A 72,089-nucleotide genomic window follows, 5' to 3' on the forward strand; every position below is an offset into this window, starting at 1 on the left:
CCGCGATCCGCTAAAAGTAGTGACATGACACTTCTTTCAGCGTATAGCGGAATACGCCGGCCCATAGGCGCCCAGATGTGCGAGCGGACAGCTGACGGAATTCCGCGGACATTGTCCGTGAGAATTCCGTAGTGTGAACCCGCCCTTAAGGCTATAACTAGATGAGAACAAAGGGCCCAAGAGATAAGAAACACCCAAATTGTGTGTTAAAAGCCAGAATCTATACCCAGGTGACCTGCTGCCCTTGTAAAGGCTGTGCACTTAACAGCTGAGAGCAATTTGTCATTCTTCCCCAAATGGATTGCAAATATTGGATTTTGCTTTAACAGAAAATTTGCCCATTTAACCCTCTTAAGCCCCTGGAATTTATGGCATAACTGTATGCCGTGACAGGCTTCCATGGCACACATTTATGTCATATGTCGGGAAAGGGTTAATGCAACGGAGACTAAGGCAACAGCCACATAACTAATCCATCAGTGAAACAGCATGTACTGCTGACCTCAGTGTATCATTCAGCAGTGGCATAGCTACCATAGAGGCAGGGTAGGCAGTTGCTATGGGGCTCATGCAGGAGGGGGGCCCGGGGGAGAAGGTAAGAGCATGTGTCTTTCTGCACTGCAGTGTGTAAGTGACCCAGTGTTTACTTACATGCTGCAACACAAACAAAAAGGGTTAACAAGCAGAAGAAAAAGATCCTCTTATAACTTCTGACTTCTGTTCTCCAGCTGCTCCATCAAGTAGGAAAACATACAGCACTGGTGCAGAGGTCAGGAGTTATCAGGGCACGAGCAGTAAAGCAGATACACACTGCAGTACATAAGACAAGGATTTAAGTGACCCGATGTTCATAAGAATAATAAGATTTAGAAGTGGCAGACCGGTGCACTGGGGACAGGGACCTTCATCCTCAGTGCCCTGTACACAATAGGGGGATATCAGCAGGTTAGATTAGTCTTTTCAGAATTCAGCTCCCATTTGGCCTTAGGCTATGTTCACACCACATAAAACTACGGCCGTTGTTGCCGATTGCAACAACGGCCGTAGTTTTTGAAGGGTGGAACAATGCCTTAGTTTCAATGGGATCCCGGCCGGAGCGTATGCACATTGTATGCGCTCCGGCCGGGATCCAGTGCGGCCCCGCAAATAACTGACATGTCAGTTTTCTGCGGCCGCAATTCATTGAATTGCGGCCGTAGGAAACCCTGTCAGTTCACACTATGAAGCGAGCGGCTCCAGCTGCTCGCTCCATAGTGTGCAGGGGGAAGCTCTGATGTGGGCGCGCACTGATGCGCCCGCATCAGTGCTCTGCTGCCGGACAGATCATCCGGCCGGTACTTAAGTTGGGGTCACGGAACAGCCGGTTTCTAATGTCGTGTGAACATAGCCCTAAAGTGTATGTTCAAACATTCAAGTGCATGGTGTAACAGTGGCCCCCACATTTTCCATGTTATTACATCATTGAAGGTCCAGAAGTAAAGGAAAGTGCCATCTTTATTTTTTAAATACTAGAATAAAAATCTCTCTTCAAGGCATACAACACAAAACAGTAGAAAGTGCAATACGGTCTATAGTAAAACTTTAGTCTTCCCAATCCTCTTCCTCCACCTCTTCTTCATCTGTAAAGGGGCAATGAAAGTCTTTATTATAACATTTAACTAAATGAATTATCCTGAACACATTATAGCCTAAATGACACCCCATGTTCCTGGAGTCAGTGCAACAAGGCTTGCAGCCGTATACAGGAAAATACTGTACCCTGTGTAGTATACAGATTCTATACCTGTATAACAAGCAGCTCATACAGACATATGAGGGTAAATGCATTCATTACACTGTATGAACATACCTGATGAGTGTATAGCCTTGTGCCGTCTTTTTATGACATCCATTAATGCTGTGACTATGTTAGAACTTTCTGTACCGTCAGCCTTCACAGCCTGAGTCACCTGAAAAGATGCAAAAATCCCCACAAAGAGGTAAGATATGTAAGGCCAGATTAATATCACATCTGGAATAGTATTAGATGGGAAATTACATTGGATATATCTACAAGCCCAAACCATTGTACTGCCACTGTGTTCATATATTGTTAAGAACTTATACTATTCTGTTGTATTCATGCTTTCATTCTGATTATCTGATTTCTTCATTGCCCCACTGTCTGGTATACACCATGTAACAAACTGTTACCTTTGTACACTCTAGCTATGAATTCAACCAAGTCTCACTTACTATAGGTAAAGCACCTGTGGATGTAGGGTTGGGTGAATTTCCAGCTAGAGTGTACAGCAGTAACTAGTTCAATACAAGAGGTACTCTAGCCAGGAACAGTAGTACTGGTGCAAACAAAGTTCATTTTGCAGCTCATTTATACATATTTTCCTTAATACATTGTTTGAGCACATGAGCCAACACTCAATATTGCTGCAAAGTTGACAGCAGCAAAAAAAAAAAACAAATTGACAGAGTAGTGAAATTACTTACTGATCTATATTTAGTTATTAGACAAACACACAGTATCTGCTGGGACACAATAGCTCAGCATACTACCATCCAGTCCTTACCAATAGGTGTATAGCAGTGGAAAGTGGCTTGTATGTAGTCACTGGAAGAATACTTTTGGGCCAGTCAAGTAAATAAAGCCTGCTGCAGTGCACTACAGTATATGCTGGCACTCTTCTGGACGGGATGACATATAACTAGGATGGATTGCTTTAAAGCAGCATGAACCCAACCCTACTACAGACTGTCTCATGTAGGTACAGTGTTGCACTGGATTCAAATATGCACTCCCAGCAGAGCATAGACCAGTTGCGCCCATAGTAGATGACTTTTCTGAGAATTTCCAGTATGCCGTAACCTTTGCTAACACAACAAGCAGCAGCTTGATAAATATGGCGCATGTACCAAGATCTCAGAAGAGAATACCCACTTACCACAGATTTCAGCTGGACACCCTGCTTAATCTGGTCCAAGAACATAGGATTAGTCTGTTGCTCTGGTTCTTTACTGGAAGCCACAAGGTCTTGCATGTTGGATGAAGGGTCATCGCTTTTCTCAACTTGAGATGTGGATGTGATACCATATGCATTAGAGGGCAAATTCTCTGAGCGTTTTCGGACAATAAATGGGGGAGTGGGTGGAGGGGGAGGTTCAGCCGCACACGTGAGACCTGCAGGTCGACATTCTTTGGGAGCAGATGGCATACAAGTTTCTGACTTCAATTTAGCAAATAGTGGAAGAGGTGGAGGTGATGGTGGAACATCTGCAAGTTTTATAGGTGGCTCGATGCATGGGATAGATGAAGGGAGGGGGACAGGTTTGCGATTGGTTGTATTTGAAGTGCTATTAGAGTGGGAAAGAGATGGAGGAGAGGAGACCACGTTAGTTGTAGAGTCAGGACAGGGGTGATCTAAAATACACAACGGAAAAGGAAGACCATCAGTATCTGACGTAACTCCTTTTGGAACTGGAAGCAGAGGGGGCGGTAATTTCACAGAGTTCTTAGTAGAAAAAGGTTTCGGAGGGAGAGATCCTCTCTTCGGATGGTTACGCACAGGAACATCCACTGCCGGAGAAATGCTTTGAGACAACTCATCCAGATAGGGAGGCATTGGAGGAAGGGATCTCATAGATGGGAGGTGACTGAATGGTGGAGGAGTTTCCATGGGTGGCGGTGCGTTCCTCAAAGATGGGAGATGACATAGCGGAGAGCCACGGGCCAGAATCGCTGAAATTTTTGCAACATGCGGAGAATCCTGTTCAAGGCAGTTTTGTCTTTTTGATGGGGTTAAGCTGGAAGAGGACAAAGAACGGAGTCTAGTACGTCCATTTGGGTTTTCCACAGTCGCTAAAGGGAAGAAAACAGTGATTAATAATACAGTGGTATACTCAAACTAGTTCTTAAGTGTTTAGGTTTTGTTACAGTACTCAGCCATTTGCCTGGCTCTCCGTGTATAGCCAGCCTTCCAGAACAGGTTGTGGTTGAGTACAGAGGTAGCACTATATTTCCAATGACCTTAGCCACATTATAATCCAAAGTCAATTTGACTCTGAAAAGTTGGTACATACTCATCCTCCGTGGCTGCTTTCTTACAGCTTCCATGCCGCCAGCCTTTTCCAGCACAGACAATATTCTATTTGAGGCTTCTTGGTCTTGTAGGTGCTCATCTTTGATACCAGCCATATTAAACAACCTCTTCAAGTCCATTTCTGAACTACCCTGAAAATAATGCATCATGGGGAGAAGAGAACAAAGTGGAAAGTTTTAACATTAATGGACATAGCATAGGAAAGACCAAGTAGAGACACTAAGCATAACAAGACTGTATCCCCTCCTCCCCACTGTCTATAGAATAAGTAAGACTTCATATTAGTCCAGTTTAATTTTGTAAATTATATAGGGAGAATGTCATGCTTAAAGGGGTTATCCAGCGCTACAAAAACATGGCCACTTTTCCCCCTTTTAGTCGCCAGTTCAGGTGTGGTTTGCAATTAAGCTCCATTTACTTCAATGGAACAGAGTTCGAAACCCCACCATATCTAAAGACGAGAGGGGGAAAGTGGCCATTTTTGTATAGCCCTGGATAACCCCTTTAAAAATAGATTATCCTGGGAACCCTAAAGGCTGATATGCTGCTTTAGAGAGGGGGGCTAAAACACCCACTTGTATAGATTTGTCTCAGGCCACCAGTTAGTGGAGCAGCGTCCAGGCTTAGTAACTGGGGTTGGAAGGGTCATCACTGCAACTGGGAAGTAGGAAGTGAAACAAAGAGCAGAGACCCACAAGACACAGAAGTGGGTGAGGGACTCAGGTAACAGTAGGTTTTTGTTTGGTTTATTAGCTAGCTGCCCCAACAGTGTTACCAAGTTATGGTCCTATTACATGGGCCAACTACACCCGGATCATTTTAGTAAACGAGCGCCAGTCTGTTAGATCGGTGCTCGTTTACTGGACCTATTAGACTGCCCGATGACAGCTTCCCAGTCCCAGAAGATGCAGCCATCGGGACGGGGATACTGCGGAGCAAAGGAAAGAAGACTAGGAGCAGGGAGAGGTAATATTGAGCAATCTTCGGCTGTGCATCTCTATTACACGTACTGATGCGCGGTCGGCAAACCTAAACCAACGATCAGCCGATGAAACCATTACACAAAGTGACAATTGTCCCAATTCGGCCAATTATCGCTCCGTATAATAGGGCCCTATTACACGGAACGATTATTGTGCAAAAAAAATCGTTAAGTCGTTTGAATTTAAATGATAATCGTTCTGTGTAATTGCAGGCAATGATCAAAGAAATCGTTTGCATGTTGTTGATATAGATCTGAACCTAAAATTATTGTTAATCGTTCACTCCCAATTCCACGTTCGTTCAAGTTCCAAATTTTTTCACTAATCGTTCAGTGTAATTGCACATTGTTCATCGTTTTCCTGGGATCAGAAGGAATAACCGACCATAGTAACAATCGCAATAACGATCATAGTAACGATCATCATTCTGTGTAATATAGTGAACGATTTCAGTTTAACGATAAACACTCATTCGCGATCGTTTATCGTTAGTTGTTAAAAATCGCTCTGTGTAATAGGGCCCTTAGTCACACACTATGCTGCACATGAGAAGTACTCCCAACATGAATGTCATCCCATGCCACAGATGTATCTTACAGATTATTGATCCAAAGCCAGGAAGAGACTAAACAGAACAGGTTATAAGAGACTAATATTTATCTTCTTAAATACATTCCTGGCTTTGGCTTCAATAATCTGTCAGATAAATATGTCTGTAAATATACCATTATACTCTGAAAATTGACTATAATCACCTATCAGATCTCCCCCATCCCACTGTCCAGACCATATAATCTATCCATAGCAAGCCTAAGAGGCACGGACTTGGCACTTACATCAAATCGAGGCACTGCATTAAATCCCACATGAGTGACATGTCTGTGAAGAGAAAAACCAAGGCCCGTTTTTAGACAATACTTGAACGTTGCAACCAAAGCCAGGAGTGGAATAAAAACCCAGAAAGCCTATGTTGACACACTGCTGAAATTGAGAGGATGGCCACTATTCAATGGCAAATAACTGCCATTTTAAAACAATGGCCGTTGTTTTGAAATAATGCCCGTTATTTGCTATTAAATGATGGCTATCCAAATAATTTTAACAGCGTGAGAACACCGCTTTTCTAGGTTTCAGTCCACTCCTGGTCTTTGTTGCAAAATACTGAGCAAAAAGTACTGTGTCAAAGCATAGCCTTAAAGGGGTTTCACAGATTAAAAGGCATATTGAACAAAGAAACACTGTGGGAAATACCAACCTTGATTTCCCCTGTTGGCAACAAGTAGTGCTCTGTTTTATCACAGGGCCACATGACCATTACACCCTCCCCCCTTCTTCCCCATCTTATACCGTCAGATGCAAGTGCTGTGGATGTACTGTATATTATATTATATTATATTCAGGAACAGGGACTCCTGTCAAAACATAGGAGTCCCTGCTTCTGTTCACTGACACATGCAAAGCAGGTAGCCCTGCACACAATGTAGCCACATTTTCTCTGACCTTTGACACTTACTGGACCCAACCACCTCCTTGGCCTTAAGGTTTCTAACAGAGGAGCAGGATCACATGACCAGCAAGGAGTGCAGCAGAATAAGGGTACTATTACACGGAACGATAATCGGCCCGATTCGGCCGATTATCGCTCCGTGTAATAAATGCAACGATCAGCCGATGACAACGACCCATCGGCTGATCGTTGATATAGGTTAGACCCCATTTTCGTTGGGCGCCGACCGCGCACCGCTGCGTGTAATAGCGGTGCGTGGCCGGCGACTAGTGATATACATTACCCATCCACGTTCCAGGGCTGCTCCTGCCCTCCGCTTCTCCCAGGGTCCCGCGCGCTCTAGCTTCACAGAGGCCTGTCAGCTGATAGGCTGCTCAGCCAATCACAGGCCGCGGCGGTCCCAGCCTGTGATTGGCTGAGCGGCCTACCAGCTGACAGGCCGCTGTGGAGCTAGAGCGCGCACGGGACCCCGGGAGAAGCGGACGGCAGGAGCAGCGGACGGCAGGAGCAGCCCTGGAACGTGGATGGGTAATGTATGCCAGTTTAGCAAGGGCTGCAAGGACATCGGTAACGATGTCCTTGCAGCTCTGGTCAAACGATTATCGGGCCGTGTAATAGGCCCAGTAAACGAGCAACGATCTAGCAGATCGCTGCTCGTTTACAGGTATTATCGGGCCCTGCTCGGCCCGTGTAATACCACCCTTAGTCTTCTGGTTACTAACAAGTCATGTATTAGTACCCCCACAGTATGTTTCTGTGTCTTGGCCCTTTCTAAGGCAGTGGAAAGCTATTGGACCACACTTACAGAACAGAACCCACCCCAGAGAACAAACCATGACTTACTTGAAGTTACTGGGTGAGCCGATGTCAGACTTGTTCAGCTTCCCTCTCTGAGCTCGCCCTGTAAGGGACTCCTTTGGTGTGTAATAAACTGAGCCATTATCTGTTCTTGCCTCTGACTGAAATATAGAGCCTGTGGGAAAAAAAAAACAAACAAATGTTCTATGCAATATACAGGCTGAGGAAAAAAAAAAAAAAAAAAAAGAAAAACTTTCGTTCTTGCAAAAACAGCGCCACCCCTGTCCCCAGGTTGTGTGTGGTATTGCAATTCAGATCTATTTACGTCAATAGAACCGAGCTGCAAAACTACATCTAGGCTATGTTGCCACAGTATTTTGCAACCAAACCCAGGAATAGATTGATAACACAGAAAGGCTATGCTCATACACTGTTAGGCCCCCTGCTGTTCTCACAGCATCTCTCCGAGCTAAAGAATAAACATGTTCATTCTTCAGCGCGGGGAGAGCAGCAGCGCGCGCCTCCCATAGACTCCCATTATGAGAGGGAGGCTAACGGCATTCCGCGCCAGACAATTCCGATAGGTCTGCTATGTGTGAATGTAGCCTTAAAGTTTTGTGTTTGGCTGTCATTTAACGGCAAATAACTGCCATTATTTTAAAACAATGGTCATTGTTTTACAATAACAGTAATTATTTCCCATTAAATCATGGCCATCTACTGAATTTCAACAGTGTGAACACAGTCTTAAATTCAGGATAAGAGTGGCGCTGTTTCTGGAAGAGGGCAGCCATGATTTTGTAAATTTTAACAGTCTCTGAAGCAAAAAACAGCTACAACTGGATGACATCGGACCAGGGACTGTAGGATGATGAGGGAAGGAGAACATGACTTCTCTTTATCCCACCCAAGTTATGTCCCTGATCAACCCCCTTTAACGTTTAGACCACCACCAATATGAATACACTCCCAAAACAGACAGGGAAAATAAGAGTGCTGTGTTTCAGGTAGTATAAACTACATGTAATATATCAGACAGATGAAAAACATGAAACTACTAGAGACAACAGTGCTTGGCCATCTCCAGCAATCTTAGTGAACAGTGCCGCATTGTACATGTGGCCAACAGGAAGCCCGAGACACCCAGCCTCAAGAACACAGGGGGTTCCAGAAGTGAGACCCCCAGTCATCATACATATGGAAATCTATATAAACTGAGCAGATGTTACCCTTAACAAAAACGCAAAGCCCTGCAATAAGTATCAGTGGTTTATCAATTCCAACACAGCAACAAAGTTTCATTTGTCTATGACCTCTCCCCCACCACTCACCAATAACATTAAAGAAAGCCATCATACACAAGCACAGCCAACACAGAGCAGGGTGTAGGGTGGGTACACTGTGTTATATACCTGACTACTCACTGCACCAAGTGCCTGATTACTGTGATAGTCCTCACCTGAGAGGGGAGTAGCTGGAGCTCAGGGCCCTATGACAGGTCTTCATGGAATCTGGATTATCCCAGGTTTGTTCTGGTCAGTTACTAAGGGTGGGTTCACACTGCGTTTTTGCAATCCGTTTAACAGATCCGTTTTTATTAACAGACAAAAAAAATAGTGTCAGCAATGTTTTTGTGTCTGTCAAAAAAACGGATCCGTTTTTTTATAATAGAAGTCAATGGAAAAACGGATCAAAACGGATGCACACAAATGCATCCGTTTTTTGCAATCCGTTTTTCATCCGTTTTTTGCAAAAAAACAGATGAAAAAAACGGATTGCAAAAAACGCAGTGTGAACCCAGCTTTAGACCACTTTTATACATCCCATAGACTGTCGGAGCCGTGGACCCATAGCTATGGACAGCCTACGGAAGTACACCTGAAGGTTTTCCCGCAAGGTACTATCCATTAAAGGGGCTGTCCAGTGGAAAAAAAATTCTATCAAATCAACTGGTGTCAGAAAGTTATGTAGATTTGTATTTTGCTTCTATTTAAAAAAAGTCTTCCCATGCATATAAGCTACTGTATGTCCTGCAGGAAGTGTTGTTTTATTTACATTCAGAAACAGTGCTCTCTGGCGACATCTCTGGCCCAGACAGGAACTGTCCAGAGCAGGAGAGGATTACTATGGGGATTTGCTACTGCTCTGGAAAGTTCCCATCTGGGCCAGAGATGGCAGCAGAGAGCACTAGTTCTGAATGTAAATAAACCAGCCCTTCCTGCAGGACATACAGCAGCTTATAAGTATGGGAAGACTTTTAAATTTAAAATTACAAATCTATATAACTTTCTGACACCAGTTGATTTGAAAGAATTCATGCTGTGATTGTAGGTTCATATAAGCACCTGCCTGTTTTTTTTTTTTTTGTTTGCTCCATGGATTACGGCCCTGTAACACGTACGCACGCGTGCGGTCTGCTGCACAAATGGTGGATTAAACTTCAAATAATAAGGCTGGGTTCACATTCCTCCACCTTTTTTCTGCTTTTCTAATCCGTTTTGCAATAAACTGTTCTGTTTTCCGGTGTAGAGAATCTGAGTGCACCCTATCACATGCCAGGAAGGTTCACACTGCATTTTGTGCCTCCGTCCCTGGTATCCGTCAGCATCCCTCCAAGAATGGGATGTCGCCCTATACTGTGGTGAAAAGCAGCGGATGCCATTCATTTCAATGGCCAAACAGAATCACCCAGTGACTTTATTTGGGCCTTATATGTCAATTTAATAGGACTGAATAAAACAGAAGACTCTGCTGTTCAGTCCCATTTTTCTGGAAAAATCCCATGTGTGATACCACAACAAGGCTACGTCCACACTGAACCTCATTATCAAATACCTGAAAAACTCTCTGGACACTCTCACACTGTTACTGAACAAATCTCAAGGTTTTGCCATGTCAGGACAATGGGCACGTATTCACTAGTATAGTTGCTCCGTTATACAATGTAATCCAATGATGAACTCTGCCGCCAAGTGGTAGATGGCAGGTACTGATCAGACCACAGGATTAGTGATGATAGAATTAACAGTATAAACTAAAGTTAGCTCGGCACTCAACTTATAAGCTGTCTGCCTTTGAAGTATGTGCCGCTCTTTTCTGGGTGCCTGGAAAAGCTGGATCCAGTCCTGGAAAACTTCTCCCAGTTCCAGCTTTTCCAGGCACCCAGAGCAGAGTGATAAGTATATATATATATATATATATATATATATATATATATATATATATATATATACACCTCATAATGGAACAAATAATGCTGAAACACATATTTTTTCACACAAGACATTTTTTTCACACAATAAAAGCTAATAGCTAAAAGCCTTAAGAAATGTTCCTGAGAACATCAAAACCATGGAGCCGACCTCTCTATCAGGGCAATAAAACGTTCACACCCCTTATCTAGGTCCTGCCCCAACTATTTACAGCCCCATCTGTTCAGCCTTCCTCCATCACACTGATGTTTCTGCTTTCTATTGCTTGTCTACATTACCTCTCTGCTCCTTTGTTCTTTTGTATATAAATCTTTGATTATTCAGTTATTGTGTTAGGGTACGTTCACACATGCAGGATCCGCAGCAGATTTGATGGCCCGGATTATAAACTGCAGATTTGCTTTGAATTTGCAACATCAAATCTGCTGCAGATCCTGTACGTATGAACACACCCTTAGGCTGGGTTCACACACAATATTTTGATCATACACAATATTTTGGTCCCCAGATTTTATGCCGTCTTCAGTTATTTAGATCAAATCTGCTGCGTAACCGCAGCATAAAATGCGCTGCGATACATTTTCGTGTGAAGCCTCCCTAAAGGGGAACTATCAGCAGGTTAGACGAATCTAATCTGCTCATAGCTCCCTATTGTGAACTGGGTGCTGAGGATGAAGGAGCGCTGGAGGGTTGCTACTGCCCCTCCGAGCACCGATCTGACCTTCCCCCTCTTATTATTATCAATGGAGGGGGGGGGGGGCAGGATGGATTGGTGGTCCCCCCCCCCCTGCTCCTTATGGCCTACTGGGCACAGGACGAGCAGTGAGGATGAAGGTAAGAGACAAACCTTCATCCTCAGCGCTTCATGTGCAATAGGGAGCTATCAGCAGGTTAGATTCATCTAACCTGCTGATAGTTCCCCTTTAAATGCATTTTTATTTGAGTGTTTTTTATTTTATTTACAGATTCGATACAATTCATCTAAATATGTGTAGGAACCAAATAGATGTGGAATAATACACAGTCAGGAAGCAGACACATCCTGCAGCAATTTACAAGGTATGTTACTGCAAATCTGTTTCCCAGATTAAAGAGCGGGACACTAGACAGGTACTGTATGACTTATACACTGTATGGAGTGTGACGGCTGCAGAATAAAACATAGATAGAGAGCGTCCTGTAATTTCTGGCTGCCAGTCTCTTGCTGTAATCATATTCCTGCCAACTCCTGGTCTGCCTCTAGGGGGCGCACGTGTCCTTGCCTTGCCCTGTACTCCAGCTTCTGTATCCTCCACAGGGTAAGTTCAGTAGCACAACAGGTATGCAACCGTTGCCTTGTTACACTGGAGTTCAGCCAAAAAGCTTGAAAGAAGGCTGCAGGGATATTGCGCACATAGTAACAATGTAATGTGTAATGTATCTGCACTCTCTGCTTTTTTATTTTTTAATTCCTTTATTTCTTTTTTCCATTTTCCATCCATAAAAACATTATAACAAATCCTCCTTTCCATACATATACATAACACCATCATCAGATTCTCTTTTGCCATAACAATAAAATGTAACATACATTTTCCATAGGGTTAACTTCCCATTATTAATAACTTTAAAGGCACAGGGAGGAATTATTACTATATGGGGAACAGGGGGTACTATTACTATATGGGGAACAGGGGGTACTATTGCTATATGGGGAACAGGAGGTACTATTACTATATAAGGGAACAGGGGGTACTATTACTATATGGGGAACAGGAGGTACTATTACTATATGGGGAACAGGGGGTACTATTACTATATGGGGAACAGGAGGTACTATTACTATATGGGGAACAGGGGGTACTATTACTAAATGGGGAACAGGAGGTACTATTACTATATGGGGAACAGGGGGTACTATTACTAAATGGGGAACAGGGTTTACTATTACTAAATGGGGAAAAGGAGGTACTATTACTATATGGAGAACAGGGGTTACTATTGCTATATGGGGAACAGGAGGTACTATTACTATATAAGGGAACAGGGGGTACTATTACTATATGGGGAACAGGAGGTACTATTACTATATAAGGGAACAGGGGGTACTATTACTATATGGGGAACAGGGGGTACTATTACTATATGGGGAACAGGTGGTACTATTACTATATAAGGGAACAGGGGGTACTATTACTATATGGGGAACAGGAGGAACTATTACTATATGGGGAACAGGAGGTACTATTACTATATGGGGAACAGGGGGTACTATTACTATATGGGGAACAGGAGGTACTATTACTATATGGGGAACAGGGGGTACTATTGCTATATGTGGAACAGGGGGTACTATTACCATATAAGGGAACAGGGGGTACTATTACTATATGGGGAACAGGAGGTACTATTACTATATGGGGAACAGGGGGTACTATTACTATATGGGGAACAGGAGGTACTATTACTATATGGGGAACAGGGGGTACTATTACTATATGGGGAACAGGAGGTACTATTACTATATGGGGAACAGGGGGTACTATTACTAAATGGGGCACTTCATATACAGTAGGTGGTCACTGTATGGAGGCACAGAAGACATTATAACTGTTAGTTGCACAGAAGGCATTATAACTGTATGAGAGCATTATTCCTGTTTGTAGGCACAGTTCGGGCATTATTAATCAGTGGGGGTACTGCTGGGGTATTTTTACTGAGTGGTGGGTACAGATGGGGCATTATCCATCTCAGGAACTGTCCAGATCCCCATAGAAAACCTCTCCTGCTCTGGACAGTTCCTGACATAGACAGAGGTGGCAGCAGAGAGCACTGTGTCAGACTGGAAAAAAATACCACCACTTCCTGCAGGACATACAGCAGCTGATAAGTACTGGAAGGCTTTAGATTTTTAAATAGAAGTCATTTACAAATCTATATAACTTTCTGACATCAGTTGATTTGAAAGAAAAAAAAATTCGCCGGAGTACCCCTTTAATGTAAATTTTTGTCTACCAGAATACCTGTTTAATAAATCTGGCAAACAATGTAATGTAATTAGGATTAGAAGAATAAATCAGAATCAGTACACAGAAGCAACACGCTATGTTAGCATTGACAAAAGGGTTATTGACTGGATGTTCTGCATTGAGAAAACAGGTGAGATGTGGTGCAGCCCTTTCCTGTAAGCTATACTGAGAACACAGAGAAACGAAACTTACAGCGAGGATCTGAATTCCCAGGATCTGCTGCTTTACTGGATAACAGCAACAACACGCCTACAAAAAGGAGGGAGGGAACGGCGGCACAGATCTCTACAAGCTCTCCTACTGTCCAAAACTAGCTTCACTGTAAAGTCTTAGGCCCCTATTCTATGGGGCAACTAGAGGAGCATACAAGCTCTGTCAGCTCTCGTTTGCTCCTCGTTCCCCGCCTGCTGCCACCGCCATTACACACAGCGGCATCGTGCGGTTGAGTACAAGGGGGCTGCCTGGTTGATCGCTAGATCGTCTGGGCACTCGATCGTCTGGGCAGCCCATTGGGGATAGCAGCGGTCTGCTGCCGCCGCTCTTGTTCCGCTATCACATGTTTATGCCGATGACACTCAGATCTACCTCTCTGGTCCGGATGTCACCTCTTTGCTATCCAGGATTCCAGAGTGTCTATCGGCCATATCCTCCTTCTTCTCCTCCCGCTTTCTAAAACTCAACATGGACAAAACAGAACTTATCATCTTTCCCCCATCTCGCTCCACCCCGCCTTCTAATCTGTCAATCACTATCAATGGCTGTACTCTGTCCCCTGTCCCCCAAGTCCGCTGCCTTGGCGTCACCTTTGACTCTGCCCTGTCCTTTAAACGACATATTCAGGCCCTGACCACCTCCTGCCGCCTTCACCTCAAAAACATTTCCAGAATCCGCTCTTTCCTCACCCCTGACTCCACCAAACTGCTGGTCCATGCTCTCATTATCTCCCGCTTGGATTACTGTTACATCCTCCTCTCTGGCCTTCCAGCTAACTCCCTTGATCCCCTCCAGTCTATCCTTAACTCTGCTGCCCGACTAATCCACCTTTCCCCTCGCTTTGCCTCAGCCTCTCCCCTCTGCCAATCCCTCCACTGGCTCCCCATTGCCCAACGTATTGACTTTAAGGCCCCGTTCCCACCGAGCAAAGCTAGCGGAATTCCGCGACGGAATTGTCCGCCGCGGAATGCCGTTAGCCTCCCGCTCATAATGGGAGTCTATGGGAGGCGCGCGCTGCTGCTCTGTACGCGCTGAAGAATGAACATGTTCATTCTTCAGCGCGGACAGGGCAGGAGGGCGCGCCTCCCATAGAGTCCCATTATGAGCGGGAGGCTAACGGCATTCCGCGGCGGACAATTCCGTCGCGGAATTCCGCTACCTTTGCTCAGTGGGAACGGAGCCTAAAGAGGACCAATCACCTAAAATTAACTGTCCCTATAATAAAAGATTATCTGTCCCTAAGTCTATTCCTGAAGATACAGACTGCCTGTGCAGTCTGTATCTTATGCTTTTACCTAATCCTGTAAAGCGGAGCAGTAAGAACAAGGGCGGCCATCTTGATGACGTCACAGTGATGCATTCCAGCGTTGGAACGCAAGGGACGTAATCAAGATGGCGCCCGGCTTTACTGCACCGCTACAGAGGACTGGGTAAAGTATAAGATACAGACTGCAAAGGCAGTCTGTATCTTCATGTAGTTTATTTCTGAAGATACAGACTGCCTGTGCAGTCTGGATCTTATACTTTACCCGGTCCTCTGTAGCGGTGAGCTAAGCCGGACGCCATCTTGATTACGTCCCTTGCGTTCCAGCGCTGGAACGCACCAGTGACGTCATCAAGATGGCCGCCCCCGCCCTTACTGCTCCGCTATACAGGATTAGGTAAACGCATAAGATGCAGACTGCACAGGCAGTCTGTATCTTCAGGGACATACTAATAGGCCCAGTTAGAGTAGACATACACAGTGATCTCGCGCTGTATAGCGCGGGATCACTGTGTATTTACAGAGCGGCGGCAAGGGCTCATGGGAGCCCTTCCCGCCGCTCGGCATGCCGGGAGCTTCCTGTCTCGCGCCGGCTCTTTTAAAAAGAGCCGGCGCGAGACAGGAAAAGAGAATGTGTATATTGTAAAATCACGGGAGTAAAATGAAATAATTCCAATTACAAATATTAATAAAATATGAATTTACAGCTTATTAGCAAAAAAAAAAATTTTACATTTCGGCCATGATTGGTTCTCTTTAAATTGTTGACCATGACATACAAGGCAATCCACAACCTGTCCCCTCCGTACATCTCTGACCTGATATCCCGCTACCGTCTCTCATGCAACCTTCCATCCTCCAGTGACCTCCGTCTCCGCTCCCCCCTTGTTCGTACCTCGCACAACCGCCTCCAGGACTTTGCCCGAGCCTCCCCCATACTCTGGAACTCGCTACCCCGACACATCCGTCTCTCATCCACCATCAAGTCCTTCAAAAGTAACCTGAAAACCCATCTCTTCAAACAAGGCTACAACCTACAATAACTCTGCATCACACTTGAATGGCTGCACTTTACCTCCTGTTTCTCTCCCTATACCCCATAGATTGTGAGCCCTCGCGGGTAGGGTCCTCTTCCCCCATGTACCAGTCTGTCTTTTGCCTTCAAGTAATGTTTTCTGATCTTGTATTGTTCCTGCCTGTTGCCTATCTATTGTATAGCACTCTGGAACTAAGGGCGCTTTATAAATAAATAATAATAATAATAATAACATGTTGAAAGACAAACGACTTCACAGATCAGCCAACATCGTTCATTGCCTTCTATTACACGGGACGAGTATCGGCTGTAACGACCGATATAGGCCAAATACGGACGATAATCGTTCCGTGTAATATGGTCTTTATTCACTCCTTCCGTAACTTTATTCATAATTACAGATCTGCAATTACGGACATATTTAGGGCACACTGATTTCTGTTGGACTAGTCACACTGTCTGTAGTTTTACTGGATCCGTGGACGTCTATGGGAGCGTCCGTAATTTTTGCGGATCTGTAAATTTTATGTCAGCAAAAAAATACGGATCACCTTAATTTAACTATCGCCTTCCTATTTTTGCGGATGCATTAAAAAAAAAAAAAAAAAAAAAAAGGATTACGGGTGCACTATGGACAGATTTTTGGCAGACTGCGGAAGACGAATGCAGACGTAATATATAGTCCTGAAAAACTACTGAACGAGTCCACACTGGGTCTATTGGTGTCATAGAGACATGTCAAAAGTTTGATCAGTCTGGTTCTGAGTGTTCACTCCTGTACTGATCCCGATCGGCACGGGTCTGAACACTGAGTGAGCTTTTGTTCGTTCATCAACTAATAGCTAGCCACATTACGCGGAGCGATATCAGCTTGGTCGCCCAGTGTAATGGGACATTCATAGAAAATGTTTAGGGCCATGGAAGGTCACGCCCTTCCTGCAAAGCTCCACCCACTTTCTTATAACTAATGCTTGTTTATACTGGCAGGTTTGTGCAACTTCATGTGATGATGCAATATGATGTCACTTCATTATGTGATGTCACTAGTCATTGCATCCCTTACAGCACCTAAGGGACAGGGCAATGGGAATTGGGTGCCCATCCTATGTGGGAGTCAGGGGACAATACATATTATAATTTATTTATAAGCAGTGACTTCCTTTACATTGGAAAGAATTCACTTGTACTAAAAAAATCTCATTTTATCTGCCAATGTGACTATTCAGAACAGCCCAGCAGGCTAGTGGTTAATAGAGTCAGCTCCCCTCCCCATCCCCATCCCATCTCCTCCCCCTGCCTCAGCTACAGGAGACAGAGCAAGCAGTAAAGGTTGGAGGAAACAGCAGAAGACACAGAGGAGATCCTGTTTTGCTGACCCTTACCACACTCATCATGTATAAACCAGGAGGGACCATGCTGCTAGCTGCTCTGTGCCTGATGGCCATGCCACTAGGTGGGTACTACTGTGCCAGGCTGGGCAGTCTCTATGGGTTCTGTGCAAGTTTATCAACTGTTAGGAGAACATGTGGCAGGGGACATGATCAGACAGGACTCCATATAGAAAAGTAATGCAGCTGCAAAAGTGCATGTCTGTAAGTGTCTGTCCTTATGATATGGTGTATATGTTGGTGGAGGATTACTGGGGGGGGGGCATGAATTTACTGAACAATGCGGGCGACACAAAGTTGGCATGACTCGCTTGGTGTGTTTCACACTTATCCTTACAGTATACATTTGTCTATGCCCAGATTTAAGTTTGTGTCTGTAATAAATGTGTTGGTTCTCATGGGTCATGACCCCCTTTAACCATGCCCCCTTTTCTGGTTTTTGAAAATGCCTAAGGCCTCATTCACATATTGCTGTCTGCCAGTATATACCGGGATACAGGCAAAAAGATATGCTTATACCATAGTGGGCTCATTGAGTCTAATAGACTGAACATTGTCTACTAGTAAATATTTTTTGTTGTTGTTTTTGATTTATTTATTTTTTTGCAGCAGACTATGCTTTTGTGACCTGCAAAATAGAGTATACCTTCAGGAAATGAAGCCTAGTCTCTGGCTGACAGCTTTTGGAACATTAGGCCCCGTTCCACTGAGCAAAGGTAGCGGAATTCCGCAACGGAATTGTCCGCCGCGGAATGCCGTTAGCCTCCCGCTCATAATGGGAGTCTATGGGAGGCGCGCACTCCTGCCCTGTCCGCGCTGAAGAATGAACATGTTCATTCTTCAGCGCGTACAGAGCAGCAGCGCGCGCCTCCCATAGACTCCCATTATGAGCGGGAGGCTAACGGCATTCCGCGGCGGACAATTCTGTTGCGGAATTCCGCTAGCTTTGCTCAGTGGGAACGGGGCCTTAAAGGGGTTGTCTGGGGTTAGAAAATGTTGATATTTTGCTGGGGATACATTATATTGTATATTAAAAAAAGAAGTGATGCTTACCTACCCCAATCCCCTGCCGTTCTTACCCCCCTCTCATCACCACTGATTATTGGTTCCTGTAACACAGGGGCGTAGCTAGGGGTTCAGCCTAGGGGGGGGGCGAGTGAGTCTGAGTGGGCCCCCAACCAACCTTACCCATAGGGAACCTCAGCAGGTGACAAGGCTTTCTGAATAATAAAGGGAATATTCTTCTACATTACTCATAGTGAATAAGGATAAAGAGCAGTGTAAGAAGCTTCTGTACATTTCACATATAGAACCACAAAAAAATTTAAAGTGCTTAAGATTAGAAAAATATAGCTGCCTTCTTCCACAGACAGCACCACTCTTGTCCTCAGTTTGTGTGTGGTATTCGACTGAAGTGAATAGCGCCAAGCTGTGATACCACACACAACCTAAGAGCAGGGGTGGCGCTGTTTTGGAAGAAAGCAACTATGTTTTTTTTTCTTAATTCTGGAGAACCCTTTTAACCAGATTATCTTTGCCTAAAAATAATAGTGGTATAGGTAATATGTTTTTAGACATTAAGGCTATGTTCACACTGCGCATTTCGTACGCCGCCGTACATGTGCGGCTGAAACTACGGGAGTGGGAAAAATCGACATGCGTCGGATGCGTACAAACCGCGAACATACGCCCGTAGTACAGTTATGCTTCCCTAGATTGTTTCGAAGTGATCTGAAACAGGTCATTTACTTGGAAATCTTCGCCCAGCCCAATAAAACTCACAGAACCTTTTGGATCGAAAAATCAAGTTCAATTTGTCTGCAATAAGTACTTCGTACGGGACCGCTTGGGAATCCACGGCCGTGAGTTTCAACATTTCCGTCCTCAAACAATGGTCTTGTTCATTTTTCACAGCGCCGTATACTATCCGGCCGTAAGCTCATACGTAGTGTGCATTGTGCGGCCGTATATCGTATACTTTCAAGCGAACGCATCAACCTCAAAACTACATGCAGAAACATACACAGTCTGAACATAGCCTCAAAGGGGTGAGCTGGTTGTGATCATACATGTACAATCCAAGATATGGGATGAGCTGCTAGATATCCATTTCCTATCTCTATCTATCTATCTATCTCCTATCTATCTATCTATCTATCTATCTATCTATCTAATCTAATGTAAAAAGATTCTCTCCACAGACTACCCCTTTAATCTCTAGTGTCCCACTTCGCTGTATGTCAATATATCTGTTTGCTGGTATCGCAGTGCATACCTGCAACGGGCAGCAAAAACGACAAAATGTTAATATGGCCTAACAGATCATCATAGCTTTTTTATTTAATAAATCTGCAATGTATCGCAGAACAAAGATCTAGAAAAAGACTGAATTTCCTAAAAATATATTTCTAGTTCAGTGATGGCAGCAGAGATCAGCAGATGTCACTGCTCAGGTGTAGATTTGCAGGGACTAACACTAGTCATCAATAGCATCATGACAGCAAGTAAAGGAAGAGAAGGAGCATCATGACTGGCAGTGCAATATGGGGACCTGTAGGGGGCACTGTAGCTGTCATTCTTGGGGTGCTGCTAAAAAAATTAAAGCATCAATTTTGACCAGCATCCAAAGGACATATACTCGCTCTACTCTCCTCCCTTGCCATTGTGGCAGCATTGCTTCCTTAATCACCACTGGGGGCTGTGTCTACAGATAATAGCAGGGCACCAGGGAAGCATTGCTCCTGGGGGATTGGTAAGCACACTGTAGTGTGTCATTTTATTAGAAATACTCATCTGGATTTGCAGATTTTTCTGTGGATCTACAAGTAATCCGCTGCCAAATATATAACAATAGGATTTGCCTGCAGACTGTTTTTTTTTTTTCTGTTCAGTTCAATGGGGGAAATTGTGCAGCAAATCTGTGCAGAAGACATACCCACATTTACTGTACTGTGATCCGCTAGATTTATCATTAAATCTATGGGACAGGCAGAACTTTAAGTGGAGTCTGCTTGAAAGTTCTGCGCATATTCCACAGTGTGCACATACCCTATCTCCTGCAGACACGAAAGATCAGGCAAGTTGAAACCTAACATGTTGTTTGTTTTGTTTTTTTTCCTTTAACATTTTGGGGGGAGGGTCAGGACTGCCCCCAACTCATTTATCAACAGGGGGCCACCTAATTCACAGTAGGTTCAGCTGACTTTTATCTAGCAGTGTTTGTTTTTGTTTGGCTGAAAAGAAAAACGCCTGTCCTCCTGTTCAGACCCAGCCATTTGTTATTTCTCTTGTATGGCTGCAAACCTCTGCAGTCTGTATAATGTATATCCCACTTGTGACTCCAACACACCATCCACAGGCGTGAAAAAGGAGCGCTAACGTGTGATCACACTTATCGGGACACACTATTAACTTTGCAGGGTAGAAACTGAGAATATTCGGATGACTAATGTTATTGTAGCCTGCGGCCTATTATCTGCATATGGGATGTTACTGCATCTCTGTTTACACCTCAGAGGTTACAGCTTGTTGTCATAGCAACGTGAACCAGTGTAAAGTCTGGAAGTGGCGGTGCTGGGGGGGCAAACCGCGATTTATCGCAGAGTAGCAATCGCAGATTTTAAATTTGGTAAAATCAAAAAATTTACCTCAGATTGCGATATGTGGGGATGAAAATAACTTTTACGTGTGATGATGACTCTCAGGGGGAAGAAGGTCAATACATCCCATATTGAGTAATGTAGAAGGAAGTTCACCTCTCTTCTGTTTGGCTGCCAATCTTCTGACCTCATAATCTAGATCAGGGATGGGGAACCTTCGGCCTTCCCGCCAGGGCCGCTTCTGCCATGAGGCGGAATGAGTATTCCGCCTCAGGCGGCAGATTCTGCGCCCCTGCAGGGGGCGGCAAGATCTTCACCGCTGTCATTTTAGTTAAGTTTAACTTAGCTAAAATGACAGCAGCAGTCACGGCCTCACCACTGCCGGGTTCCCTGTCAGAAGTCACCAGGCAGCATTTTCCCTGGTTGGCTGCTTGCGTGCGCCACAGCTGTCTGGCGCGACGCTACACAGCTCTTGTCACCAGGGAGCTGGAGTGTTGCCATGCATTGTGCTAAGTTCCAGGGGTGCGGACTGGGGGGGTTGTTTGCGGTGGGGGGTTATGGTTGCGGTGCGGCGGGGGGGGGGGGGTGTTTGTGGTGCGGTGCGGCACGGAGCGGGGGGCAGCTGTAGCCAAGGTTTGCCTCAGGCAGCAAAAAGCCTGGGAGCGGCCCTGCCTCCAGCTGTTGCAAAACTACAATTCCCATCCTGGGAACAGCTGGAGAGCCAAAGTTTCCCCATCCCTGATCTAGATTATGGGTGTCAAACTTGTTTGGCACCTTTGATCTGGATCCATTGAAATAAATCCAGATGTGATCCTCTTTGGGTGTCTGGACAGGCATTTTTTCCGTTTCATCACCTCACATCTGTCATAGCGGAAGATTTTCCAAAGGAAGTAGGCCGGGAACTGAAACAACACTATCTGGTCCTTGGCACCATATCGATGTTAAATGCAGAAGTAAAAGTAGTTTGTGGGTTTTATTGACTTTATTTCTTTGTTCTCTTCTTCAGTGTTCGGTGACGATTGTTCGCCCTACGTCGGATCTGACTTTACTCCACATCGGGGACAGACATGCGTTTTATCGTTCTGCGCAGGAACTTGCACTGAGCGTTATTGTAGCATTATACCGGGCACACAGCTGGACCAGTCCCAGTTCATGTGTATTCTAAACAAGTAAGTGTCTTTGGTGAGATACAGATACCGGCACTACTACCTCCATCAGGCAGGAATAGTATAGAGGATGGTTGGAGTATTACACTTATAAATCCGTATTTGCACTGGTGGTGCTCACTTGCTGAAATCGTATTCATACATAACCGAAAAGGAAGAAATTTGTAAAGGCACTCACCATTTTGTGTTTCAAACTTTATTGTTGTGTGAACATCAGTTTGCAGGCGGCGAGGACTCCAAATTATGTGAACAGAGCAGACAGCTGTTTCGCATTCTTTGCTTCATCAGTTTGACGCGTAGAATGTGAACAGCTGTCTGCTGAAAGTGTTTGGCATCCTCGCTGCCTGCAAACTGATGCTCACACTACAATAAAGTTTGAAACACAAAATGGTGAGTGCCTTTGCAAATTTCTTCCTTTTCGGCTAAACAAGTAAGTGTTACAGATCCATAAAATACTATTCCAGTTTTAGGCCATTGACATCACATTATCCCTCAACGTTAACAATGTATAGTCATATATTTCCTAAGCTTTTAGGCTGGGTTCACACATAGTATGTTTCAGGCAGTATTTGGTCCTTATGTCGGGTCCTCATAGCAACCAAAACCAGGAGTGGATTAAAAGCACAGAAAGGCTCTGTTCACATAATGTTGTAATTGAGTGGATGGCCGCCATTTAATGGCAAATATTTGCTGTTATCTTAAAACAACGGCCATTGTATTGAAATAATGGCAGTTATTTACCATTATATGGCGGCCATCCACTCAATTACAACATTGTGTGAACATAGCCTTTCTGTGTTTTTAATCCACTCCTGGTTTTGGTTGCTATGAGGACCAAATACTGCCTGAAATATACTGTGTGTGAACCCAGCCTAATATTGTAAACAAACAGTGGTGGAGATTATATTAATACTGGCACAATGTACCAGCAGGGCCCCATTGTCTTTCCCAGTACAGTATGTGCCAGTATCATCAATAAGGGGCACGCCCAGCTGGTGGATCTGCCAAAGTCTTAAACTGGTCAGACCTGGATTTGTTTATGAAGCAGCAGGAAAAGTATTGGGAAACGTCTATAGTTTCAAGCAATGTTTAGTAGGTATTAAGGCGGACTAACCTCTTTCCCATACATCAAGGTGACCATACACATTAGGTAGTCACCAGTCAAACAGTCATCTGCCGAACGTCATAGATAAGCTGTATACACTTTAGGCGCATGTCAGTATTAAAGCCCTAAGCCCATGTCAGTGGATAAAGCCCTTAAGGCTATGTTGAAAACATGGATATAGTCATTGGCTGTATCCATGTTTTCCAGACAACCTAAGAGCTTTATCCAACTTCAGCAGCCCCCACTAATCAAATGCCGAACGTTCGGGTTCGGATGGACTCGAGCATGCTCGAGGTTCGCTCAACTCCAGTAGTGAGTCATTGAATTGAGGTTTTTTAACTTGTGCACAGAGCTCAGACACCCTTGGAAATTCTCTTCTCATCTAGATGTATCTGGAAAGTATGGTTGATTCCCTGCTACTATTACCACATAGAAATACATTGGTATCCTATCACAGCAGAGGCTCACACTTCCTAGGGCTTATGTAAAACTCCTGACTGAGGCCTCCCATGCTTGATTGTGTTTGTGACACGTGGCAGAGAACCACATGGTAGAACCGCACATGGTTTTACAGCAGATTGCTGAGGTTTAGTCATATGGTCTTTGGTCATACAGTCAGAAAACAGAAGTTTGCTCATTTTGGGTCCCGCTTTTGTGCTCAGTTCTCAGATGAGTACCTTCAAGTGTATCTGTCACGTCAAAAGCTTTGATTGGTCTGGGTGTTCAGACGCCCCAATGATTGTTTGAATGAGCGGAGAGAAGCACATGGCTGGACGCTGTTTTTCTCCCATTCTGTACAGAAGACAGGAGACTAGCCCATAGACCAAGGCAGTTTCTAGGTCATTTTGGCAACAGGGCAAATCTTGATAAAAGCGATCAGACAAACATCTCAGGCTCCGCACTTATCCAGCAACTTCATTTCCCTTTCCCATCTATAAGGTCCCAAACTGAAGAATTCTGCTTCTTAATACAGTAAAGCATTATACACTGACATACAGGATGCTGGGAAAGCTGGGAGACCTCCATTACACTGACATACAGGATGCTGGGAAGGCTGTGTGACCTCCATTACACTGCCATACAGGATGCTGGGAAAGCTGGGAGACCTCCATTATACACTGACATACAGGATGCTGGGAAAGCTGGGAGACCTCCATTATACACTGACATACAGGATGCTGGGAAAGCTGGGAGACCTCCATTATACACTGACATACAGGATGCTGGGAAAGCTGGGAGACCTCCATTATACACTGACATACAGGATGCTGGGAAAGCTGTGAGACCTCCATTATACACTGACATACAGGATGCTGGGAAAGCTGTGAGACCTTCATTATACACTGACATACAGGATGCTGAGAAAGCTGTGTGACCTCCATTACACTGACATATAGGATACTGGGAACGCTGTGTGACCTCCATTATACACTGACATACAGGATGCTGGGAAAGCTGGGTCACCTCCATTATACTGACACATACAGGATGCTGAAAAAGCTGGGTCACCTCCATTATACTGACATACAGGATGCTGGGTGACCGCCATTATACTGACATACAGGATGCTGGGTGACCTGTGACGCCGGGGGCGGGACTTATCATCGTGGGTGCCGGGCTTATCACAGCGGGGGGCGTGGGATTATCTGGACATATCGGGCTCCCTCTGGGCAGGATTCCCCCCACCCCCTCCTCATAAACCCCCATCAGCAACTCACCCTGCTCTTCACTGCTCCTCTTCTTGGTGAGTCCTCCTCTTCTGGCTTCCGGTGCAGGCAGCTAGCCTGTAATACAGAGGCCGCCTGCACAGGAAGCCTCTATGTCTGTGCCCCTGCTGTTCCCCGCTATTCCCTTTAGCAGTGCATGTGTCTTAAAGGCGTAAGCACAGCTAAAGGTTTGCCAGGGGATCTGGAACTTAGATTCTAGATCCCCGGGCAAGCCCTGATGATGCAGGGGGTGCGGGCCGGGTACTGTCGGGCCTAGAAACGGCCCTGCCATAGACTTTCTCTTGAAGCCTGTAGAGGGGACTGGGTGTACTTAGTGTACACTGCTCCCCACTAGTACCAGGGACTAAGCACCAGACCCTGACTGATCAAAATGTTTGATGATGTCCGCGCCTCTTTCACTGCTATATTTCTTTTGCTGTTTGTGCCTATTTTATTTCATTGTGAACTTTTTTGTTGTTAATACTTAAAAATGGTCACATAACTTGGTGCCAGTAATGCAGTTACAGTCTACAGTGGGGAAAAAAAGGATTTAGTCAGTCACCAATCGTGCAAGTTCCACCACTTAAAAAGATGAGAGGCGTCTGTAATTGACACCATATGTAGACCTCAACTATGGAATACAAAATGAGAAAACAAATCCAGAAAATCACATTGTCTGATTTTGTAAGAATTTATTTGCAAATTATGGTGGAAAATAGGTATTTGGTCAGTAACAAAATTTCATCTCAATACTTTGTTATATATCCTTTGTTGGCAATGACAGAGGTCAAACGTGTTCTGTAAGTTTTCACAAGGTTGGCACACACTGTTGTTGGTATGTTGGCCCATTCCTCCATGCAGATCTCCTCTAGAGCAGTGATGTTTTGGGGCTTTCGCTTGGCAACAAGGACTTTCAACTCCCTCCAAAGGTTTTCTATAGGGTTGAGATCTGGAGACTGGCTAGGCCACTCCAGGACCTTGAAATGCTTCTTACAAAGCCCACTCCTTCGTTGCCCTGGCGGTGTGCTTTGGATCATTGTCATGTTGAAAGACCCAGCCACGTTTCATCTTCAATGCCCTTGCTGATGGAAGGAGGTTTGCACTCAAAATCTCACGATACATGGCCCCATTCATTCTTTCATGTACCCGGATCAGTTGTCCTGGCCCCTTTGCAGAGAAACAGCCCCAAAGCATGATGTTTCCATTCCCATGCTTTACAGTAGGTATGGTGTTTGATGGATGCAACTCAGTATTCTTTTTCCTCCAAACACGACAAGTTGTGTTTCTACCAAACAGTTCCACTTTGGTTTCATCAGACCATAGGACATTCTCCCATTACTCTTCTGGATCATCCAAATGCTCTCTAGCAAACTTCAGATGGGCCCGGACATGTGCTGGCTTAAGCAGTGGGACACGTCTGGCACTGCTGGATCTGAGTCCCTGGCGGCGTAGTGTGTTACTGATGGTAGGCTTTGTTACATTGGTCCCAGCTCTCTGCAGTTCATTCACTAGGTCCCCCCAGGTGGTTCTCGGATTTTTGCTCACCGTTCTTGTGATCATTTTGACCCCACGGGGTGAAATTTTGCGTGGAGCCCCAGATCAAGGGAGATTATCAGTGGTCTTGTATGTCTTCCATTTTCTAATTATTTCTCCCACAGTTGATTTCTTCGCTCCAAGCTGGTTGCCTATTGCAGATATAGTCTTTCCAGCCTGGTGTAGGGCTACAATTTTGTTTCTGGTGTCCTTTGACAGCTCTTTGGTCTTCACCATAGTGGAGTTTGGAGTCTTGACTGTTTGAGGGTGTGCACAGGTGTCTTTTTATACTGATAACAAGTTTAAACAGGTGCCATTACTACAGGTAATGAGTGGAGGAAAGAGGAGACTCTTAAAGAAGTTACAGGTCTGTGACAGCCAGAAATCTTGATTGTTTGTAGGTGACCAAATACTTATTTTCCACCATAATTTGCAAATAAATTCTTACAAAATCAGATAATGTGATTTTCAGGATTTGTTTTCTCATTTTGTCTCTCATAGTTGAGGTCTACCTATGTTGTAAATTACAGACGCCTCTCATCTTTTTAAGTGGGAGAACTTGCACTATTGGTGACTGACTAAATACTTTTTTTCCCCACTGTAAGTACTCCATGCCTTTTCTACATATTGCTACAAGGTCACTAACTTCCTTTACTATCCTAAGGGTATGGATAGGGAATTTCATCAGAAAATGACTTATTGTTTAATTAATGTTTTGTGTAAAGGTGTGTACACAAACGATAATTGGCCCGATCGTACGATTAACAATGTCGGAGTACTGATTTTTTTTTTTCATAACGATCAGCGTTTAGACGGTACGATATATCGTACGGAAAAATCGGTTTGCGATCGTTTTCCGATCCCGCAGCCCGGCCCCCCGCTCATCCGCAGCCCGGCCCCACGGTCAACCGCAGCCCCCGATCGCAAACCCCGTCGCAGCTCTGATCGCCACCCCCGGCGCCCCGATCGCCACCCCCGCCGCCCTGATCAGCGCCACCGCTCCAATTGCCACCCCCCCGCTGCCCCGCACGCGAGCTTACGTTACCTGCTCCACGTAGCAGGTCTTCGAAATCCCCGACTCCCCTCTTCAGTGCATTGATTGGCTGAAGTGGTGAGCCGGGAATTTCAAACGGCTCCTCTTCAACCAATCAGTGCTCCTCTTCAGCACTGATTGGCTAAAGAGGAGCCGTTTGAAATTCCCGGCTCCCCTCTTCTGCCAATCAATGCAAGGGAAGCAATAATTGGCTGAAGAGGGGAGCCGGGTCTTCAGCCAATCAATGCACTGAAGAGGGGAGTCGGATTTTGTAGACCTGCTACGCGGAGCAGGTAGCGTATGCTCGCGGGGGGGGCGATTGGAGCGGCGGCGGGGGGGGGTGGCGATCGGAGGGGTGGCGATCGGAGCGGGGGGGGGGGGCGGCACGATCAGAGCGGCGGGGGGGGGGGGGGTACGGGCGGCGATGAAGCCGAGGGCTGCGGATGAGCGGGGGGGGGCGGGGGCGGGGGCGGGCGGCCGGACTATCGCGCGACGATTGTTTACACGGAACGATCCGCAAATTTTTTGCAAACGACTATTTGATAACATGTTGAAAGATCAAAATGAACGATTTCTCGTTCGTCGTTTGATTGTTCGCTGCGTTTACACGTACGTTCGAATTTGATCGTTGTCGCGCAAATTTGCACAATAATCGTTCCGTGTAAACGCACCATCAAACATATTTAAGATTTTTTTTTTTGTGGCATTTTTTTTTATTTTCTATTTTTCTATCTATATTATAAAATAATCCTAAGATCTTGCAGTTTTCATTCTCACCACTGGGGTCAAAAATAAGCTGAGACTTCCTGTTCTGTCTGTGTTGATAAGAGAAGGCTGCTGTAAAGTGATCTGTTTAGCATTTCATGTGACACCAATAGATAAATAGCATCAATACAAGACAATAGTATCTCCCCGTGGTACAACCTTTTCAAAGGTCACAGAGCACATTCACTGATGTTTTACATTCAAGGGGGCAAAGTCTGTCTATTGTCATCTATGTCCAAGAGTCTTGCTGTAAAGCATGTCACTAAATATTGTTAAGAACAGCCCAGGCAATATGGCAGCCCCCCATAGCAATGTACAAAAAGTGAGATTAAAAAAAGGCAGAAAATAGAAACAAATTAAAATAAAAGAACATGTGTTAGTATCTCGGATTAGTTAAAAAAAATGTAGGTGACACATTCCCTGTAAAGGGAAACTGTCCTCACTTTTGCAATTCCTGCAGGGGTGGGGGGCATACCAGAAAGAATCAGAGAATATTAAAATGGAAGCTGCAGGGGGATCGGGGTAGGCAAGTAAGGCTTCTTTTTTATTTTTACACCACCTTCAGCCATATTTGACTTTTTTCTTTTTATCATTGGACAACCCCTTTATTGGGTCAGGGTGGATTAAAGAAATGTAAAAAAGTGATTGGCTGAGCAAAAGTTTCCTTGTGTCAAGGTGGAGAGCAGTAAGTAGAGATCAGTGGAAACCTGGTGAGCAATAGAACAGTGATAGGGGATCAGGTGAGTACTCCAGTATCTTCAGGGTGCTATACTGCACTGTAGACTGCCATCTGCCATCTTATGTTTGGGGTGACTAGCCGATGAGTTAGCTTATAAATAGCTTAGGCAGCTTTAAAGAGGACATGTAGTCTCTCCTAAAAATATCTGCCATTATCCATTGTGGAGCTGCCCCCATTCACTAGCTGTTGGGGCTGGTGACAACCAAGCAGTAGTGACTGCCCCATAGACTGTGAATACTGTTTCAGCGCATTAATTGTCAAGGGGTCTAAGAAGTAGTTGAAAACTAACTGCACCAATGGCTAAAGAACAGTGAGGGCTCCACATAGGTATTTATTTATTATTCATGCCCCTTCCCCTCCCGATTATCCCTTTCCAAGGCCGCAGCTTTGTAGAGTTGTATCACATCCTTTCCCTTTGGTTAAGTCTAGATTTATGTATTCTTCCCTCTTGTTTTCGGTTGATTATTTTACGTAGAACTCTGTCTTGGACCGTGGTATATATGTAACCCTGTCTACTCCCAGTAGATGTAATAGTCCTTAGGTTTTGCACCTAGAGCATTATTATTGTCAGTTTGTTCCCTTGCTTTCTCATTTACTGAACAAACATTGCTTAAAGGGAACCTGTTATAACTTTCATGCTGCCCAAACCACAAGTCACTGGGATGATTTGCATTGGCGTCTTCGTGCCCCATCAGTCGTGTCTCTTTGTTTGGTTCTAGGGAGAGATCTATCACTCAAGGTCTTCAGGATAGACAGAAGCTGACTAGTAGTTCAGGTAGCATGACAGTGATAACAGGTTCCCTTTAAATCCATTCTTGGTTGGCCCCTTTTATGCAGCTTATTGGCTCTTTGTACGCTTCTTTCTGAAACACTCAACCACTTGTTCCTAGTGTCTCATTCTACTTTTTGTTTAGTTCTCTGTTCCTGATTGTAATCTTTTTCTTTTTCTGCTGTAACCTCACATTTACTAGAGTATCTTCTGTACTAACGCTGCTAGACTGTTATCTACCAGATGGACAGATTCCCTTACAGGGTGCAGACTGATCTGAGATCTTAGTTTCACAATGCATTGCATTTTTCTTACAAGAAAACCCTTTAAAAAAGGGTACTATTACACAGCATGATAATTTGCAAAATCAGGCTGTTTCAGCAGATTATTGCTCTGTGTAATAAAGACAATGATTAGCCGATGACAACCATCTTTGTCTGATCGTGTCTATTGGTCCTAACCTAAAATCATTGGCCAATGGGATCTCATCGCTACGCCAACGGCTGATAAATGTGTAAAGAAAATAGTAACCTTCATACATTACCTGTCCATGTTCCCCAGTGTCTTCCTCTCTGTCTTCTCCCCCGCTCCCTGCAGAAGTCTGTGCAATTGCAGAGCTGATCTCTGAAGTGACAGACTGCTTAGAAAATCACTGGCCAGGACGGGACTACAACAGCCAGTGATTGGCTGAGCAACCTCTCATTTCAGAGACCACCTCTGCAGTTGTACCGACTTCTGCAGGGAGCGTGGAGAAGACAGGAAGACATTGGGGAGTGTATGAACTTTGTTATTACAGTTTTAGCGCAAGGGCAGCAGGGACATCGCTAGCGATATATACGTGTAGCAATATATACAGTATAAAGAGTCGTGTAATTGGCTTTTTTTTTTACTATACTACTATACTATACTATATTTACTGCTAGAGGGCCTGAGTTTGACACCTGGGCTCTAATACATTCTGCTACAAGGATGTATTTTCTCCGTCTTATATACTATGGTAAACTCTAATTGTAACCACTTATGAATCTAATTTTAATATCAAATTAGCCTAACAGCCTTGTTATGGTTGAGTCAGTTTTAGGATATATTTTACCATTCTTTGCCCTGTAAGTTCCGGGTATAGGTCACCATCTTTTGGAAAATGGGATCCAACATATTATGCAGCGTATTGACCATGGGTACACTGAGTTTAAAAGACTACATTGAGTCCATTATCAGACCGTATGTATTCATATAGTGAGTCTAAGCAGTGCAGCAACACATTTCAATTGCACAAAATTAAAATTCTGAAAGTGGACAGAACATAGTCAATATTTAGCTATCTAGGTTTGAGTTACCTTAAAATGTTCCCGTCCCTTCAAAAAAAACTATTGAGATGTATGTAAAGTTTTGATGGGGATCATGAGAACAAGGTGGGAGAAGTGCTTGGCTACGTGCTTCTCTCCTTGCCTTGCTGCACAAGAACAGCTCCATAGACTTACTACAGAATGCAAGCAACAAAACAGGGAGAGAAGTGCTTAGCCAAGCACTTCTCCTGCTTAATTCTGGCGAACAGTGGAGATCTGAACACCCAGACTGATCAAAACTTTTCACATGTCAAAAGTTTTTTTTTTTGTTGTTTTTTTTTAAGTGACAGGTACACTTTAAATTTCACAAGAATAGTAGATAAGTTGCCTGACCTAAATTTATTCAGCAAGTAAAGCAGATTTTTAAAAATTAAATTCATAGGAAATTATGATCACACTCTTTGGAAACCTCAACTAGCTAATAATAAAGAGTACCACGTTAAGTGACATTCATGGCTAAAAAAAAAAGAAGTAAAAATCCCAAGATTCCACATCCCCATTTTCTTTAGTTTCTTATCTAAAAGTAACAATTTTGGAGAACTTGTGGTCACTGTTATGTGTTAAAAGGTGCTATAGCATCATGTCTGTATGCCCCAAACTTTTTCTTGGTCAGGGTTAGAGTGTTCAGACCGCGACCAGTCAGGAGAATGAACTGGGAGAAGTCAGCGTGCAGCGCAATCTCCTCTCTATCTATATGTAAGTCTATGAGGCCGACCAGGTCGGACGGACACAGAGTGAGGAGAAAAATGTGCAACAGCGCAGGCTTCTCTCAGCTCATTCTCGTGATCAGTTGTACGATCAAAACCTTTGACGTCTCTGTGACGTGATCCAACGGCATCTAGATCGAATAATCTTCAAAACTTTATAAAGTGCGAAGTACAACATACAACGTCTTGACCCACATGTGGTCTTTGTCAAGTTATATACTTGACTAAGACTCCATGCAGGTCGAAACGTCATATGTTGTACTGTTCTACTTGGCACTTTAAGATTTGAAGATTATTTTATCTGGATGCTATTTGACTTTGGATTATGTTGTATTGGTCATTTGTGGACCTCCAGTATGCATCCATTTGGATCTCTTGGTGCTGTTGGACTATTCTTGGTTTTGTGGTAGGTCTCTGTGACATGTCAAGTTTTTTTGCCAATGACAGGTACTCTTTAAATGACTGCTGTGTCATTATCCATGTAGTGTCATTGTTCCAGAGATTCACTTTTTATTTTCTAAGTTTCCATTGACCAGAAATGGTCATGTTACTGTTAGTTTTGGCACCCAGTATGCTAAGGAACAGTCACAACCACTTTGTTTTCAACGGGTGGAGCCTCAAGTTCATGCCCCGTTGAAAGCAATAGTGGCTGCAACCTTGACCATCTTTGTGCTTCATTTAAACCTGTCAAGAGAGAGGTCACCACTGCCCTGAACAGAGCATGAACTGTAAAGGACAACTCCGGCCATTTAGGTTTTTATCTTATTTAACACACAATACAAAGTTATATCATTTTGTAATGTGTGTTAAATAAGATATCTGTATCCCCCCCCCTCTGGGAGTGAAATAAAGCATACATACCCAATAACTGTCGACCACCTCCTCTTCTCCCGGGCGCCATATTGTTGTCAGAGCTGGAGGCAGGCCTGGTCTTCTTCCTCCTCAGCGTCTTCCATCCAGTAATCCAGTAAAGTGAATGGAATAGGAAAAGGCTGCTGGTCACATGGCTTCCAGCTTGCTCAGCCCTGCACGTCGGCAGCCTTTTCTCTCCCATTCACTTTACTGGAACCCGGAAGTGAGGGAGTTCCGAAGACCACGGCTGGAGCTGAAGGGGACACAGCCAGCGTGAGATTTAAGAGGCAATTGTTACCAGAGGGATGGTCAGTAGAGATGAGCGAACCTGGAGCATCCTCGAGTCCATCCGAACCCGAACTTTCGGCATTTGATTAGCGGTGGCTGCTGAAGTTGGATAAAGCCCTAAGGCTATGTGGAAATCATGGATATAGTCATTGGCTGTATCCATGTTTTCCAGACAACCTTAGAGCTTTATCCAAGTTCAGCAGCCCCAGCTAATCAAATGCTGAACGTTCGGGTTCGGATGGACTCGAACTCGAACCCGGTTCGCTCATCTCTAATGGTAAGTATGAAGTTTGTGTGTCTGTTTTTTTTCAATCCCGCTGAGTTGTCCTTTAAGGTGCCCATACGAGTGAGTGAAAAGTTGTCTGCCCATACGAGTGAGGGAAAAGTTGTCTGAACTACAGACATGTCTGGCTGCCTGGCTAGCTTTTATGGAGGCCCCAAGAGTCTCCTCTGACATATGATATCAGGGGTGAGAAGGGTTGGGCATGTTGGACAGAAAAACAAATACAGAGTTTGGCTGCAAATTATCTCTCTTGCCCCCACTGAGTCCAAGCCACGTTTTCACGTGCATAGCAGGATCGGGAGGTATAGCTGCCAATTGAACAAATATTTGGTGGTGACTGACCAGTTGATATCCTAGACCTTCATGAGCATATTTGGTGCCAAAACTAATAACCATGATTGTTATTGAATGGGTGCCTACAAAAAGCACTCTCAAACGTACTTACTATACTTACCACATCGGTCCGGGTCCCGTCACGGATCCCACTGTTGACACAGAAAAATCGCTGAATCTTCTTCTTGCGCCCATTATGGTAATGAGCCGAGATGAGTCCAACGTTCATAGGAATTGACTGATGAGTTCAGCTTATTCATGAGGTCCTCTTCTCGTTGCCACCCATCCATCCTGGAACTTGATTGACGTTTTTAGTCTTCTCACGAATTCCTGCGCAGGAGCCATGGCGAAGGTCTCGTCACTTCTGCGCATGCGCGGTAAACAGTGAAGCTGTGGATCGGCTTCAATTGTGAACTGCGCATGCGCCGAGAACGTCCGTCATGTCGCCTGCGCGGGATCTGGCGAGAAGACACAAGACGAGGAGGAAGACGATCGGCGTCAATTAACTGTCGGAGGCGTGGAGAAGGCTGGACTTCGGACCCGGCAAGGCACTCATTACTATAATGGGCGCAAGAAGAAGATTCATCGATTTCTCCGTGTCAACAGCGGGATCCGGGATGGGACCGGGACCGATGTGCTAAGTATATTGAGCTTTATTGCAGGGTATGTCCGTTTCTGCCTGGGGCCACAGGGTGACAGGTTCCCTTTAACTTTTTTTATGACTCCAAATCAAATGACACCAGTGTCTCGTGTAACTGATAAAACTTCCAGAAATGATAGAACTTTCACAAGAATTACAGAAGAAATATCAAGGAATGCTTGAAGCTTTGGTATATACTTTTTATTTTTTTATATTCAAATGTTTATATGCTTTTAAGGAGCTGGAGCAGAAACTTTACAGCCGTGTCCCCTCTAGCTATTGCTCTCCAGCTGAGGGCTGTCGGGGGCATGCTGGGAGTTAGAGTTTTCACATTATAAAATAAATGGAATGGAGAAGAATAAACACTAGATACATTTAGTATATGCATGACATTTATATTTTTTTCTTTTTTCATAGCCTTTACTTTGTGGTTGGATGCGGCATCGTAGTCTTCTTATCACTCGTTGTTGGTGTTATCGCCTGTTGCTGCAAGTCTCTGTGTATGTGCTTCGGCCTCTGTTGTCCTCGACGTTCACAGGGTAAGTAAATAAACTAGATATAGAAAGCGATGTTGTAAAGTAAAGCTCTAGACCAGGGGTGGGGAACCTTTTCCATGTCGAGGGCCGGTCGGGCATTAATAAAATCATTTGAGGGCCGCATACCGTGTGCGGCAGTTAGTAGCGTGGGTTTGCAGTACCCAGGGCAAGGCAAAGTATTGTTCCCCTAGTTCCCCTGCTATTGTAGTTAACCCCCAGTGATGCCCCTTGTAGTCTAGTTTAGTGATGCACGATGCACCGAAATATCGATACTACTATCGATATTTCGGACATAAAAACGGTTCGGTACCAGGATTTCCTGGTATCGATACTTTATGTTAAGCTGCATAATAGAGCAGCTTAATATAAAGTATAGAGCAGAGAACACGGGCAGCGGCTAGTTGAGCGCCGGATGTGTTCTCTGTGTGCCACCCCCGGCCCCCTGGTGTCCCCTCCTCCGCCCACGTGATCTCCGCTCCCGGCGGCGGCAAATTCAAATAGCCGGCACATAGCGAGCGCTAGTGCTGGCTATTCAGGGTAAATGCCGCTGTCACAACTGACAGCAGCATTTAACCCTTCCCGAGCCGCTCCATATGCAGCAGGAGTCTGCTGCATATGGAGCGGCCCCCACTGCTAATGACTGCGGCCCGCGAGCGTGTTCGGGCGGCAGTCATTTAACTATTCCATTCCCACCCGGCAGTTCCCCACCATCCAGCACCTGCCAGTTCCGCACCCGCCCCGAGCAGCATGGTCCCCCGCACCCGCCCGTGCAGCATGGTCCCCCGCACCTGCCCGATCCCCCACCACCACCCTTCCCCCGGGTACAGTGACACAACAACTCGCAGCATACCTTCTTGTGGGGAGTTGTTGTGCACAAGGAGGTATGCTGGGAGTTGTTGTGTCAGGAGGCTGCTAACGCACTACAACTCCCAGCAGCATACCTCCTTGTGCACTACAACCCCCAGCATACCTTTTTGTGCATAAAGAGGTATGCTGGGGGTTGTAGTGCACAAGGAGGTATGCTGGGAGCTTCAGTTTTGCATTAGCAGCCTCCTGATACAACAAATCACGGCATACCTTCTTGTGCACTACAACTCCCAGCATACCTCAGTGTCCACTACAACTCCCAGCATACCTTCTTATGGTGATTTGTAGTGCACAAAGGGGGTATTCTGGGAGTTGTAGTGCACAAGAAGGTATGCTGAGAGTTGCAGTTGTGCAGCAGAAGCCTCCCGACACAACATCCCAGCATGCCTCCTTGGGCACTACAACTCCCAGCATGCCTCCTTGGGCACTACAACTCCCAGCATATCTTCTTATGCACTACAACTCCCAGCATATCTTCTTATGCACTACTACTCCCAGCATACCTCCGTGTGCACTACAAATCCCCATAAGAAGGTATGATGGGAGTTGTAGTGCATAAGAAGTTATGATGGGAGTTGTAGTGCATAAGAAGGTATGATGGGAGTTGTAGTGCACAAGGAGGTATGCTGTTGTGCACAGGGAGTTATGCTGCAGGGTAGAGGGGAATTAAAAAGTGTTATTAAAAAATTAAAAAAATCACAATAAAAGGTTCTAATAATCCCTTTTGCTTTTAAAAAAAAAAAAAAAAAGTGGAAGAAAAGGAACATACATGTTTGACATCCATTGCATGCGTAATTGTCCGAACTATAAAATGTAACAAAGTTATCAAAAATCACATAAATAAGTATATCGCTTATATTTGTATTGTTACTTATTTTTTTTTAAACTTTATTTAGTATCGAATTGGTATTGAGTATCGAAATAAGAAAGCTGGTATCGGTATCGAACTCAAAATTCTGGCATCGTGACATCCCTAGTCTAGTTAACCCCCAAGTCATGTCCCTGGTGGCCTAGTTAACCCCCCCAGTGATGCCTCTGGTAGGCCTAGTTAACCCCCATCAGTCATGTCCCAGGTGGCCTAGTTAACCCCCATCAGTCATGTCCCAGGTGGCCTAGTTAACCCCCATCAGGCATGTCCCAGGTGGCCTAGTTAACCCCCATCAGGCATGTCCCTGGTGGCCTAGTTAACCCCCATCAGGCATGTCCCTGGTGGCCTAATTAACCCCCATCAGTCATGTCCCTGGTAGCCTAGTTAACCCCCATCAGTCATGTCCCTGGTAGCCTAGTTAACCCCCATCAGTCATGTCCCTGGTGGCCTAGTTAACCCCCATCAGTCATGATCCTGGTGGCCTAGTTAACCCCCTATCAGGCATGTCCCTGGTGGCCTAGTTAACCCCCAAATAAAAAAAATAAACATCCCACTCACCTTACCTCCGTTCCCACGCTGCCCATGTCCTCTTCTGTCCCAGGTCCTCTGTGCCGGTCTTTCTCCTGCAGGCGGCGCGCGATGAAATGACGTCATCGTGCGCGGCCCGCAGGAGACTGAAGACACGCGCCGCTCTGCTGGGGAAGAAGCCGGCATAGACAGCATCCTCCTGTGTCCGGCAGCTGTCACAGACACCGGAGGATGCTGTGTATGCCGGCTCCTTCCTCCTCCAGAGCGGCGCGCATCACAGGGGAGCTGCTGTTCCCCACCCCTGCTCTAGACTATTGGTAGATAATCTTGGCTCTCCGGCTGTTGCAAAACTCCAACTCCCATCTTACATGGAGAGCCAAAGCTGTTCAGGCATGATAAGAGTTGTAGTTTTGCTACAGCCGGAGAGCCAAGGTTCACTACCCCTAGGAAGGCTGTAAGGTAACATCTCCCTGGCCTTGTAGTCCATGCTCTGACATAGGACAAGGTATACATTTACAGCATAATGAAAATATAAATTGCTAAAGTTTCTAGTCTGACTTTTTTTAGTTAATTTTTTTAGTTTAATTTTAGGAAACAATAACGTTATTCCTTTTTATATTGCAAAGTATTAACTCTGTTTTTTTTTTTCTACAGCCCATGTGACCAGCAGCGTGGCAGTCACCAATGTGGTTCGCCATCAGCCCCTTGTGCAGTTGCCATATTCAACACCTACCACAGGATACATGCCTGTGGCGAACCAAACTATGTACGTTGGACAGGGTCCACCACCATATCCAGGTGAGGCAGCTGGCTATGTCAGTTACCCAACTAAATAAGGTGGTAAGTAATCTTTAGTCAGTATGCTGCATCTACAAGCATGGCCACATATACACTATATGGACAGACGTATTGGGGCACATACACATTGCACATACAAGATACTACCTATAGGCATTAACATGGAGCTGGCCCCCAGTTGCAGGTATAGCACCTGCCATGTTTTAGGGAAGATTTTATATAAGATTTTGTAGGTGTCTATGGGAATGCCTATTCATTCAGAGGTCACACAGTGATATTAGATGGGACTGACTCACTGTCTTTTTTCTTGTTAAAGTGTAAAGTGTAGTACAAGTGATTTTAAGAAACTCTGTAATATGTTTTATTAAGCAAAAGAGTTTCCTTCTGTACTCAAAAAGCTGTTTTCCTGCCTCCCCCCTCACTTCAGAAGAAGCAGGATTTTTGTGTCCATTATGCTCTATGGAGAGGGGAGGGGTCGAGGCGGTAGAGTGAGGAGAGGAGAAAAAGCAGCCCTGCACAGTCCACCAACAGATCTGACGAAAGATTATCTGCCAAAGATTTGAAGCCAAACCCAGGAACAGACTATAAACAGAGAACAGGTCATAAAGGAAAGACTGGATTTCTCCTCTTTTCAAATCCACTCCTGGGTTTGGCTTCAAATCTTTGGCAGATAATCTGTCGTCAGATCTGTTGGTGGAATAGGGCCTTTAGCCTGCCTGTCTAGGCCAACTCCACCGAACTTTACAGCTAGCATAATGCAGTCAGTGAACCTTTTCCTGGCATTTATCATCCATCAGATTGCCAGATAGAGAAGTGTTATTCGGTGATAAATAGTTGGGGCCTAATACTTTTGTCCATATAGTGTAGTTTGTTATGTGAGCTTCTGTAGTCTGCATGCTGCATTTCCATATAGGCATCATCATGTGTAAATCTCCATGCTTAAAGGGAACCTGTCACCCCCCGTGCCGGGGTGACAGGCTCCCGACCCCCCGTTAGAGCCCCCTATACTTACCTAATCCCGCCGGGTCCCGCTTCTGGAGATGGTCGGGTGATGAAGATCTCAGCCGCTGCAGCCCGGCGCGCGCGCTGAGAGATGAGTCCAACACCCATAGAGAATGACGGGAGAGTCCAGTGCTCCGTCATTCTCTATAAGCGTTGGACTCATCTCTCAGCGCGCGCGCCGGGCTGCAGCAGCTGAGATCTCCGTCACCCGACAATCTCCAGAAGCGGGACCCGGCGGGATTAGGTAAGTATAGGGGGCTCTAACGGGGGGTCGAAAGCCTGTCACCCCGGCACGGGGGGTGACAGGTTCCCTTTAACTCATATCACCAGTCTTGTGTATGTGAACCACTATTAAAAATCTTGCACGTTGTTCTGTGCTTACACAGTATTTGGGCCTCATTTCAGTCAGAATATTTACCAAAACCAGGAGTGGAAGCTACACCGAGAAAAAAAAAACAGATTTTTCATTTTTTCTGTGTTTTGGATCCACTTCTGGCTTTGTAAATGACCACAATGAGGCCTAAGATACTATAAACTGGTGTAAAGTAGAATTGTCTCAGTTGCCCCTAGCAACCAATCAGCTTCCACATTTCATTCCTCACAGACTCTTTGGAAAGTGAAAAGTGGAATCTGATTGGTTGCTAGGGGCAACTGAGCCAGTTTCCCTTTACACCATGTTTGATAAATCTCCCCCCTAGTCTTATCCTGTCAGTCTACCCGGTCTAAGGGCCCTATTCCACGGGACGATTATCGTTCAGATTATCGTTAAATCGTTCGAATCTGAACGATAATCGTTCGGTTGAAATGCAGTTAACGATTAACGACCGAACGAGAAATCGTTGATCGTTTAATAAGACCTGGACCTATTTTTATCGTTGCTCGTTCGCAAATCGTTCGCATTGAATAAGACATCGTTCGGTCGTTCTCAATAGATACGAACGCAATAGCGAATAAATAGCGAAGAGAAACAATCGCAATTACGATCATAAGTAACGATTATCGTTCCATGGAAATGAGTGAACGTTTTCAGGTCTTTCGCAATAGCGGTCGTTTGAGATCGTTAATCGTTAACGATTATCCAAACGATAATCGTCCCGTGGAATAGGGCCCTAAGAATTAGACAAATGAAGAAACTTGATTCCTCCAGCTCATATAAAATTCCAATTTTATTGTACCAAAATTCTAAAATCGCCGACGCGTTTCGAGCCCACCTGGCTCTTAATCATGGCATCTGTACAATATTGACAAACAAACCAAGTGTTAATATACAGAAAATACAAACGTGGTTAAAAAACATAGACATATATATATAATCTATCTCACACACAGAGACATACACAGAGAAGAATATATGTTTTATATATATATATATATATATATATGTGTGTATATGTATATATATATATATATATATATATATATATATATATATATATATATGTATGTTGAATATATAGTTATCATGTACTGTAAAGGTGATTGGGGCTTGTATTGTGTCCTGCACACTGTACCTTGCTATATTTGTGCTTGCTTAGTTTACCACATAGTTTACTATAATATTATAATATCAATGAATGCACGTATTAATGTGGGATCAGTATGTGATAAGCCTATGTGTATGCACAAGTAGAGATCTCGCTTCCCCCGCAACATCAAGCTGTTTAATACGGTTTTAAGTCCAACTCATCTGCTCTTTATTACATCTCCCACTTGCATATATCTACCCTATCTGTAGATAAAGGAGATGTGCAGGACTTACCTGGGCTCTTGTGCTGGGGAAGCCCACTGGGCACTTAAAGGGAAAGTATCAGCAGGTGAGAAGTCTCTCACCTGCTGATGTGTCTCTATTGCTAGGATGAAGCTAAGTTTCTTACCTTGATCCTCTGTACCATTTTTGTGTACTTTGTAGTTTTTCATATACTAGTGAGCCAGTTTGGTGCACTGGGGGTGGGACTACAACCTTCAGTCTACCGATCCACCCCTGGCTGGACCGCCCCTTCTAATAGATAATCATCCAGTGCTGCAGTGATGAGTGCCAGTGTCATCACTGCAGAGCGCAGCCCAAATATTTATTAAGAGGTGAATAGATGCACTAAGGGTAGTGTCCCACTCCGAGTGCACCAAACCACCTCATTAGCATATGAAGTTAACTACAAAGTACACAAGAAGGGTACAGAAGATCAAGGTAAAAAATGTACCTTCATCCTCAGTGCCCCATGCACTATAGGGACATATCAGCAGGTTATATACTTCTGTGGCTTTTATATAGCCATGATACTTCTTGGTGACTTCTTATAATTTACAGTGTACAAGTGTGGACCTTACCTTCATATGTAATGGAGGATAAATTTGCCACTCCTCATTGGCTCTACTGCTAAAATGTAACCTAGTGGTCATGAATTTTTTTTTTTTTAAGTAAAAATATTCTTTGTGGAGGCTGCTTTTGAGGATATGTTTCTTGTTATAAAGGGGATGTCCATGAGTTATATTTTCTGATGTGTTTGTATAGCTCTTGTTGGCGACAATTATATATTTGTTGACCTTATACTTGTCATTTTACAACCTTGGAAATAAAAATGTTGAGGTAATTGCATGTGGTTATCTTAAAGGGTGACTCCCATATTAATATAGTTATACATGTAGGACGCATCGAGTTATAGAGGAACTCCGGCAAAAATTATTTTCTTTCAAATCAACTGGTGTCAGAAAGTTTTATAGATTTGTAATGTACTTCTATTGAAAAATCTCAAGTCTTCCAGTACTTATCAGCTTCTGTATGTCCTGCAGGAGGTGGTGTATTCTTTCCAGCCTGACACGGTGCTCTCTGCTGCCACCTCTGTCCATGACAGGAACCGTCCAGAGCAGTACAGGTTTACTCCTGCTCTGGACAGTTCCTGACATTGACAGAGGTGGCAGCAGAGAGCAATGTGTCAGACTGGAAAGAATACACCACTTTCTGCAGGACGTACAGCAGCTGATAAGTACTGGAAGACTTGAGATTTTTTTATAGAAGTAAATTACAAATCTATATAACTTTCTGACACCAGTTGTTCCATTGGAGTACTACTTTTTAATTATTTTTGCAAATGGATTAATTGATCAAGTTTGCCTCCTACTTCTCCTGATATTTATCCAAATACTATAAATTATACAGTGTATGTAAATAATATATTTATACATATTTGTATATAATATATCCGTCCAACCTCTCCTTTTTAAAGCAGAGTGGTGGTTGGTAGCCTAAACAATGAACTGTCAACATTGGAAGGAAAAGTGACGTGGTGTATGCAAAGAACCTGCACTGTTCATCCCTCCCATGTGTAGAGATATTACGAAGGAAGGATTCACCCTTAGGCCCCGTTCCCACTGAGGAAAGGTAGCGGAATTCCGCGACGGAATTGTCCGCTGCGGAATGCCGTTAGCCTCCCGCTCATAATGGGAGTCTTTGGGAGGTGCACGCTCCTGCTCTGTACGCGCTGAAGAATAAACATGTTCATTCTTCAGTGCGGACAGGGCAGGAGCGCGCGCCTCCCATAGACTCCCATTATGAGCGGGAGGCTAACGGCATTCTGCGGCGGACAATTCCGTCGCGGAATTCCGCTACCTTTCCTCAGTGGGAACGGGGCCTAAGAACCTGAATGATGGTGATCAGAACTTAAAGGGGTTATCCAGCGCTACAAAAACATGGCCACTTCTCTTGTCTCCAGATTGGGTGGGGTTTCAAACTCGGTTCCATTGAAGTAAATGGGGCTTAATTTTAAACCACACCTGAACTGGAGACAAGAGAGGGGAAAAAGTGGCCATGTTTTTGTAGCGCTGGATAACCCCTTTAAACACCAGTTACTTGTACAACAGCTAATATGTCTTCTTCTTCCAGGTGCAGTTAACATGGCCTTTGAAGAAACACCATAAGTGGATCCATCTAGGCTGGTGGAGGAGTGATACTACTGCATCTCAAATAGACAAAGTTACATCTCTGACATGGTTCAAGGACTGTCCACTATTATAATTGTTGTACTGTTTTCATTCAGTTTTTTTGTTTTGTTTTTTACACCTTTTTTTGTACTTTTTTTTTTAGACTCAAACAAAATAGGAAAATGCATCAAGCCAATTGTCATCAGTGTATAAGGGAAACTGGGTATATTTACTCTGATCGCACCCCATAGACCAGCAGTATATACCACTGTGGGCTATACTGTAAAAAAAAAATACTCTGTGCAGTATACTGCAGTTTTTTGTCTACTATTATATGGAGTAGGCTAATGGATATGTTTATACGAATGGCAGGAGTTTTTTTTTTTTTTTCAGTCTACATGTCAAGTACATCACCTTAGCAATACACATATATGGATCAAAATAACTAAAAGGTATAGTATTAGCAATATTCATATAACTGCAAAGGCCTGGGGTATAACATAGGAATTGGACAGTGATGGGTACTGACTAAAATGAGGGGTAATAGCAGAAGGTTGGTGCCATCCATACAGGCAAAACAATTGTAATGGTAGAGGCAAAGATGGGGGTACTCATCCCAAGATAATCATACCTTAAAGGGGTTAGGCACTTTATAGTAAAATTGCTCAGTGTACAGTATTAGTAAGTGTACTCACTATAAATACTGCCAGCAGCTCCCTGTGTACCTCATAGAGCTCAAATCAGACTCCCCTTCTCCTAGAGCCTGTGCTGTTCTGCTCTGTGGCAATTCTGTACATAAGATGGCCGACATGGAGGAGCATGTGACCATGTGTCCAACACTGAGCCTGTATATTTCTATAGGAGACGCTGGGGGGCGGGGCATGGTCACATGCTTCTTCATGTCGGCCATCTTAAGGACAGACACCACAGAGCAGGTCAGCCCGGCCTGGAGGAGAGGAGTGTTATTTTAGCTCTGAGGTACACTGGGAGCTGCTGTCAGTATATACAGTGAGTATACTTACTAATACTGTATACTAAATAATTTTACTATAAAGTGACCAACCCCTTAAAGTTATTCTAGGAACATTCAGTCGTCCACACTGACATACTTGCCATGGACTGAAACATCACATGACCTGTATGCCATTTCCAATGGTAACCCCCATATTCACTATTACAGTATGGTTTCTACATTGTAACAACTAGCGGCCGTGATCTCCATGACCCTTTTTTTCTTTACAATCCTATTATTGATGTTCCAATATTCTTAGCATGATGTATTCTAGTATGTTCATATGTTTAATGGCGGGGTGGCAGCTGTCAATGTTACCATACTGTTTTATAAATTTTATTAATTGGATCTTTTGTCGGAGATCGTTTTTAAGTTTTGTTGTCTGCAGTGTGTCCGAAAACAGTAACATCTGCTCTCGTTCATAGACTTTCTATGGGAGAGTTGTAAATCTTCAGAACAGAAGTCATCTCTTGTTGAGTTTTAGGGCCCTATTCCACCAAATGATTATCGTTCGCATAATCGTTAACGATTAACAATCTCAAACGACCGGTATTGCGAAAGACCTGAAAAGGTTCACTCATTTCCATGGAACGATAATCGTTACTTATGATCATATTTGCAATCGTTTTTTCTTCGCTATTTCTTCGCTATTGCGTTCGTATCCACTGCGAATGACCAAATAACTTCTTATTCAATGCGAACGATTTGCGAACGTTTTGTGAACGAGCAACGATAAAAATAGGTCCAGGTCTTATAAAGCGATCAACGATTTCTCGTTCGGTCGTTAATCGTTAACTGCATTTCAACTGAACGATTATCGTTTAGATTCGAACGATTTAACGATAATCTGAACGATAATCGTCCGGTGGAATAGGGCCCTTACACTGGTTTATATCACTTGTTTGACTTCATCACGTTATGCACCGAAGACCAAAGTGTGCACTTTTTTTTTAGTAGATGAGTAGGACCAAGACCTCCGCCATCAAGTGCTCCCCAACTTGTGGCGCCCCCACTGTTGAAAACCCACAACTCACAGTATTTCCCGACATCTGGAAACTTTCAGGGCATGCTGGGAGTTGTAGCTTCTTATGGTGTCTGCAGCAGGGAAATATTTGCCTTCAAGTTGTTGAAGGACAGGACAGCTGTGTCAGGTGTAGCTGTCATAGACCTTTTGCAGATGTCACTGGAAGTTTGGGTTGCCATGGAAACGTCCCAAGCATCTGTAAGTTCCGTGTACAAGCCCTATTACTCAATTAAAGGGGTTATCCAGAGAAAAGCATGGCCACAGAAGTTGGGAAGCCAAGACAGGTTCACTCTAAAGGGTTCTTTATGAGGTTTTAAATGTAACAAGGGCATGCAGCTGGCCGGATAGAAGGGGTATGGTGGTGGAAGTCTACTGCAAAGCTTCTCGTAACTTAAGCAACTGTTCTGCCCAACCCGCTGCCTGCCTCTCACCCCGTTACCTTTAATCTTCTGATGACAGATGGAGTTCAATATAAAGTTTATCTATGCACCATTTTAAATTGTATTTTATCATACATTTTAGTTACCTTATGTTTTTCTATTGGATTTCTGTTTTTCCTGAGATATTGTATTTGTATGTTAGCTAAACTATTGGTTTTTTGACAATAAATGTGGGTGTTCAGTTTTCGCTTGTCATTGATTTTGTATGCCAGCTTTATATTTAAAACGTAATTTAATTTTCACTATTACGGCATGGACATCACATTTTTCTTTTTCCAAATTGAGATTCATCGGGTTTGTTAATAATAAAATAAAAACAAATCCTTAGGCTGACTCCGCACAGGCGTTTTTATAGCCATATGTATTATGGCTACAGGTCCTGGCCTGATGTGAAGTCCGTCAATTCAGCTCTTCAGAAACATGGTTGGGCCAGGACATACGGTAGTAATATTGATGCATATGTGGTGGCCCTTTTTTGCACTGATGATGGATGGTTGCTATCAGTGTTGCTGTACAGCTCAGCCAGAGATGGTATAGTCGTGACGCCAGTGCTAGTCCAGCCTACAGGTGTGATGTTAGTACCTGTTTGTAGCTGGCTGTACTGCTGAAAATGGTTGGTGACCTGCTGGGTTGTGATGGGTCTTTTGGGCTCTTGTCACAGTAGTCTTGAGTGGCAATTGACCCACCCACAGAAAGGCGTGGGCTAGGATGTTCCTAGACTCTTCTCCCTTTATAGTGTTTAGCACTGCATAGTAGATATAGTAGAAGTACTGAGAGAACTTGTTGTCTCTAGCTGCTTCTGCATACACACCTGTCTTAGACTAGACCAGACTGAACTGAACTGAACTCTTGTCACGGACGAGGGTCCTGACATAAGCCAGGCCCTGGCTTGGCTACAGCAGGGACATTTGCTCTGTGTGTCCTTCTCCCACAAGAATCTGGGTAAGACTGAAGCTACACCTCCTCCCACCAAGTAACTACTTCCTTTAGGGGCTAAGTAATCTACCCTGTGAGTGGTGGAAAGAAGTGTGTGCAAGAGAAAGAAAGAGTGAGACAAGAAGTAGATAGGCTATTTCCCTGCCTAAGTGTTGTTGGAGTCTAGCATTCCAAACTAAGGTGTCTGTCTGCGGTTTCTGCTGTATTCCTGTTTATCCTGACCCGTACTTATTCTTAGGATTATGCTTTCTGCCTAACCCTCGTCTGCACTGTCTATCTCTCCTGTTGCCTTACCTGCCTCTGAAGGCACCTGCCCTGACCCTTTGGCAGTTTGCTACAATGCCTGTCTCATCTCTAGTATTGCACTATCCTGCTGATAGGCTGGCTTACCACGCATACTTGCCTCCACCCTGGTGCCTTGCACCGACTCTGTATGGGTCTTGGGAACCTGCTGCTGCTCACACCACACTTGTGGAGTAACCTGATGTCCTCTAGCTGCAGAAGTCCACCTTCTGCATCCTGCAGCGGGATAAAGGGTGAAGACCTAGAGGGCACTTAGAATCCACTCCCTGGTGTGGCCCAAACCAATTGAGTAGCACAGCAGGTCCACACTCACTGCCTGTTACAATAAGGAGCTATAAATATAAGATTGCAGGCTTGGAAGGCAGACTAAGGCCTAAAAGTCGCAACGTTTTGAGCAAACTTTTTCAGTCATTTATGGAATATTAAATCTATCCTAATGTGTAAAATTAACTGTCTTAACCCCATAACAACTCATGCGGCCATTAAGGGTTAACAGAGAGGGCTCCCGGCGTGAGCCCTCACTGCAGCCCGCGGTCCCCAGTTGCTATGTGCAGCCAGAGACCGCAGGTTTTAGCCACCGCAGCCGATCGCCGCGGATGGCTAATTAACTATTCAATTGCAGCTGTCAAAGCTGACAGCTGCATTTGAAGAGTCTATGTGCCTCCAGGGCTGTATTAACAGCTGCTGCTGCCCTAGGCACTAAACATGAAGATGCCCCATCTTCACGCACCTATTGGCAATACCAGACCTGACCAATACCACCATAACCCCCACCCCCCTGGAAAAGACACCAGATTTACTGGAAAGTCTGAACGGGAGGAGGGAAACTAAAAAATAAAAACAAAAAAATTAGTTTTTTCTGTCCCCCTGCTCCTTGGTGCTGCCCCCCTGCAAGGTGCTGCCCTAGGCACCGGACCACGGGTGCCTAGTGGTAAATACGGCCCTGTGTGCCTCCTGTACCTGGTGTCTAGTGGGGGATCTCCCCCACGTGATGCGATCGCGGAGGAGAGATCCGTTCTAATGAGCCGGCCGGGGCTCAGCGTCGGAATGACGCTGATCCCGGCTCGGCAATCTATTTAGATGGTCTGCTGCAGACCATTATAATAGAGCACCGATCTGATGGATCATTGCTCTATTATATGCACAGCATTGATCTCAATAGATCAGTGCTGTGTATATAAAAGTCCCCCAGGGGGCTTCATATTACTGTATGTAAAAATAAAAATAAGTGTTTTCATTAATAAAAAATCCCCTTCCCTAAGAAAAAATTGAATCACCCCCCTTTTTCCCATTTTATAAATAAAAATAAATAAATAAACATGTTTGCTATCACCACGTGCGTAATCGCCTGATCTATTAATTTGTCCTATTTCTGATCTTGTACGATAAACGGCGTAAGCGCCAAAAAATCCCAAAGTGCAAAATTGTGCATTTTTGGTCGCATCAAATCCAGAAAATTGTAATAAAAACTGATCAAAAAGTCGCATATGCGCAATCAAGGTACCAGTAGAAAGAACACATATTGGTGCAAAAAATGACACTTGACACAGCCCCATAGACCAAAGGATAAAAGCGCTATAAGCCTGGGAATGGAGCGATGTTAAAGGACAACTCCGGCGAAAAAATTTTTTGGCTTATTTAACACACATTAAAAAGTTATATAACTTTGTAATGTGGTTAAATACCCGGTCTGGCCCCCTTCCCCCACTTTCCGACCCCCGACCCCCCACCCCGGAAGTTAAAGAATATATACATTACCTATTACAGTCGTCACGGTCCTCTTCTCTGGTGTCGGGTGATGTCAGAGCTGGGGGCGGTCCGGGTCTTCTTCCTCCTCGGCGTCTTCATTGAGAGTGAATGGGAGAGAAAAGGCTGCTGGTGCACATGCGCACCAGCAGCCTTTTCATTGGCTGGAGCACATCACATGGCTTCCAGCTTGCTCAGCCCTGATTGTCTGAGCTTGCTGGAAGCCATGTGATGCGCTCCAGCCAATGAAAAGGCTGCCAGTGCGCAAGCGCACTGGCAGCCTTTTCTCTCTCATGGACCCGGAAGAAGGAGACATCGCTGGACGGCGGACGCAAGTGACGGTGAGACGGACGGCGGCCGAATGGAGTGGCGATCGTCACCGGAGGGATGGTGAGTATGGTGTCTGTGTTTGTTTTTTTTGGGGGGGGTCCCGCCGGAGTTGTCCTTTAAGGAACATATATTTGTTAACAATGGTTTGAATTTTTTACAAGCCATCAAATAAAATAAAAGTTATACATATTGTTGTAATCGTAACGACTTGAGTAACATATATAACATGTCAGTTTTTCCATAGAACACACGGCATAAAAACGAAGGCACACCCCCCCCCCCCCCCCCCCCCCCCAAAAGAAAAAGAATTGCGTTTTTTTTTTTTTCTTCAATTTCACAGCGCATATAATTTTTTTTCTGGTTTCACAGCATATTTTATGGAAAAATTCAGCCTGTCATTGCAAAGTACAACTAGTGACGCAAAAAATAAGGGCTCATGTGGGTCTGTAGGTGTAAAAATGCAAGTGCTATGGCCTTTTAAGCACAAGGAGGAAAAAACTGTCTTTTTCTTTCAAATCAACTGGTGTCAGAAAGTTATATAGATTTGTAATTTACTTCTATTAAAAAATCTCAACTCTTTCCATACTTATCAGCCGCTGTATGTCATGTAGGAAGTGTTGTTTTCTTCAGTCTGATACAGTGCTCTCTGTTGACATTTCTGGCCGAGACAGAAACTGTCCAGAGCAGCAGAGGTTTTCAATGGGAATCCCTATAGAAAACCTCTCCTTCTCTGGACAGTTCCTGCCTTGGCCAGAGATGTCAGCAGAGAGCACTGGGTCACAGAAAATAAAACAACATCTCCTGCATGACATACAGCAGCTAATAAGTATAGGAAAAGTTGAGATTTTTTTTAATAAAAGTAAATTACAAATCTATATAACTTTCTGACACCAGTTGATTTGAAAGAAAAAGATTTTGGCTAGAGTACCCCTTTAACTAAAGTCACTTTAGACTAGAGTGTATTAACATGACATATTTTTTGAGTAGAAGAAAAGTCAGGTCCATCAGGTGACATGTTAGGCATCCGGTCTTATATTGTGGTTTCCTTTATAAACTGAAACCGCAGTGAAGATGTCAACAGAATTTAAAGTGTAAAATTTTTGACATCACGTCAAGTTTTTTTTTTTTTTTTTTTTTTTTTTTTTAAGGGCAGGAACACATGACTGTGAACCGCTCTCATATCATCCTTATTCAGTCTTCTGTTTGCTGTTTCTACTCTAATAGGTTCATGGCAAAAACCGCTGTGACTTTTTTTCCCCCAAAAAAGAAGTCCATTTTGTTAAACCTTCCAAAGGAGAACCTGCTTTAGCAAATTATTGTATTCCCTGTGAAGAATAATGTAGGAGCACCTTTTCCTAGAACTATGGGTTGCACAGTTCTCCTTTTGTGCTGCCCGGACATGAATCACTTAGGCTTGGTTCACACTACGTTTTTGCAATCCGTTTTTCAAAAAGATCGGATGAAAAAACGTATGGATGTGTGTGCATCCGTTTTCCATTGAATTCCATTATATGTACACAAAAACGTAGTCGACGTCATTTTTGTGTCCGTTAAAAAAATGGATCCGTTTTTCCATCCGTTTTTTGGCAAAAAACGGATTGCAAAAACGTAGTGTGAACCCAGCCTTACCTCGTATTATGGTTCCGTTATCTCAGTAGGTATTTGGCAATCACCGGTTTTCTGTCACAGGCAATTTCAATTTAGTTTTGTTGGAAACCAAAACTCTTGTGAACAAGGCTCAGGCACAGAGCTGTATTATAGTTCACTATTGGATGGGTCCATAAGGCAGGCTGTATATAGTGTCCCTCCATAGGCCTCTGGTTTTATAGATGACAAGCCTGTAAGGGAATCCAACATGGGGGAATAATTTAATATTTCCAAAGGTTTTGGTAAAGCTAAAGGCTTGGGAAGAGAAAAGGAAAATGACATTGAATGTGGATAAATGTAAGATTATGGACTTAGGTGGAGGAAACAAATATGTGCTAAATAGTAAAAATAATGGATGAAAATAATAATAAAATCATTGCATTCTCTTAAAAAAGGAAAGAGGTTGAAGGGGCATTCCAGATGGGGGAAAAAGTTGTGTATTCTTTCCAGTCTGACACAGTGCTTTCTGCTGCCACCTGTGTCCATGATAGGAACTTTTCAAAGCTGTAGCAAATAACCATAGCAAACTTCTCCTGCACAGTTCCAGACACTGACAGAGGTGGCAGCAGAGAGTACTGTGTGAGACTGGAAAGAAACTTTTTTTTTTTTTTCTGGAGTACTCCTTTAATGATTACTAGACAAACCACATTTAGTAATGTGCACAGTTTTGAGAACCTGTATAAAAAGGAAATTGAACTAAAGTGTCAGCAGAGAGAGTGACAAAGGTAATTAAAGGGGTAGTCTGCTCAAACATAACCTTTTATATGTTGCTGCCCATGGTGACACAAACAATTCCTTCTATACTTCTGCTGAAGACACAAAAAATTGCCGCATTTTTAGTTCCATTTTGCTATGGGCTTTATTCACATTAGTTTTTAAAGGGGTTGGTCACTTATTAAAATAGGTCAGTGTACAGTATTAGTAAGTGTACTCACAGCACTTACTGACAGCAGCTTCCTGTGTACTTCATAGAGCTAAAATCAGACTCCCCACCTCCAGGCTGTGCTGTCCTGCTCTGTGGTGATTCTATCCATAAGATGGCCGACACGGAGGAGCATGTGACAATTTGAGTAAAAAGCCCCCATAAATACAGTGCAAAGATAGTTTCCTGTCATAAGCCAATATGCTTCCCAAAAACTTTCTGCAAACTACAGATGTTTCCTGCATACAAACAAAACAAGTTTCTGTCCGAGTGCACATTGTACACACTGAGTAAAATGGGGGGGGGGGGGGAGCGCAGTAGCGGATTATAATGTGGGCGAATTGACTGGGGAGGGGCCAGGTTGGGTGGACAGCCGGGGGCCCAGGGTACATTTAATCTGCCACTGCCTACGCCTATGCTTAAATCTCCTGATACTAACTCAATTTCCTGGTGCCATCTGAGCACTACTGACACAGACCGTCTCCCTCATGCAAAATATATAGTAAATAGTATAGTAGCCAAGGCTGGCAGTCAGTAATGCTGTGTATGCAGAAGACTCTGCAGAGTGAGACCCCATTACTACCTCTGCTTGTTCTGCTATTGTCTCTATGTTGTTATGAAGTAGACTGTTATAGGTAATGTCAATGGAGGGGATTTATCAAACTTGCACCCGGCATGCTTTAAGAAAGTACTTTTCCCGAAGTACGTCTTGCCGGTCTGATGGGCGGGCGGGGGGAAACGGCCTCCTCCCGCACCTTATTTATGCCTTCTAGCAGGTGAAAATCTTTTGCAGAAATCAATAGTCCAGGCGATTTTAAGAAACTTTGTAGTTGGGTTTATTAGCCAAATCTGCCATTATCTGCATTTAAAAAGCCTTTCCCCAGGTCCCCCCCTCCCTCCTCTTTTCCATCCACTGCAAAAAAAATCAGGAAATTGTGACTTGTTGCATCAGACATACCCAGTCTGTTCTATAGAGAGGGGAGGGGGGAGGAGGGAGGAGGGAGTTAGCCGACAGCAGAAAGCAGATAACAGAGGATTACAGGCACAAAGCTGGGTGACAGCTGTAATCAGAGGTCAGAGAGGGCAGTGGTGACTGTCAGAGAAGATAAGAGGGTGAGGTATTTGTAGATTATCTCTTTGTTATCCTGTTTTGGTCTTTTATTTTGCTCTCTCCATAGGAGAACAATGAAGACAGGGGGGAGAGCCTCAAACTGCTTTTTCATGATAAAAATGCATTTTTCGGCTAATAAACATAATTACAAAGTTTCTTAAAATCGCCTGGACTATTGATTTCTGCAAAAAAAAAAAAAATTCACGACAGTGACACTTGAAATAAAACTGAAGAGGGGCTCACATCGTCCTCCGGTCACAGAACATATAACACACGCACATAGATGTAAGTAGGCTATTTCCTCCAACAATATCGCTGCAGCCAGCAGAAAATAGAATACAAATACAGAGCTAGAGATGTGATACAGTAGGTTTTAGAACAATGGGCAAAGCTGAATCTTGTTATTTTATATATATCAGAGATTGGTTTGTGATGACTTTGGGGAATGGATGAGTTTTATTATTCTATACTCTGTACGGCTATGTTCACATATAGTATTTCCGTCAATCTTTTGGTCTTTTTTCAACCAAAACCAGGAGTGAGTTGAAAACACAGAAACTGTGCAAAACATTCTATTATAGTTTTGCCCTATCAGCTCCACTCCTGGTTTCAGTTGAAAAAAGACTGACGGAAATACTATGTGTGAACACAGCCTATAGAATTATTAGTGTCACACCATGATTTGTGGATACATTAGGAAACTGTCTAAATGACATATCAACATATCCCTGCTCAGACAAGCGTGGGTCCCATTCCTTTTAATGGCTGCAGCTCAGTCAGCTGGTGACCACGATCAGGTCAGAGAGAACAGCGACTCTTACTACTCAGTCTGATCTAAAACTCAGATATAAACAGAACGTGACACAAACTAAGTCACTAGTGGACTATGCTCAGGTCATTGAAATGATAGAATGTTGGCATATGAAGCTGACCTATTCCTCAAAGGCACAAACTGTGGTGTGAACGAGCCCTTACAGTTTTGGATGACAGTGCTCTTTGCTGCCACCTCTGCTCATTGGAGGGACTCTCCATAGCAGGAATTTCTATGGATATTTTGCTCCTGCTCTGGACAGTTCCTGACATGTACAGAGGTGGCAGCAGAGAGCAGACTGAAAGAAAAACACAATTTCCTGCAGGACATACAGCAGCTGATAAGTACTGGGACACTTGAGTATTTTAAATAGAAGTAAATTACAAATCTATATAACTTTCTGAAACCAGTTGATCTGAAAGAAAAAGATTTTCACCTGCTAACCCCTTTAAATGGCTGCAGACGAAGGGGAAATCCAGTCTTTTGTTCGTGTTATCAATCACAGAAACTACTTTTTCTCAATTTGTCCCATATATTAGCTAAATAATAAATTGTTATGATGTTTTGTAGGAGCTTTTAAACACATGTTCAGGCGGCTAGACGCTATTTTAATAAGGATACACTCAACTGAACAAGGCGCAGGAGAAGTGTGACCTACATATACCCTGCTGTAAAACATGCTAAAGTTTTATTTCCTTTGAGGTTGGGGACATGCGTGGCCGTGCAGCATTTCTGCGGAAACAAAGTGATTAGACAAAGCAAATCTAAGAGCTCTTTTACACAGCTTGATATCCGTCTGTGTACGACCATGAACAAGCTTTACAAGGCAAGAATAATGACATGGCCGGGCCACACGAACGGACATTGTATTGTTCGTGCGGCCTCAAATTACACTGTTATAGGCCAAACAACTGTTTACATAGAGAGACGTGCGTCCGATAATAATACATTTATCACTGGCCCTTTTACACAGGCCGATTATCAGTGAATTAAGTGTTTCTAGGAGCGCTCATTAACAATATTCGGCCAATGTAATAGAGCCTTAACTTGTCAAGGTTTTCATTCATACTTGCCGCCAGACTCTCCCATACTCTCAAGACTAGAGATGAACGCAACTGAAGCGTGCTGTGAGTTTGATCATTCGGCATTTGATTACCAGTGGCTGAAGAAGTTGGATGCAGTCCAATAATACAGGTATCCCACCTCACAACGTAACCTTCTATAGTGAGTGTGCGATATAAGAAAAAGTACACTCACATTTCTGTAGTCTTCATCTTGACTCTTTTATTGAGTGCAGTAGTTGAACTTCGGCTGTGTGTTCTCAGAGCACTGGAAGTAGCTCGAGGTTAGGTGTCCTCTCCCTGCTGCGCGACGTTTCGGAAGGCGGGGCTTCCTTACTCATGCGCACAGGTGAGTGGATCCCACTCAGCTAAATACCGACGTCTGATCTCATCAGTCATCTGTTTATAACATGTTTACAGATTTAATGATCATAACAATATATCGCATGGCACAAACTCTATTTGTCAATATAGTTTAACATATTACAAACTGTATTCTAAATATATTTACAAAAACGCCGTCCACTAGGGGGGAGAAAAGATTCATTATGGTGCGTTCACACCTACAGGATCTGCAGCTGATTTTCTGCAGCAGATTTAATTTAAATAACTGAACACAGCATCAAATCTGCTGCAGATCCTGTAGGTGTGAACGCACCCTAAAAATGCTTTAAAGCTACATACTTTATTTAAGCCCTTCAGTTGTAGGGTCTCAAGTTTTTTAATCCAATACGTCTCCCGTTGAAGTAGAAGCTGGTTGTCCCTATTCTCTGAACCTGTGGTACTTAATTCTTCCAATATACACCATCTTAGATCATATATATGATGACCTGCTTCCTTAAAATGTCTGGCCACACTCGTCTCTCCATGTTTTGTTTTTTCTTCCAACGTATTCTATTAGCACTCATAGAATTTGTGTCATACCTGAACACTTGCCACCCTACTATAAAATTCACCCTAGAATACAACAAAAGTGAAATACATTATTTGGACGTACTAGTAACAAAAAAAGAAGGAAGTTTTGATACTACACTATATGTTAAAAACACTGATAAAAACAACTTGCTACACCGTACAAGTCACCATCCACCTCAAGTGTTTGACAGCATAATAAGAAGCCAGATGCAAAGAATAGAAAGAATAGTGAGTATAGAAACCAACAAAGAAAGATGTCAGAAATTAATGAAAAATAAATTCAAACAAAGAGGTTATAAACAGAAACAAATAAATGCAGCAATTAATAAAAAGAAGACACAGAATAAACAGAAACAAAATGAACAGAGACAGATACTGGTAACTACATTTGATCATCATATTCCAGTTATAAGAAAAGCCATCAACAAATTTTGGCCCATAATGCAAAAAGAATCTAAGTTTGGTAAATTATTTCAAAATAAACCTATGTTAGCATTAAGAAGAGGAAAAACAATAGCTAATAAGATCATAAGGAGTGACATAAAAAAGAGAAAAATAGACAAACAAACTTTCTTAAGGACACAACGAAAAGGCACATTTGGGTGTCTACAATGCCAGAACTGTACATCAATAATAAAGGGAGAACAAATTCAACATCCCACACAAGGGTATAAAATTAACATTAAAGGGTTTTTCACATGTAACACACAGAAAGTAATATACATGCTCAAATGCCCATGTGGGAAAACATATGTGGGTCAGACAATGAGACAGGCAAAAGTAAGGATAAATGAACACAGAGCGACAATTAGGAGACATTTAAAAACAGAAAATACGTTGGAAGAAAAAACAAAACATGGAGAGACGAGTGTGGCCAGACATTTTAAGGAAGCAGGTCATCATATATATGATCTAAGATGGTGTATATTGGAAGAATTAAGTACCACAGGTTCAGAGAATAGGGACAAACAGCTTCTACTTCAACGGGAGACGTATTGGATTAAAAAACTTGAGACCCTACAACCGAAGGGCTTAAATGAAGTATGTAGCTTTAAAGCATTTTTATGAATCTTTTCTCCCCCCAAGTGGACGGCGTTTTTGTAAATATATTTAGAATACAGTTTGTAATATGTTAAACTATATTGACAAATAGAGTTTGTGCCATGCGATATATTGTTATGATCATTAAATCTGTAAACATGTTATAAACAGATGACTGATGAGATCAGACGTCGGTATTTAGCTGAGTGGGATCCACTCACCTGTGCGCATGAGTAAGGAAGCCCCGCCTTCCGAAACGTCGCGCAGCAGGGAGAGGACGCCTAACCTCGAGCTACTTCCAGTGCTCTGAGAACACACAGCCGAAGTTCAACTACTGCACTCAATAAAAGAGTCAAGATGAAGACTACTGAAATGTGAGTGTACTTTTTCTTATATCGCACACTCACTATAGAAGGTTACGTTGTGAGGTGGGATACCTGTATTATTGGACTGTTACATGCCAAAGAAGTGGGAGTTGGCGGTATCCACGTTGATTGCTCACGATTGAGCTGATTTATGCTCCGAGGCCAGACATTGCGCTTTGTTGAAGTTGGATGCAGCCCTAGGGAGTCCAGGAAAACATGGATACAGCCCATGGCCTATGACTGTATCCATGTTTTCCAGGACTCCCTAGGGTTACATCCAACTTCTTCAGCCACTGGTAATCAAATGCTGAATGATTGGATTTGAGCATGCTCAAGTTGCGCTCCTCTCCACTCGAGACCATTAAAAGTAACATGAGACACACACACCCACACACCCACACACCCACCCCCTCCATGCATACAATCTGGCTCCCATTTTCTTAAAGGGTCATTTTTTACAAGAGTTCCTGTTTTCCCTCAACGCTTGTTTAAAGGGGTTGTCCAGCGAAAATCTTTTTCTTTCAAATCAACTGGTTTCAGAAAGTTATATAAATTTGTAATTTACTTCTTTTTAAAAATCTCAAATCTTCTTACACTTACTAGCTGCTGTATGTCCTGCAGGAAATGTTTTCTTTTCAGTCTGACACAGTGCTCTTTGCTGCCATCTCTGTCCATGACAGGAATTGTCCAGAGCAGTAGAAAATCCCCATAGAAAACCTCTCATGCTCTGGACTTTTCCTGTCTTGGACAGAGATGTCAGCAGAGAGCAGTGTGTCAGACTGAAAAAGAAAACACCACTTCCTGCAGGACATACAGCAGCTGATAAGTATGGGAAGACTGGAGATTTTTAAAATAGAAGTAAATTACAAATCTATATAACTTTCTAAAACAAATTGATTTGAAAGAAAAAGATTTTCGCTGGACAACCCCTGTAATAGACCTCACACCCATCGCTAACTGCTTCAGCAATACAGTTCCTAGGTTCCTGTTTGATTTAAAGGGGAACTCCGGATAAGAAAAACTTGTTTTCTATTAAAAGTACAGTAAAAGTTATATCAATGTGTATTGTATTACTGTCTCTGTACGGTTCTGCCACACTGGTAGCTGATAGAAATCCAGGAAGTGAAAAAAAAATGGCCTCTGTGTCAATCCACATTGTCTCCTGCTCCCACCTTAGGAGACAAATATTGCATGCCTCTGTCTCACATTGTGTTTGTCTGATAGTCTCAGTCTGCTCGTCTCAGCAGGTGTTTCAACTTTTGCTGATTGTGTAAAAGTCTACAGAGAAATTAGGGCTATGTTCAGACATATTGGAGTGTCATTGCAGTACTGCAATATCTGCACAAAAATGATACAGTAACATAAATATATAATGCTAAACAGCAGAGAGGATAAGAGCCGACATTGCCAATCCCACCTGCACAAAAAACAAGGCATAAACACTATATCCCATGTAAGATAATATCATATAAAGTACTTTTTGTGGGAATCAACTTCAAAGATAAAAGATGCTTGATCATAATATGTGTGTGAAAAGGGGAAAAAAATATTTAAAAAGTTCTTTACTTTATTCCAATATCAGCATTACAGGTAGAGAATACAGTGTGCTGTGTGGTGTTACAGGTAGAGAATACAGCGTGCTGTGTGGTGTTACAGGTAGAGAATACAGTGTGCTGTGTGGTGTTACAGGTAGAGAATACAGTGTGCTGTGTGGTGTTACAGGTAGAGAATACAGTGTGCTGTGTGGTGTTACAGGTAGAGAATACAGTGTGCTGTGTGGTGTTACAGGTAGAGAATACAGTGTGCTGTGTGGTGTTACAGGTAGAGAATACAGTGTGCTGTGTGGTGTTACAGGTAGAGAATACAGCATGCTGTGAGGTGTTACAGGTAGAGAATACAGTGTGCTGTGTGGTGTTACAGGTAGAGAATACAGTGTGCTGTGTGGTGTTACAGGTAGAGAGTACAGCGTGCTGTGTGGTGTTACAAGGAGAGAATACAGCGTGCTGAGTGGTGTTACAGGGAGAGAATACAGCATGCTGTGTGGTGTGTGGTGTTACAGGTAGAGAATACAGCGTGCTGTGTGGTGTTACAGGTAGAGAATACAGTGTGCTGTGTGGTGTTACAGGTAGAGAATACAGCGTGCTGTGTGGTGTTACAGGTAGAGAGTACAGCGTGCTGTGTGGTGTTACAGGGAGAGAATACAGTGTGCTGCGTGGTGTTACAGGTAGAGAATACAGCGTGCTATGTGGTGTTACAGGTAGAGAATACAATGTGCTGTGTGGTGTTACAGGTAGAGAATACAGTGCTGTGTGGTGTTACAGGTAGAGAGTACAGCGTGCTGTGTGGTGTTACAGGTAGAGAATACAGTGTGCTGTGTGGTGTTACAGGTAGAGAATACAGTGTGCTGTGTGGTGTTACAGATAGAGAATACAGCGTGCTGTGAGGTGTTACAGGTAGAGAATACAGTGTGCTGTGTGGTGTTACAGGTAGAGAATACAGCACTGTGTGGTGTTACAGGTAGAGAATACAGCGTGCTGTGTGATGTTACAGGTAGAGAATACAGTGTGCTGTGTGGTGTTACAGGTAGAGAACACAGTGTGCTGTGTGGTGTTACAGGTAGAGAACACAGTGTGCTGTGTGGTGTTACAGGTGAAGAATACAGCGTGCTGTGTGGTGTTACAGGTAGAGAATACAGCGTGCTGTGTGGTGTTACAGGTAGAGAATACAGTGTGCTGTGTGGTGTTACAGGTAGAGAATACAGCGTGCTGTGTGGTGTTATAGGTAGAGAATACAGTGTGCTGTGTGGTGTTACAGGTAGAGAATACAGCGTGCTGTGTGGTGTTACAGGTAGAGAATACAGTGTGCTGTGTGGTGTTACAGGTAGAAAATACAGCGTGCTGTGTGGTGTTACAGGTAGAGAATACAGTACGCTGTGTGGTGTTACAGGTAGAGAATACAGCGTGCTACGTGGTGTTACAGGTAGAGAATACAGCGTGCTGTGTGGTGTTACAGGTAGAGAGTACAGCGTGCTCTGTGGTCTTACAGGTAGAGAATACAGCGTGCTGTGTGGTGTTACAGGTAGAGAATACAGTGTGCTGTGTGGTGTTACAGGTAGAGAATACAGTGTGCTGTGTGGTGTTACAGGTAGAGAATACAGGGTGCTGTGTGGTGTTACAGGTAGAGAATACAGTGTGCTGTGTGGTGTTACAGGTAGAGAATACAGTGTGCTGTGTGGTGTTACAGGTAGAGAATACAGGGTGCTGTGTGGTGTTACAGGTAGAGAATACAGGGTGCTGTGTGGTGTTACAGGTAGAGAATACAGCATGCTGTGTGGTGTTACAGGTAGAGAATACAGCGTGCTGTGTGGTGTTACAGGTAGAGTACATCATGCTGTGTGGTGTTACAGGGAGAGAATACAGTGTGCTGTGTTACAGGTAGAGAATACAGCGTGCTGTGTGGTGTTACAGGTAGAGAATACAGTGTGCTGTGTGGTGTTACAGGTAGAGAATACAGTACGCTGTGTGGGTGTTACAGGTAGAAAATACAGCGTGCTGTGTGGTGTTACAGGTAGAAAATACAGCGTGCTGTGTGGTGTTACAGGTAGAGAATACAGTACGCTGTGTGGTGTTACAGGTAGAGAATACAGCGTGCTATGTGGTGTTACAGGTAGAGAATACAGCGTGCTGTGTGGTGTTACAGGCAGAAAATACAGCGTGCTGTGTGGTGTTACAGGTAGAGAATACAGCGTGCTGTGTGGTGTTACAGGTAGAGAATACAGTGTGCTGTGTGGTGTTACAGGTAGAGTACAGCGTGCTGTGTGGTGTTACAGGGAGAGAATACAGTGTGCTGTGTGGTGTTACAGGTAGAGAGTACAGCGTGCTGTGTGGTGTTACAGGTAGAGAATACAGCGTGCTATGTGGTGTTACAGGTAGAGAATACAGTGTGCTGTGTGGTGTTACAGGTAGAGAATACAGCGTGCTGTGTGGTGTTACAGGTAGAGAGTACAGCGTGCTGTGTGGTGTTACAGGTAGAGAGTACAGCGTGCTGTGTGGTGTTACAGGTAGAGAATACAGCATGCTGTGTGGTGTTACAGGTAGAGAATACAATGTGCTGTGTGGTGTTACAGTTAGAGAATACAGCATGCTGTGTGGTGTTACAGGTAGAGAATACAGCGTGCTGTGTGGTGTTACAGGTAGAGAATACAGTTTGCTGTGTGGTGTTACAGGTAGAGAATACAGCGTGCTGTGTGGTGTTACAGGTAGAGAATACAGGGTTCTGCGTGGTGTTACAGGTAGAGAATACAGCGTGCTGTGTGGTGTTACAGGTAGAGAATACAGCATGCTGTGTGGGTGGGACCACAATGAAATGATAAAGTACTGCAAATAATTCAGAAACAAAATAAAACTGAAATGTGTGAACACAGTCTAGATGTTCTGCAACAGCTTTGGGGGGGGAATGTGAAGGGTGGGGGGCTGTGGTGGAACAGCTGAGGGAAAGCATTGCATTCTGGAACCTGTAGAACTGAGTACATCTGCTCAACCAGGAAATACAGAAACACAAAACAGAACAAAACCCCCCCAAAAAATGGATTTTTGGTAGTTTCAAAGCTGGGATAGATAGGTAAGTATTGTTATATGCTTCTGCAGAAGTTTCATTTTTTTTTACCTCTACCCGGAGTTCCCCTTTAAGAGGGGATTGTATTTTACTTCTTTTTTGTTTGTTTTAGGTCCAATTAAGGTTTTTGAGGATGCTGACCTTGCTATATACTATCAATTGCACTCCACAGAGAGGCAAATGTTTGTTATTTCTTTCTTCCTCCCCCTCCCCAGAACTCTGGTAAAAATAAAGCCCCCTGCCCAGAATCCTCCTCTAAGTATGTATTCAGGATTTTACTTTGTAACACATACTTTCAAGGGTAGTCAATGTTTTTATACTGGACTACACCTTTAAGTTAACTTCCCATGAATCAGATGATTTGTAGGAAAACAAAACTTAATTTCTTGCTGCACAGAAAAGGGGCGTAGGCATGAGGCAGCTTTGAGCCAACATGTTCCATGAATATTAGCTGTAGTAGGTAGAGCCCCAGATCTCAGTTGTGCATTGCTATGGCTGGAGCACCAGTTATCTCGCTCTTTGCTGTGATGTGCCTCGTGGGCATTTCAGAAGGTAGGTACACAAGTTCTTTGTGCAGCTCTTTTTACCATTGTTCTTTTTGACCATTGATAATCGGACTGAGGTAGCGTACACTTTTACTTTAGTGTAATGTTTAATATACTGTTCAGAAAAGTATACAACATTGGAAAACACATTGATTCTATACTGAAAGAGTAGAGAGTGAGGTAGGTGTGTGTGTGTATATATATATGTATATATATATATATATATATATAAACTATATAAAAGGTGAAATAACTTTGTAAATAGTTCTGTATTTTAAAAACTTCTTGCCATTATTACGACATCATTAATCATGGGTTGTATGTAATTTCATGCAGTATACATTTTAACCCCTTATGATCACCACATTTTTGTACTTTTTTTTTTTTTTTTATCAAAACATTATAAGCACTATATGGTATGTGTGTATATATATATATATATATATATATATATATATATATTTTCCAATATATGAAAATGTATGAGAAAATGCAGAAAAACATCCAGCGGCACTCACCATAAAAGCTGATCTTAGTTCAAAGATGCCTTGAGGAAGCGTGAAACTGGCGTTGGCTTGAGGCTGCGAGGAGGTGTTTCTCCACGTTCCTATTTTGTTTCGATTTAGAATAAAGATCGACTTTTATGTTGAGTGCCGCTGGATTTTATTCTTAGTTTTCACTATGCATGGACTGTTGTGTATGTTAGCAGAGCACCACCAAAGGGATCGTATGTGGTAATAGGATACCTGTGCCGGTTGGGGGTTGTAGTGCTGGTGAGGATTCTTTGCTGGATGGTGTAATAGCTGTATGAGAGCTTGTTATCTTTTGCAGGATAAGTTGTATATTTGGGGGGAGGGGGGGGGGGCAGCAACCTCTCCCTTGTCTTGTTTATATACAGTTTACCATACAATGCCAAATATATGCAGTACTTCTTAAGGTGGTCTTATGAATTCAGGTTTTGATCTGGCTTTGTTCATTGTGATTGTGAAATGCAGTTTTGAAGGTAAAGCCAAGAATTATATAATATCCGTCTTTTGTGCTTTGTTTCTGAGTCACACCTGGTTTTGGCTTTATCAACTGCTTCAAACCTTAACCAAAGCTGAAAGTGTTTTTGGCTACTGATGATGGATAAAATACTATGGGGGAGATTTATCAAACATGGTGTAAAGTGAAACTGGCTCAGTTGCCCCTAGCAACCAATCAGATTCCACCGTTCATTTTCCAAAGAGTCTGTGAGGAATGAAAGGTGGAATCTGATTGGTTGCTAGGGGCAACTGAGCCAGTTTCATTTTACACCATGTTTGATAAATCTCCCCCCCCCCCCCCCCATAGCTTTTAGGCTATGTTCCCACACAGTATTTTGCAACCGAATCCAGGAGTGGATTTAAAACCCAGAAAGACTATGTTCACACACTGCTGAAATTTAGTGAATGGCCGCCATAATTATTTCAAAACAATTGTTTTGAACTATCACATGTTATTTGCCATTAGATGACAGCCATCCACTAAATTTCAACAGTGTGGGAACATAGTCTTTCTGTGTTTTCACACCTGGTTTTGCTTGCAAAATACTGAGGGAAAAAAAACTGTGTGTGAAAGCACTTTCAGGTTTTGAGATGCAGTTGTCAAGGTCAAAATCAGTGTGACTCATAGAAAGAGAGACGGTGTAAAAGACAAATACTATAGGGGGAATGTGTCATCTGCACTATTTTATTGTGCAGGTGTGTAATATTTCACACTGTGCATATTCTTGCATTGCTTGCAAAAATATTACTTTAAGGCACACACGCATTGATAATTTTTGCACAATTTGGATAAAAAAGTAAGCTAGGGTAGCAGTGGAGAACTGCTGTGCAATTTTTGCTAAAAAAAAAAAAAAAAGGCACATGATTAAACAGCTGAAAACATAGCTAATCTAAGGCTGCATTCCCAAGTTTCGTGATCCTGACGGATCACGGACGTGGAATGCATGTACTGGAGTCCCCCCCGCGGCCGGACAGCATCTGTAATTAGATGCTGGGAGCGGGGGAGACTGTATTCATAAGCGCCGCGCTGTAATGAATCAGCCGCGCGGTGCTGTTACTACAGCGCGACACTTATGAATACAGTCTCCCCCGCTCCCAGCATCTAATTACAGATGCTGTCCGGCCGCGGGGGGGGACTCCGGTACATGCATTCCACGTCCGTGATCTGTCAGGATCACGGAACGTGGGAATGCAGCCTTAAACTTTCCCCCCTCCCCATGCAAAAACTGAGAAATGGTGAACGAGGGGTAAACTGGAGAAATATCTAGCTCATTTGCCTTGATAAATGTTGTGAAAAAAATAGTAATAGAAAAAAAAAGTCAGTATTAGGCTAGGTTCACACTGCGCTTTCAGCATCCATTTAACGGATCCGTTTTTTTAACAGTCAAAGAAGTAGTGTCAATAGTACTTTATTGTGCATAAAAAAAAAAAAACGCATCCGTTTTGATCCGTTTTGTTTTATAATGGAAATCAATGGAAAAACAGATCATAAAAGGATGCACACAAATGCATCCGTTTTTTGCAATCGGTTTTTTTGCAAAAAACGGATCCGTTAAATGGATGCTGAAAACGCTAGCCTTAGCCGGAAAAAAGGTGCATGTTGTTTTATATGCCATCTATAGCTTCAGTTTCTTGAATCCACTCTTGGTTGGCATCAGCTTCAAAACTGTAGTTTACAACCTGAACAAAACCTGTGTTGGAGCACCCTAAAGGCCTATTCCATGGAACGATCAGCTGATATCGGCCGATACAGTCGATAATCGTCCCGTGGAATAGAGTGTAACGATCAGCCAACATCGTTTATGTCGGCTGATCGTTGCAGTCGCTTGTTTTTCAACATGTTGAAAAACAAGCGACTGATATAGCAGCGATCTGCTGCCGTCACTCCGTTGAATAGGAGCATCGGCAACAGACGCTGCTGTATCCTATGGGCTGCCCGGACGATCAGCGATCACCCGGGCAGCCCCCTCGCAGCTCCCCGCCGGCCCTCCCGCACTCACCTGCTCGTTGCTGCTGAGTTGAATAGCGGCGGCAGCAGCAAGCGGGGAACGAGGAGCAAACGAGCGCTGACAGCGCTCATTTGCTCCTCTATGACGACCCGTGGAATAGGGCCATAAGGCTGGGTTCACACTATGTTTTTGCAATCCTTTTTTTTTTCATCCATTTTTTATTTTTTTTTGCAAAAAACGGATGCATTTGTGTGCATTCTTTTTGATCAGTTTTTCCATTGACTTCCACTATAACAAAAAGAACGCAAATGGTAGTCAACCTCATTTTGGTGTCTGTTAAAAAAAAACACGTTTTGATCGGTTCTTTTATAATGGAAGTCAATGGAAAAATGGATTGATGCATCCGTTTTTTTTTTTGTTTGGTTTTCTTTACAAAAAAACGGATTGTAAAAAAAGTAGTGTAAACCCAGCCTAAGGGTGGGTTCATACTGAGGAATTCTCGCGGATAATATCCGCGGAATTCCGCTGTGTCTGCGCGCCTTTCCGCCGGCTCCATAGACACCATTTTATGGGCCAGCGTATTCCGCTATCCGCCGAAAGAAGTGACATGTCCCAGTGGTCACAAAGGACTTTTTTTTCTACATTTGTTATGTATTTTTATAAATTACAGGCACTTTTCTGCTGAAAAAAGGGAGTGGCCTTGGTATAAAGATGGGTGTGGCCTCGGTGGAAACCACCATGCCAAAATCAGGGGCATGCCTACTCCCTTCCCCTAGCACTCCTGCCAGTTCTCCACCCAAAGCTGTTGGAGAACATCTCATTTGACTGCAAACTATTCCGCATTCTGTAAGGTTGCAGCACCTGCTGCAGCATTCAGCACCAGGCAGCATGTTGTAATCACACCTTGAACCTATGTGTCCCATTAAAAATATATCAGTATCTGTAAAAACATGGCAGGGAAATGGTGATTTTGGCTGGAGGGGCTGGCCAGAGATGGTGACATCACTCGGGGGGATGGGGCTAGATCCAGCCAAGCCTCCTATGACAACAGCGTTATGGACAGAGAGGAGGAGGAGCTGGGGAGCAGGAGACAATACACACTTTGTAGTCCTATTTTCACATGAAAACACACTGATGCCAGTACTATCAGTGATAACACTATATTTAGTAAGTCATAGGTCTTGTGGGGATGGTTTCATTTATTTAAAAACTTAGCCACTGAACCTTTGTCTATATGTGTCTAAATATTTTTTCCTGTTTTTAGTCCTTTCTCAAAATTGTGCACCTTATGTGGATGAAAACTTGAAGCTGGTCCCATATCAAGACTGTGGGACTCTATTGTCCTGTGGTGGAACTTGCACAACCAGACACTGCACCATTCTGGGGAAGTTAGAACAATCACAAATCCTGTGTCTCGTGAACAAGTAAGTATAAAAACATATTGTACAATGGCGGCTCAGTGGTTAGCACTGCGGGCTTTCAATTCAACCGAGGACAACACAATGTTTTCGCTCATTGTTTGCTTGGTAATTCTCCCATGCTCTAAAAACATACTGATAGATTCATGGATCCTGTTGAAATTTCCAGTGTGAGTGTGACAAAAATATTAAATATTATTTAACCACTTAGTGCTGCAGCTAGTTTGGGCTTTCATGACCAAGCTAAATTTAAAAAATCTGACCTCTCACTTTATGCATTTACAGCGTTGTGATGCATTAATGTATGCTAGCGATTCTGAGATTGTTTTTTCGTGACATATTGCACTTTATATTAGGGGCAAAATTTGGTCACTATCTTGTTTTTTTTTTTGTTAAAAACATCAAAATATAAATAAAATAATCATACATTTTATTTCTGTTTTTTCAATATCAAACATACGCTATTCAGCATGCGGTAAAAAAAACAATTATTGTATTCTCTGGGTCACTACGGTTATGTCGATACCAAGTTTGCATAGTGTTTTTTTTTTAAATTTTTTATTATTACCACCACTTTGGCACAGTAGAAACTATCTTCCTGAAAAAAAGGATAAAACCTGTTGCCACATTGCAAGATCCATAGTGTTCTTATCTTTCACACGACAGAGCTGGCTTTGGGCTGATTTTTTTGCAGGAAGATGTGTAGTTTTTATTGATACCAAGTATTACATATAGATGACATTTTTTTGATTTCTTTTATGACGTATTTTCGGAAGCAGATTAATAAAATACAGTAATTCTGGCGGCTTATTTCTATTTTTCTTTTACAACAAGTGTCATGTGATATAATTAATAAAGTAATTTTATAGATTGGGTCGTTACGGATGTGGCGATACCAAACATGTATAGGTTTTATGTTTTTTTAAGTGGTTTTATCCAATTTTTTATTATGAATAGGCAATATAATGCTTTTTTATTATTGGGGGGGGGGGGGGGTTGTGTGGTTTTTTTTTTTCACCTTTACACTAGTGTACACTAAAGGCCCTATTCCACCGGACTATTATCGTTTGCATAATCGTTAATGATTAGCTATTGCGAAAGGCCTGAAAACGTTCACTCATTTCCATGGAACGATAATCGTTACTTATGATCGTAATTGCGATCGTTTTTTCTTTGCTATTGCGTTAGTATCTATTGCGAACGACCGAACGATGTCTTATTCAATGATTTGCGAACGAGCAACGATAAAAATAGGTCCAGGTCTTATAAAGCGACCAACGATTTCTCGTTCGGTCGTTAATCGTTAACTGCATTTCAACCGAACGATTATCGTTTAGATTCGAACGATTTAACGATAATCTGAACGATAATCGTCCGGTGGAATAGGGTCCTAAGTAGTGATCTTTTGATTATTGTTACAATACACTGCACTACTAGTGTAGTGCAGTGTATTGCCTATGTCAGCAATGAGCTGACCGGCAATCTATACAGCCATACCTTTCGTATGGCTGTGTAGAGGCTTTACCCTGGCGAAGGCCCCTGGGATTGCCATGGCGACGATCGGAGGCCCGGATCTCGCCGCGGGACTTCCGATCAGGTGACTATAGTACTGCACCTAACCATAACCAGTTACATGCCGCTGTCATGACTTGATAGCGGCATATAACTGGTTAAGACTACCCAGAGCGGTAAAATACCGCTCTGGGTAGTTGCAGCAGATCAGCTGTCATGCTGACAGCTGATCTTCTGCGGTACCGGCACTCCTGCGCCAGTACCATTTATTCTGTCCGCGCCGTAAAAAGCCAACGGGGACAGAATAAAGTCCAGTAGTGACTGTCGTAGAAAGCCAATACAGTGGTTACTAAGGGGTTAATATTTATTAAACATAAAAAAAATATATGTTTAAAGCAAAGAGTGATTAGTATTTTCACAGTGATAAATGTAAAGAATCTAACACTCAAGGGGAACCTGGTAAGAGATAAGATGGAAGCCTAGATTTACCTTTCAGGCACAGCGCAGGCCCCCAAGAGAAGGCTTACAGGGTAAGGATGTGTATTCTTTGTGCTAGCTTTCTGCTGTGCTATGTGTAAATTTATCCTGTATTTTGTGAATGTCTCTGCTGCTAGAGACAGATTTTAGCTAGCAACAGGCTAATAGCTGGATAGCAGCTTGCAGGAAAGTAGGACACCTGGTGGCCAAGACTTCACAGCTTTTTTTTTTTTTCTGGAGTACAGATTATTTTTGGTAAATGAAGTGATTTACAAACATCTGACAAGTAACATAGGCTATTATATAGAGGGAAGTTTTTCAAATGATCATGACCATTTGAAAACTTACTTGGCTGCACAAAGCCAGTAAAATAATGGGCCCAAGTTGTTGATATGAATTGCAAATGATTAAAAAAAATTAAACGCATCTTACTGCAAAACAGAAGTAATGGCCAAGTATATGAGGTTTTAATAGCTGTGTGAATGATCAAATTTACATTTTTTTATAGCCTTTATGTCATCATTGGAACAAGCATCACAGTGTTTTTATTGCTTATCGCTGGGATCTGCGCTTCTTGCTGGAAATGTTGCTGTATAGCCTACCTGGCTACTAATCGGGCTGTAAGTATGACATCTATATAATACAGTTATATTTAATCTGCAATGTGTGCATAGGATCTCTAAGGATTATTCCTTTATTTTCAAAAAAAGTCTCATGCACTATTTCAGAAAATTTACATTTATGCTGTTTGTATCAGATTGTTTCCAGCCATTTCAGCCCTTCTCGCCACAGTAAGTTTTGTTTTCTCGACTCCCACAACTGCCAGTCCGCACGCCTGGTACTCTGTTGGTCTCTGGTCCTTACTGGTTTTGTCGTCCAGACCATAGGCACTGCCCATTTAGACAGTGACATGACAGTTCCTAGTGGGGCCAGGAAATCACAGAAACCTGAAAGGAACAGCAGAGAACCAAGAGCACTGGTGTAGCAATAGTAGGGGACCAGAGAAACAGTCCTAATAACTATGGTGAGATGAGCGCAACTTGAGCGAGCTCTATCCATGTGTAATACCAGTTCTGCAGCCATCATTCTAGAGCAGTGATTCTCAAGTACCCCTAGAATATCCCATACAAACACCACCTGGGGTGATACCTTATGTACTGACTATAGTTAGATCACCTGTGAAAGGGAATCCTCAAAACATGACCTTTCGGAGGGCCATGAGGACTGGAGTTACACTGTTTTAGAGCACCATAAAAAAACACAGCTACCTACAACATTATTATTGGCTGCTATAAAGAGACGTATCATGTCATCACAGGGCTACAGCCAGAGCTCTGTTACACATCTGGTTACTGTGCTTCCATCACATGACCAGGATTGGTTTTATTCACGGTAAATCTCACCCCCCCCCCCCTCCCCCAAACTGCCAGTACCATTTTTTACACTTCATCACGCCGTGTCTGGTCTTGGGGGTTCAGTATTTTGGCTAAATACAAGTTTTCTTCTAGGGGGCCATTCGTGCCCTAGGCCTACAGAGAGGCGCAGCCTCATTGACACCCCACCTTGCGCCAGAATAAAACTTGTATTTAGCCAAAATACCAGGCCACAGGAGAAAGGCAGACCCGAGATCTGATATGGCATGATGAAGTGTAGTATTGGTACCAGCAGTTTGGGAATTGATAACAAAAGCATATAGGAAAATTGTACAAAATATACAAAGAATGACATGGCTCCTTCACACACATTTCTGTATTTATGGTGTTCCCAAAAGTCATGTAACGCTGCGACTGTAGAAGAAAAAGTGATACTTACCTTCCCCTGGTCTCCTGCATCTCAATTTGTGGCTCATGCTGCTTGTTTCTGCTGCCTGCCTCCAAGGAAAGGACCTGCTCACTCAGCCAATCACAGAACACCACTGCAGCCAGTGATTGGCTGAGCAGAAAGGTCCTGCTTCTACATCTCATATCAGAAGAGATGAGCATCAGGGGATTGGAAGGAGCCCCTAGGAGAACAGCAGTGGGACCTGCTGAGGCAAGTAGTTTTTTTTTTTTTTTTTAAATTTAATACAGTCCCAGTGTGATATGAAGTTTCAGGGGGCACCACAATACCCCTGTAAAAGAATAATAAAATAATACATTTGCTTTTCAGATGTTACGTGGGTTTTAGACAGTATAAATGGAAGAAAAATATAAATTAAAAAAAGGGCTTCCCATACCAACGTCTCCCTAGAGACAAATCACTGAATACTTTTACTATTTTGACTATTTTTTGATCTGTCTCTGGAAGCCCTATGCAGGCAGATTAGCTATGCGTGAAGCAAACACCAAAGGCAAAATCATTGAACGCTACTAATGTTCATTACTTAGGTTTTGACTTCCAGTATATGCTTCATGGTTGTTTCCCAGTCCGCTTAAGGGTACGTTAACACTTACCGGATCCGCAGCTTATTTTCTGCTGCGGATCCGCAGCAGATTTAATTTATATAACTGTACAAAGCATCAAATCTGCACCATCAAATCTGCTGCAGATCCTGTAGGTGTGAACGTACACCCTTACCCTGATAATTGTGAATATACTGTATATGATCCATCATTCACCATAATCTGAACCTCTCCAAACGTCTCCTGTGCTGCATCACTTCTTTGGAATGTGATTCCCGGAATAATCAGACTATAATAATTTAAGGTGTGCCCTAAGAAGACACATCCTTAGGTAAATCAAATACATTCTCTAGTCATTCCTCCTTTCATTCCATTCACTGTATATCTGCCGATGTGGATACTAGCTGGGTGACTGGCTCATTCCCACCTTTATGTGCACTATCCTATTGTATAAAGGATGGCTGGACCATTGTGCAATTCAAAAACTTTATATTTTGTGTCACTTCTAAATATGGTGACTGGTACCCTTTAAATGCTGCTATACAACACTAAAATGCTATCAATGTGAGGCCATATCTGGGACAGGAGTATTCATACGTCTACACTGGTCTTCACTTATCACCTCAAATACATTTCTGGCTACCTACAAAGAGTTATAATACCTGTATTATTTTTTATCTTCCTCAGATATAATGTAATGGAAACCCTCTTACAGCACAATACTGCTGTAAACAAGACGAGATTAGCACAAGTCGACTGCATTTCGTGCATGGATTATGGACTGTTTCAGTTGTTGGAAAAACACCACAAAGCCTTAGGGTCCTATATGCAAGTTGTCATTCTCTCAGATCGATGATCGTAAACAACCTGAATTTATCATAATACACAGAACTATAGTTGTTTGTATGATTGTTCTTATACCCTAGTACACCAACGATCGTAATAACCATGTGTATATACACAATGATAAATGATTTTATGATCAGCCCAAAACATGCGATCTACGACAAACAAATTTTTCATAAGTCGTCTGACCGTTGCCTGCATACACACGGAAAGATTATCGCTTACATCCAAACAATAACGATTTTTCACACGATAATCTTTCTGCGTAATAGGAGCCTTAGTTTCCAGGATTCTGGCTGTCAACCAAATTATACATTATAATAAGGACCTATTCTTTAAATACAGTTATCCATCCCAACCAAGGACATCGGAAATGATATAGTCCTTGCTAAAATACACTCAGGATCAGTAAACTGGTGACAATGTGACGCCACCATCTGGATTCCCATATGTTATATCGAAAATGTCCGACCTCCGAAATTAATAAACAATTTAATCATCTGCTTATTTTCCCCATACAACTCGTAAAACTGAAGGCAAACTCTCACCAGATGTATCCGATAACACACTGTACGTTGTAGAAAAGCAGATGTAAGAATGAAAACTACATATATAGACACATAGGCGGCCTTTAAGCGCAAACAAGTACATAAAGGCATTTGCAGTATTTCTCCAATTTGTTTGCACTATTTACTGTTTTAATCCTTTATTCTTAATTTCTTTGCAATGTTTGGTTGCTTGGAATAAAGTCTATTTTTACTTTCTAGCTGTGACATA

General features: G+C 43.3%; 2 protein-coding genes across 3 annotated transcripts; one reads left to right on the plus strand and one right to left on the minus strand.

The window, feature by feature from the left end:
* Positions 1–1,537: 1,537 nt before the first annotated feature.
* Positions 1,538–8,735, minus strand: LOC138789340 (actin nucleation-promoting factor WASL-like). Its single transcript, XM_069967946.1, has 7 exons — positions 8,714–8,735; positions 7,428–7,557; positions 5,914–5,956; positions 4,075–4,225; positions 2,940–3,853; positions 1,850–1,949; positions 1,538–1,619 (listed from the first exon to the last, which is right to left on the minus strand). The coding sequence occupies exons 1-7, from the start codon at positions 8,733–8,735 to the stop codon at positions 1,582–1,584; spliced, it is 1,398 nt and encodes a 465-aa protein (XP_069824047.1). The 3' UTR covers positions 1,538–1,581.
* An 8,665-nt stretch (positions 8,736–17,400) lies between these two features.
* Positions 17,401–43,150, plus strand: LOC138788841 (protein shisa-4-like). 2 transcript variants are annotated; one of them, XM_069967178.1, is made up of 5 exons: positions 17,401–17,568; positions 22,109–22,271; positions 34,785–34,906; positions 37,821–38,006; positions 42,844–43,150. In XM_069967178.1, the coding sequence occupies exons 1-4, from the start codon at positions 17,508–17,510 to the stop codon at positions 38,000–38,002; spliced, it is 528 nt and encodes a 175-aa protein (XP_069823279.1). In that variant the 5' UTR covers positions 17,401–17,507; the 3' UTR covers positions 38,003–38,006; positions 42,844–43,150. The 2 variants fall into 2 exon arrangements, with proteins under 2 accessions (XP_069823279.1, XP_069823280.1); XM_069967179.1 differs by having other exon boundaries at positions 17,405–17,568; positions 37,821–37,964.
* The last annotated feature ends 28,939 nt before the right edge of the window (positions 43,151–72,089 follow it).

The sequence above is a fragment of the Dendropsophus ebraccatus genome, chromosome 4 (assembly GCF_027789765.1).
Source record: "Dendropsophus ebraccatus isolate aDenEbr1 chromosome 4, aDenEbr1.pat, whole genome shotgun sequence".
Taxonomy (NCBI): domain Eukaryota; kingdom Metazoa; phylum Chordata; class Amphibia; order Anura; family Hylidae; genus Dendropsophus; species Dendropsophus ebraccatus.

Excerpts from the sequence above, each read along its gene's own strand:
- LOC138789340 (XM_069967946.1), bottom strand. The coding sequence starts at position 8,735 with ATGGCTTTCTTTAATGTTATTG. Across the intron at positions 7,558-8,713 it reads GGCTTTCTTTAATGTTATTG|GCTCTATATTTCAGTCAGAG; the intron begins GTGAGTGGTGGG and ends TTTTTCCCACAG. Across the intron at positions 5,957-7,427 it reads GGCTCACCCAGTAACTTCAA|ACATGTCACTCATGTGGGAT; the intron begins GTAAGTCATGGT and ends TTCTCTTCACAG.
- LOC138788841 (XM_069967178.1), top strand. The coding sequence starts at position 17,508 with ATGTATAAACCAGGAGGGACCATGCTGCTAGCTGCTCTGTGCCTGATG. Across the intron at positions 17,569-22,108 it reads CCTGATGGCCATGCCACTAG|TGTTCGGTGACGATTGTTCG; the intron begins GTGGGTACTACT and ends TCTCTTCTTCAG. Across the intron at positions 22,272-34,784 it reads TTCATGTGTATTCTAAACAA|CCTTTACTTTGTGGTTGGAT; the intron begins GTAAGTGTCTTT and ends CTTTTTTCATAG.